This window comes from Gastrolobium bilobum, unplaced genomic scaffold, assembly GCF_033153095.1.
Source record: "Gastrolobium bilobum isolate Gb01-03AN ecotype WA unplaced genomic scaffold, APGP_CSIRO_Gbil_v1 utg2530, whole genome shotgun sequence".
NCBI classification, from domain to species: Eukaryota; Viridiplantae; Streptophyta; class Magnoliopsida; order Fabales; family Fabaceae; genus Gastrolobium; species Gastrolobium bilobum.
The window spans coordinates 516,480-588,568 of NW_026899712.1; the positions used below are offsets into that span (position 1 = coordinate 516,480).

Here is a 72,089-nt window from a genome sequence, read left to right on the forward strand (position 1 = left end):
ATTTTACCATTGTGTATTTTTAGACTTAAATCATATTTTATACTTTTTACCTACCATCATTCTGTGCGAAGGCACGGGTCATATACTAGTTATACACAAAGGAAAAAATACTCATTTGGTAAGAGTCCACCCATTTCCCAAACACAAAGAGCATTAAAAACCAAAGGGAAAAATATAGAGAAGAAGGAGAAATAAAAGATTACAAAATCTAGAGTTGTCAGAAAACCGAATCTCTAATTTTCTTCCCAAAAACATATAAGGCAAAGTCATAAATTTTATATTTCTCATTATAAAACCGAATCTCATACCGTAATATGATTTTCTTCCCAAAAACATATAAGGCAAAGTCATAAATTTTATAATTCTCATTTAAATATATTAAATCCAGTGCCCCTAAACATTTTGTTCGAGGAAATGTGTTTCTCATGTTGTAGGAATTTCTGCAATCATTTTTTAACTATGTACTCTCGGAAGTATATAGTTATAATATTAAAGTTATTTTAACTATGTACTCCCAGGAATACATAGTTAAAAAATAGTTGGTTTTCTTTTAATTATGTACTTTCGAGAGTACATAGTTAAAAAACGGTTGCAGTAATTATTGTAACATGAGAAAAAAGGGACCAAAAATTAATTGTTTTCTTTTCTACATTTTGCTTCACTATAAATGCAAAACTCTCGCTGAGATAATTTTCATATTTTCATTGCCAATTCAATGGCAACACCCACACGGTCTCATCATCCCAAGAGAGTAGACAAACAAAAGTGTTTCAACCCACAAAATCATCCGATTAATCTTCCGGACGATATTCAGGAAAATGTCATCGATTTTTTTCCCATCAAAAGATTCAAAGGAGATTGATATTGTGTCAACAAGTTTCAAAAAATTCTAGTTTCTCAATTGCAAATTCTTATTCAAAAGAGATTTGGTTTGAGCTTTGCGACTTTCGTGTTGGTTTTGAACAGGTTCACATCACTTTACTATGCGATTCTACTGAAAGGACCTCACTGAATGACCGGCTCTTTGATTCTCACATTGATCCTTAGATCCAATCTTTCACTTGCGTATAGATCTCGTTGGTGGAGAAAAACGTTGATTCAAAATGGCTTTTGATTTTGCTTTGGAAAAAGAATCGATGAACTTGAATTGAAAAAAAATAAAACTCAAGATCTTCCTTTTTTCAAAGCAAATTAGATGCCATTTTTAAATCAACATTTGTATACTAGCAAGATCTATATGTAAGTGAAAAGATTGGATTCAAGTATCTTATGAGAATCAAAAAGACGACCAATCAATTCAATAAGGTTCTCTCGATTGAACCGCATAGCAGGATGATGTGATCCTTCGTGCAAAACCTGCAAGAAGCTCGTATGAATATAAGTTACCAAGTCAGATTCAGGATCGATAAATTGCAAAATCCCTCACATCCGACCTTCAATGAGGAAAAATCCTAAAATTGTTACAATGATCCTAATGACAGAAGGAAGGAGCACCTTTTTCAAAAAAATAAGAAGAAGGAAAGAGCAATAATTTTCTTGGTAGCCTCAAACATTGATAACTTTAAGCTCATCCACTGAAATCCAGTTGCCGTAAGGTTTGCACTCCTGACTCTTGGTAGTTTGTGAAATCACTTTGATATTCTATTGTAAAATGTTTGAAATTCACTGCTACTATATGCGTTGTTGTCTTGCTTGCATTTTTGGTCATTCAATGTCTTGGATCCCATGTAATTAGTTGTTTGTTCTATGGGGTTTTGATCCGTCCCGTGGCATAAAAAATATTAGTCCCAGGAGAAATGTATTACCGGTAGTATTTAGTTATAACTTATAATATTAAAAATTGTTTTTTTTTTCTCTCTCTCTCCATAAGGCTATAGGCTCCTCAGCTACATACATCACTGTACTTCCACTTGACACCTATCGTTAATGAGAAATGGCTCGTGGCAAAAAGAGAAAAAACAATTTTAATATTATAATTATATATTACTCGTAGTACATAGTTATAATCTATAATATGACCATATTTTCCTTCTTATAACATAATTCTTATATTTTCCTTGTTCTATTTGGGTTTAAAGTTGTTCTACATAATATATCTAACTTGGGCCATTAAGCCTAAGACCCAATAACTAAGAGGAAAACCCTAAACCTCTTTGAGAATGATCTGCAAGCTAACATATATAACGATTCTCATTCAAGAACAACACATAATTAGATAAATATTCTATCTTGCACATAATAACTATGACTGATGTTGACTTAATCATCGGAGTGCCTCGCAGGTGTACAACTCCTCTTTTCCCACCAAAGCACATGGAGAAGCACACCGCTGCCACCACAGAGATAACTCTAAGGATGCTCAAGTACAACATCATACTATTAGGGGTGAAAGTAGGCTGGGTTGGGCCGAGCTTTGCCCCGAAAAGTCCAAGCCTATGCCAAAAAATTTCAATTTGGCCTAGCTCGAGTCTAACTGTTAGCGAGACTTGACCCATTTATAAAAAAACAAATGGCCTGACTAAGCCCGTTAGCCTGTTAATTTTTAACTTCCAAGCAGAACCATGAATCAACTTCACAAAATACTCCAATTCTGTTGCTAAAACAAAAATCACAATTTCAACGTCCAAACAGAACCATGAATCACAACAAAACTCATCACAATATGCATTTAAGTCACTTTCAAAAGTAAAATGCTCAAACTAAATAACATATATTTCATCAGATCCAATAAATAAATCTATACTATATAAATTAAAAATAACTATATAAATCCAACAAACACATCATGATGCTTGTAGTAGCCAAAAACTTGTCTTCATCTTCTCTCCCTTACAAATATAATTCTAAGATTACATAAGTTGGTAAACAATTTGTAAATGTAGAAAACAAAAAACAAGAATAAAGAATAGAGACAAAAAAATAAGATTAAGAAACAAAAAATCTTTTAATAGATTCATATAGGCAATCTCACATACTGAGATGTTAGTTCCTCCTATATAAAAAATAAAGTCAAATTTCTATTAAAATTAATCGAATATAATTAAATTATAAAATAATTTCAATTGATTAAATTTATACCTTTTGTTTTTTCTTCAAGTCATACCTATTACATAGCCAATCTCTGTCGTATATTAACGCTTGGATGGTATCTTCAGCCAAGCTAGAACTATAGGCATCAATAATGTTGATTTTTATGGTACTGTAGAGATTGATACAAATCTTATGCAACTTCAAAGATAGTATTGGTGAGGGGACGAACCTAGGTCCTTCCACTATCTACTTAGCTCACATGCAGCAACTAAACTATCACCATTTGGTACTACTATGAATAATATTATTTTATTTAAAATAAATAATATGATATAGGCCGGCCTGTAGGCTTATAGGCCCGACATGTAAAAAAAAGTCTATCACCTACTTTCTAAATAGGCTTCTTTAAAAACTCGAGCCTGTTCTATTTGACTATATGTAATAGGCCTAGCCCGGCCCGATATAGGTTAGGTCGTAGGCCTTTGTAGGCCGACTCGGCCCACTTTCACCCCTACATACTATTATCATGTACACAAATCTGTTCAAAAACTTTAGTATAATATGAAAAAAACGAAGGAAAAAATGTGTATCATTTTAAAATATGTAAAGTTATGTCATTTTAAGTGAGAGAAAGAGATAGATAAAGGAGGAGAGAGAGTGGACAAAAAAATATAAAGGTGTGAGTCTCACCTCTTTATGAGAGTGAAATGATATAAGTTGTGTCATTTGAAAGAACAAACACTTTTTAAAAAAAATAAATAGAGAGAGGTGGAAATTTTGTACTTTTGTCATCCTGCCTCTTAAGTCTTTCCAGAGGAGCAAAGTCTTTCCAGAGGAGCAAAAGTACTGTCAATTTCGTTATTATAACTGTTTTAGTCATTCTTTGCAGGGAGCTAATCTTGTAACAACAATAAAATTTCCCTTTTGTAAATAGAAGATGATGGATTCGAATTTGTAAAACAATTTATTCACAAATATGCAAGAATATTATATTGCATTATCTACATAAATTTCAATATCAAATTCAATATCTTGCAAAAGTAAGAGTTCTGCGACATAGGCAAAAACTGAGAGTGAGCTATACCGTATCTAAATCAACAACAGAAGCAAAGAACATAAAGTAAAAGGTATACAAGTGGCATTGTTTGCTTCCTTTAGCATTTCCAAGAAGAATGTAATATTTATTGAGAATAAAATAATGATACTCAATGGGCATTGTGAAGGCTCTCCAAGGCTTTTCCTTTCTATTCTATCTCGTGACACATAAATTATGCTTAATATCCGAGCAATTTTCTATCATACAAACTTCTTTTAACTGAAATATCCATACAAGTTTGACACAAAATTGTTTAAAAGGGAAAAATAAATATTATGTTGTAGGAAAATTCTTAGGTCATGTCATAGAGATAATTAATTGTGGAGTCCATTATTTTTAAAATAAAATAAAAAGTAAAAGAATTGATGGGCCCACTTTTATCTTTGTGTAGGAAAATTGTTTGTCTCATGTAAAAGGAGGAAAACATTATCCTTGTTTAAAATGATTGGAAGTGATTTTTAAAATCATTGGGCTTTTCAGCTTCTTGGTTCCACTTTTGTTTTAGACTGCCTTCTACGTGCGGGCCTGGCAATTTTCTAGGCTAGTTTCTATGAAGCACCAACACTTCAAAAATATCGACGTGTCGTGTCTGACACTTCCCGACACTTCAACGCGCGTTGTAGAAACTCAAAAAAAGATTCAAAGGTTGCATTGGATTGCGTTTTTAGTTCTAACTATTAAATTCGTTGGATTACTATTACCATTTTATTGAATTTAATATAAATATTTGTGATATCTTATGTTTCTTTACAAAATTAATAGGTATTATAAATTTAGCTTTTTTTGGGTTAAATTATTAAATATTAAATATAATATACGCAATATAAATTAAAAATATTATTCAATATCAAAACGTGTCCTAACGTGTCAAAATTTAATATTTTTTAAAAATAACGTATCGAAATGTCGTGTCGTGTGGTGTCCCGTGTCGATATCGGTACTACATAGGCTAGCTTGGCTGGTGAGAAGGATCTACTATACATCGAAGGCTTTGCATTTCTCCTTTAATAGGAGAAGAATTTTTTTTCTGCAGCCACATATTTGTGGTGGGCTTCACTATAAAAAAAAAAAAAAAAAACTTAACACGTAAGTGAATGTATGGTAGTAGAAGACACTTCTCCAATAGAAGAAGTGTTTTTTCCATAGAAAAATCAATAGAAGTTATATAACCTTTTTTTTCGGTAAACAAAGTTATATATAGATATTTTAGCCTAACTTCTACTCATGAAAAGATAAAAATTGAATATGATTTTAGGGCAATTCGTTACTAATTCTTGGGGACGTTAATAACTTTTTTTCGTCTTATATGAAGGCGAGATTTATTTCTAATCTTAACAACAAAATTACTTTGATAGTTGGAAATGACAAGTTTGCTTCTTCTTTTTTTCGTTCAATCTAGTTTGCAAATTAAAATCTGAAAAGTGACCATGTTGCACATAGCGGATAAAGATGCATTTAAATTGTGGATGTAGAGCAATAAACCAATTAGAAGACAATTCAAACTTGTGCCCTCCACAAGTGCATGTCTTCCGTTCCATTTTTCTATCTATCTTTAGATTCAGAAACTAATTTCTTGCCTTGCTAAGGGCACCCAAATGTCTGACCTAACATTTCCGAAAATATCCCATAACTGGAGAAGATAGATTGGATTAATTAATGGATAAAGTATGTGTCATTTTAAAGGATGTAAAGTTATGTCATTTTAAGAGAGAGAAAGAGATAGATAAAAAAGGAGAGAGAGTTGACAAAAAAATAAAGGTGTGGGTTCTACCTCTTTGTGAGAGTGAAATGATATAAGTTATGTCATTTAAAAAGATAAACATTTTTCTCTTAATTAATAGCATGAAAAACCAAAAAAGAAAAAGGTCAGAATGGCTCATTGGGGGACCATGGAGCCAAATATTTGTGGCCCTTGTCATTCTCCAAAGGATAATTGGTTTATTGGAATAACATAGGCGCAAATGAAGGCGCGCCCTGATTCTTATGACATGTTATTTAATATCTTGCGTATTTGTCATTGTAAATTACGCTAACAAATATATATTGAACGCGTATTTTCAAATATAAGAAATATTAACTTAATTAGTAAAAAAAAATGGGCAATTTATGAATGTTTTTCGTGCATAAAATTTATTCAAAATTTTAAATATTAATTAAAATTTAAAAATACATTTCTTATAATAAATAACTAATTAGAAATAAAAAGTATTAATTTAATTTGATATATAAGTTCAAAAAATATGTGCTATAAATTTAAAAATGTAATTGCGGGAAATAATTTAAAATTTTAATTTGATATATAAATTCAAAAAATACTTCTGACTATTACTCCACTATTGAAATAAAGATTCAAATTTATTATATCACGGTAGATGTATTTTGAGTTGAAGAACATAGGAAAAAAAAAAAACAACAATCACGTCAAAATGATAAAAGTTATTCGGTTATTTATAATTAATAATAAATCTATATTTTGCACAATTTTAGATGCATTAATGACCACAAAACACCATATGGAACTCATTGCATTGAAAAAAACGACAAAATAGATTTTACGAAGCATTATCAATATCTTCTCAATGTATTAGTTGTTAACGTCAGAGAAAAATAACCAGATTTATTATATTTATTTTACTCATTTTTTATAGTTAATGTTACCAAATCTAACTATTAAAAAAATGTTAATTAACTGAGTATCACTTTTTCTACTTTCAATAAAAATACCTACCCTTAATTAAAGATATGCTCGATCTCGGCTACATTTAACATGACGCTTTTTAAAATAACGTTGTTGAATTGTAATACGTATTATGTATTGTTTGGTTATTTTTTTATTGTGAATGGTGAATCATATTAAATTATAAGATATAGAAATATAATAAAAAATAATTTAAAAATATATATTAAAATATATATTAAAATATATATTTAATTATTTTCTTTATTAATATAGATTTTTTAAATTAATTTTTGAATTTAAATCACAAATCAAATCTTTATTTTCTTTTTTTAGTAATAATATTTTTTTATATAAATCATAAATCAAATTTTTATTTCTTTTTTATATTAAAAATTAAAAAAATTGATTTAATTTTCTTATAGTATGATACACGATAAGTATTGTATATCATATGATACAGTATCGTATTGTATGATATAGTATCACATCGTTAGATACAAATTCCTTTCTGATGCACTCTATGATATGTATATCTGTGGTTGTGAATTATATGGTGTATCATATGATACACCATAGTTATATGATATTTTAGTAATATAAATAACTAAAAAAATTACTAATAACACCATCTAAAATAGCTTAAAAAATAGCATAGTGTTTCTTGCGTAATGATTCATGATAATTTAGTAATATAATTTTTTTTTTTTGAAATATTAATTTCAAAAGGGTAGAAATTGCATATATAGTATCATGTGTTGCGTATATCAAACATTAATATCTTGAGTACGTTAATTGAGTTGTATAATTCTTCATATTCACTCTATATTAATTAAGTTCGAGAGTGCTTATTTGAGGACAAAAAAAAATCAAATTTTTGGTGTATTTTTCTTTTAAAAATGACAAACACCATTTGAAATTATTTTTAATTTTGCATTTAAATTCTTTTAACTTAATTATTTTTATAATTTAATTTTTTCCCTTTTAAATTAATTTTTCAGATTTTATCTAAATTAGATTTACATATATCTTTTATATTTTAGATATTTTATTTAATATTTTTCGTGTAATTTTATTTTTGAAATTTTACATTATAGTTTGATAAAAAAAAAAAACACTATCATTTAAGATTTCAATAATTTCCTATCCATCTTTATAAATATTTTATGGGAAATAGAAGATAATGTTAATAAGAAAGTGTTTAGGTTATGTTATAGAGATAGAGATTGAGGGACCCACACTTTTTTTTTTTTTTTGAAAACAAGTGTGGGTCCCACAATTTATATCTCTATAACATAACCTAAACACTTTCCTATAACATTATATTTATTTTTCCCATATTTTTTATAACTCTTTCATTAAAAAAAAACTTCCTTTTATTTTTCCTCTCCAAACATTCTCTAGATGCGATAATATACCTATCTTTGTTAATTAAAGGTATTTATTATTTTTATTTTTGATAAATTTGTTAAAGGTATTTTAGTGTATGTACTACTATTTATCCTCGTGAATTATGACTGATTAGAAATTTTTTAGTACTAAAGTACAAGCACAAAAGATATCAAACCACGAGAAAAACTTCAATGGTGTTGCTCCCTTTTACTTAAAAAGAACTTTTTTTTCTTTTTTTACTTATACATTTTTTATATATTTTTCTTTAAGTTTTAAACAAATTTTTTTTATTGTAAATTTGGTGCTCCCCATGAATTAAAATTTTTATCTTGAAATCACATATTTAGGGCCGACAAAACGTGCTAGGCCCAACGAGCCGACCTGACCGACTCGCCAATCAAGAAGGGACGAGTTGACTCATTTTTTTACCGAGATTTCAATCAGCCACCATGCATCACCGGCAATCAGCTATGTATCAGTTAACCATAGGAATTATTTTCTGCTAATTATATGCTTTAAACAATGTGGAAGATTAACGGGTTTGCCTTTTGGCAATTTAATGGTCTGATTACTTCTAATCACAATACATATTCCATGAAGTGTAGTAACATGTTTCGGCAGCATATACCTCAATTTTTTATGAGACCAACTTGGTCCACTAGATAACAGTATAATAGATAAAGAAGCATGTACCTCTAACCAGAGATACGAAGAGAGGCACGCACCTCCATTTTGAGTGGACTGACCTGTAGAAGGCATAAACTTTCGTCTTGTAGTTTAGAATGACTCCATGGTTACTTTGTAGATTGAAATGGGGCTGGTACCACATCTTCATTAGCTTCCCATTTAGACCAAGATGACCAGAAGTCAACTGCCATCATTCTTGGCTTGAGTCACGACCAAACACTTGAATAGTTTTCTACTGCATCCCATTCCCATATCTCTCAACCAACTTATCATTGGCTTCAATTCTTCGGTGGAAGACTCCGCCACGTCGCTTTGTTATCTTCACATATCACTTCGTAACTGGGATCGACACAGATCTCCCACGAATGTGAATGTGATGCAGATTTGTTAAATACGATTCCGCAAGATTCCCACAGAGCTGAGTGGACCAATTGGTTCGAGGATAAATTACGAAGATAGTGTGGATGTAATTGTACGTCAGTCCTGTCTTCTTCAGGGGTAGCCATCTTGTCTTGATATATATCTTCCAGCTAGGGCGGTGTAAAAGCCATTTTCTGCTTGTATTGTCAACAATGGTCATATCAAACCGACCGATATTGAGAATGCTTCTATAAGCCAAGGTTGACAAGACTGGTTGGTTCATGATTATGCTCAAGAAAAAATAGCAGCGTTCTTAAACTCTGTGGAACTTGGTCTAGAAGCCCAGCGAGCGAGTCGGGTTCAGTAGTGTCACAACTTAAAATCCATAACTTGATTTGTATGGCCCACAAGTATATGAAAGTTGAATAAAGTACGTCCATCCTTTTAAGTATGCTGCTCCGTAGAATAATCTCTCCATTCCAAGTGTGAGGCTAATTGTTCGGCAAAAAATCCGTACTAACGTTAATTTTGAAATGTATCTCCATCGTAAAACACTTTTCAAAAGAATGACCAATGTAGAGCAGTCAAACACGTAGGTTTGACTGACGAGATAAGTCCCGCCAGTGTGAAAGACGAGATCAGAAGCCACGTAGGAAGCCCAACCAATCGCGTCAGTCCATGTCACGTGTTTTCCACATATCCCGCCACCTGCTGTGACATGTACCAGTCCCGCCATGTCAGTTGGCGAGACTAAGCCACGTGGCCATGCCCATGCAGATGCCCATGCAGATGACCGCGCCCATGCCCATGCAGATGCCCATGCAGATGCCTACAAATATGTCATTTGGTTTAGATCCTCACTTGCCGCCACACTCTCAAACACAGTTTCCTGCCTCATATCAGTGGATGAGTACCCAGTTTGATCAGAGTGCGCGAACTCCACCATTGGCAGGGTTCAGTTCCTATCATCCGGTACACGGAGTGTCAGCATTCGGTGCATATCACGGGACCCAGTCTAGTAGTGTCACTGCAGGAAGGTACGGCCATAGGGAAACATCACATACGTCTCGCAGTGGGCATCAGTCAGGAGAGGACACAGGGGACGACTTTCTCCAAGCAGCAGCAGAGGATTTCGATATTAGGCATGATCCTGATACAGAGAGAGTGGGTGGTGTCATTCGCAGGAACCCTGAACGTGATGCGCGTAACAGACCATGGCCTACTTATACTCCATCATCATAGTTTCCCTATCTATGCATTTTAGATGTGTTTGTGGATGACTGTACTTATGGATTATTGTAATTTACTGTTTTTGTTATGTCATGTATGGTTTCATGTGTAGTACTGCAGAATGATTTGTATCTGGGAACTCGGAATTCCCAACTATGGATATGGTTGATATGTATTTGGACTGTTATTTTCTGCATTTCAGGTTTAAGGGGATTGTCCAGTTTTCTGCTGTTATGCTGTCCGATTTTTATTTCACTTCTTGCATGTCACCTGTTTATTATTTCACTTCTTGCAATTTCAGTAGCTTGTGTACTGAACTAGATTTGCGATTACTGAAAGATAGATATTATATTACAATTTTGGCATCATTCCAACACATTAATTTGATATGCGTCTTGTAGGACATGCACGCCTATTATGTCTCGACATCTTTCTGTGCTTTACACCCTCTTTTAAAAAAGTAACGAGCAAGTCGACTATATGTGCATTTTACCAAAGAAGTTATTGGCATGTTCCTCGCTCCCTTGAAAACCCTATTGACTGATTCAGACAAGTTAGTTGTCATGTGACCATATCTTCGTCCACCCTCGTCGTAACTCCGAGTCCACTTCTCTTTTGGAACAGCCTCAATCCACGCAGCGACTTCTGGACTAATGCTGCAGAACTCGGCATACGCGGCATCAAAGTAGTCTTTATTTGCAACATATCCTACGAAAAAAAACACATATTTATATAATAAAGGACCCAATCGACAAAGGATTTACACAGTTTCATGTAACTAGTTTGCATATATAACCTAGCTTCTTTAGAAAACCCTTCATGTATTGATCCTTGAATCGTGTATTAAAATTGCTCCCCACATGACGAAGGCAAAACACATGGTATGCATTAGGAGGTTGCCATCCAATGTCTGGATTGGCCACTGCTGATAAAATGCTTTTGTGTCGATCAGAAATAAGGCTTATTCCAGTCTTACTGGTTACATGCATTCGGATGGATGCCAAAAAATATTCCCATGCATCTTTAGTTTCACTTTCAACGACCGCAAATGCGATTGGCAATACCTCATTGTTGCCATCTTGCGCTGTGGCGATCAATAATGTCCCTTTGTATTTACCGTACAGATGCGTACCATCGACCTGTATGACTGGTTTACACCATTTAAACGCCTCCCGACATTGACCGAAAGTCCAGAAAACACGTTGAAAAACCCTAGACCCAGTAATAACTTGTCCATTCATGACACACGATCCATGTTGAATATGGTAAACAGACCCCGGAGAAAAATTCAACATGTGCGCGAACCATCTTGGCAAGAACGCGTATGACTCGTCCCAATCACCGTAAATCTTAGCAATTGCTTTCTGCTTTCCCTTCCACGCCTTCCTATAAGAAACATTATATCCAAAAAGGGCAGTAACTCGTTCTTGTATCAAGATAACGGCCACCGACGGCGAAGCCTTCACCATGTCTGCATACAGATATAGAGCATATTTGTAATTAGTAATAATATCCACCTTCACATGATAAACACATAAATTGTCGCAGTACGAAAACTTCAACAATGTATATAGTACCTAGAATGGCCTCAGATATAAATTGTGAATCAAGTTGTTTGTTATCTTGCGAAAGGGTTGTGCTGACACAAGAATGTTTTCCACCCCATTTAGTGACTACCCAGCTGTTGCTATTCTTCGGTTTAATTGCCCTTACTCGCCAATTGCAGCCTTCTTCATGCTTACGACATTTCATAGACAACTTCGTGGTAGTACTCTCAACCACTACAGCTTCTTGATGCTCATTCATGCAGTAATGTTTTATAGCGGCTTGCACATCGCTCTTCAACCGGAACTCTTGTTTCACATACATTTCGTCTCCTCTTGTCCACTGACCACGACCTAAGCCTTCAACATCCAGTATGTCTTCGTTCGGATAATCCAAATTAACAGCCTCATAGTGTGGGATGTCATCCCAAAATGGTGTCACATCTACAAAAAAAATAAAAAAATACGATATGGCAAATATTAAAGCGATTAAAAAAAAATTAATCATTCAACACGTTCAATGGCTAACCTGATGTTGGTGGAATAACCGCATTATTGGACGCAGGGATAACTGTCTCCTGTGTTATGGGATTATCATGATGTTCATCATCTCCTCCATCACTATCATTCTGATCATGGTCATTTGCCAATAGAGTGTCTTCATCTTCCTCCTCATCTTCATTGTCAGGTTCAACATCTACCATATAGTCGCTTTCATCTCCATGCGCAATAGTTGATTGTGTGGGTTGGGGTACCGATGATGACGGCATTTGTGTCTGACTGTTAAGGTCTAACCCACGTGTCGGTGTTGACATTTCGTCTGATGTCTCAATATCCACGTATAACTCAACAAATTGAGAAGTAGTAGAGTTTTGGACAAATGTTCCAAGAAAAATATCAATGTCCTCATCATCAGTTAGATTAAAACCTGCATATTTGCGATTTCCACTTGGGACTCTACCCGTTATTGAAGAAATTACCTGATTTTGTTGCAACTTCAACTTCTGACGAATCTTCTGAAGTAGATCTTCAATGGACAAGCCTCGCACAATATACATTGCTCTTTTTTCCCCTTCGAATCTCAACCCGCCTACACCGTTAATTTTAGAACCATTATAATATACAAAAGACCGATATTGTTCCATTGTAATAATACAGGGGTGTATGCAAATAACACAAAAAGATCAGATGCAAGTGGAGATTAAAAAAAGTAAATAAACAACATTTGAATCCGCATTACAGCAAGTGACACAAAACCTTTTGGAAATTACACACACAGCAAGTGACACAAAACCTTTTCGAAATTAATTACACACAGCAAGTGATACAAACAAATTACTACAAGTAAAGAAACCGTCCGTCAAAATCATATACAAAAATAGAAAACATAAACCAAATTCCAAAGTTTCAATACTAGCAAACACCGGAAGACCTATATATAACCAGACAGGTATCAACCGTAAGTGTCAGTGGCGAGATTGACAAGCGGACGCTACCCCACGAGTGAGGCGAGGGGAGGCTGGAACGCGTCACAAGAACTGCGGATGTGTCGCACACGTGGCTTAGTCTCGCCAACTGACATGGCGGGACTGGTACATGTCACAGCAGGTGGCGGGATACGTGGAAAACACGTGACATGGACTGACGCGATTGGTTGGGCTTCCTACGTGGCTTCTGATCTCGTATTTCTCACTGGCGGGACTTATCTCGTCAGTCAAACCTACGTGTTTGACTGCTCTACTATAGTCATTCTTTTGAAAAGTGTTTTACGATGGAGATACATTTCAAAATTAACGTTAGTACGGATTTTTTGCCCTAATTGTTCAACTGCCATTGTCGATCGGAAGGAAAGAGAGCAAGATAGACTCTATCAGCCACATTCTTGCAAAATGTAATTTGATTATTTCACTCATAAGTCCAAGCTCTTCTACGTTGTAGTTTTATACAAGTGCCAAGAGTATAAGATAAGCCTTCCTGCTTGGTCACCTTTATGGATATCTGAAAATACAACTAGAACAAAGCCAACAAGCCAGCATACCAACAACTATGCCATATGCGGTAAAAGAAAATTATCTTTTTGAATCTATATTTTGTCTTCAAGATGACATACACAAGAAGCATGACAAATGAAAAGGACTAGCAGCAGCATCACGTTAGTTAGTGACGTATACTGATATGCCTAATTCACAACTGTTCGTTAGACGAGAAGTAGCTTGCAGATCATCAAAAGTAAAATCTCCTAACTCGTGACTGTTAAGAATAGAATTTGAATTTTAAACTTAGTTTGTAAAGTTGTTTTTTACTGTTAAGAAAATTAGGGAGTTTGTTCTTTGTTTAGTTGTTTTGTATAGGATATTGATCTGATCCTGTTTCTGTTATTGGTGTATTTAAACACCTTCTTTACCTTGTAAAATGATGAATGAAATACAAAGTTAATTTGACATGGTATCAAGAGCTAAGTTCTGATCCTTGATTTTTTTTTCCCTTGCAATACCTTTTCCGTTTTTTTGTTTACGAAACCCCACCTTATTTTTTTTTCCTTTCTTGAATTATTTTTCTGAAACCCACCTCCCTCCCTTTAACCTCTTTTTCACCCAACACACCCGAACCGTACGCACCAGACCAGGTTCACTTCTTTTTCCCAATTCCCACTTTCGTCTTCTCCTTCAAACCCTAGATGGAAACCATCAACACCACTGGCAATAATATGCCCTCCGACGAACAAAACCCATTGTCCTCTACCATCCCAATGCCTCCACCAAACATCATTATCAACCAAGATCACTCCTCTCTTCCCATCACCGTTGTTCTTGACGAAACCAATTATCCCCTATGGTCCCAACTCATGGACATGCGAATTGGGGCCCGCAATAAATCCGGCTTTCTCACCGGTGCTAAACCCAAACCAAATGCTGCTGATCCTTCCTATGAATCTTGGATCACCGACAACAAACGCGTGAAAAGCTGGTTGATTGAGTCCATGTCCCCTAGCCTCATGCAGAGGTTTATCCGTCTGGAGACAGCGTGCGAGATATGGGATGCTGCTTCTAAGACCTTTTATGATGGCTCTGACGAATCCTGCTTGTTCGATATCAACCAACGATCGTTCAACACAAAGCAAAATGATCGTCCTCTTGCCGTATACTACAACGAACTGTTGGCTATCTTCCAGGAAATTGACCACCGCACCCCCTCTTCCGCATCAGTTGCTGATCTTCTTCACCAGCATTCTGCCCTCTCTCGATTACGGGTACATATTTTTTTGGCTGGTCTTGATTCTGTTTTTGACCAAATCAGAGGGGATATTCTTCGTAAAGACCCTAAACCGGACCTTGAAACTGCCTATGCCTATGTCCGCCGTGACCATCAGCAACGTCACACGATGGACAACCCGAAACCCTCTAATGAACCCTCTGCATATATCAGTCATTCCCCACGCACAGGATTCCCTCCACACCAGAAATCTCGCCGTGATACTGCTCCATCCCACAAAGCCTCTTTTCTGTGCTCTCATTGTGGGGAATCCGGCCATTCCAAACAGAGGTGTTATGAATTGATTGGATACCCAGACTGGTGGGATTTCACGAAACGCCCACGCAAAAAGCTTCTCAGCAAGGCCCTCACCACTCACGCTGATACTGAGGAAAAGGCACCTCAAGCACACATTGTTCAAGCTAGCATCCTAGGTAAGTCTTATGTTTTTTCTGCTCATTGTTGGAAATCTTCATGGATAATTGATACTGGGGCTTCCAATCATATGGTTTGGGACTCCTCTCTGTTGAATAAAATTGAATCATGTCCTAAGACATATATTTCCACTGCAAATGGAGGTTGTGCTCCTATCACAGGCCAAGGTTGTATCCAATTAACTCCTACTCTGCGCCTTACTTCTGTTCTGCTTGTACCCTCCTTAACTTGTAATATGTTATCTGTAAATCAACTCACATCTGATTTAAATTGCCAAGTTACCTTTGGACCTACTTCTTGTACGTTTCAGGACATTCACCAAAACAGGACGATTGGTTATGGTGTTAAAAATGGAGCTCTTTACTTCCTGGACTGCACACCTGCATTCACTTCAACATCTTCTCATCTCCACAGCTCCTTCTCAGTCTCTGAAGCATCTACGAGTATCTGGCTGTGGCACCGTAGATTAGGACATTTATCATTTGCGTATTTGAAAAAGTTGTTTCCTCATTTATTTAAGTCAGTGTCTCTTTCCAGTCTTCAATGTTCTGTTTGCAAATTGGCTAAAAGCCATTGTGTTCCTTATCTTCCAAGTATTAATAAAAGTGTCATTCCTTTTCAAGTAGTTCACTCGGATGTTTGGGGGCCTGCCAAGGTTCCCTCTATCTCCAAAGCATTTTACTATGTAACCTTTATTGATGAATGTACACGAATGATCTGGATTTCTCTTTTGAAACATAAAAGTGATGTATTTTCTGCATTCAAAATTTTTCAAATTATGGTTCAAACTCAGTTTCACTCTTCTGTTCAAATTCTTCAATCAGACAATGGTACGGAATATCTAAACTCAAATTTTTCCAACCTTCTTACCTCCCATGGCATTAAACACCAAACGTCATGTACATATACCCCTCAGCAAAATGGACTTGCTGAGCGAAAAAATAGACAAATTTTAGAGGTTGTACGAGCCTCACTCTTTGACATGCATGTTCCCACACACTTTTGGGGAGAGGCAGTCATATCTGCCGCGTACTTAATCAATCGAACCCCATCAAGCACACTTAATTTCCAAACCCCTCTGCAAAAACTTGAATCTTACTTCTCTATACCTCACTCTTCAAATCTTGAACCACGAACATTTGGTTGTACCGTATATGTACATGTTCCTAAACCCCTTCCGGAATAAACTTGATCCCTGTGCCTCTAAATGTATTTTTGTTGGATATTCTGATGTGCAAAAAGGATACAGGTGTTATGATCCTACTACCCGCAAATTGCATGTATCTCTCAATGTTTCCTTTCATGAAGGAGAACCATTTTACTCAGGGGGAGATTCCCAGCCTTCTTCTCAGGGGGAGTTCCACCATAAATTAGGAGAAGAAGTGTGGACAACACATTCACAAGAAGCTACAAATACTGGGCCTGAGGAGCATATATCTACAGCTGCTCTGAATGAACCTGAATCTGCAGAGAACTTGAATCTGAATGCAGCTGAATCTGTAGCAAACCCGAATAGTATAGCTGTTGCAGTGGACAGAGAAGCTACCAATAGTATAGCTGACACACAAGATTTAACACCTACACCAAGTCCTGCTGAGGTGGCTGTTCCTGACTCTACTTCACTGATTCATAATGAGGTAATCTCTAATCCCCTCTCTTCATCTGTTAACAATATCTCACCCACAAATGAACCACAAATTCGAAAATCACAGAGAACAACCAAAGGTATTCCTCCTAAAGTTTATGAACCTGACCTCTCTGCCAAAATTAAATATCCTATTGGAAATTATGTCTCAACAGAAAAACTCTCAAAATCATATGCTTTTGCCACTAATCAGTTGTCTAGTGTAGCTATTCCAACAAATGTTCAGGAAGCACTTGAAAACCCAAGATGGAAGGAAGCTATGAATGTAGAAATGGAGGCTCTTCAAAGAATTCAACCTGGGAATTGGTTCCACTACCACAAGGAAAACAAACAATCGGGTGCAAATGGATATTTACATTAAAATTGAAGGCTGATGGAAGCTTAGATAGATACAAGGCCAGACTTGTAGCCAAAGGATATACCCAACGATTTGGCATTGATTATCAAGAGACTTTCGCACCAGTTGCAAAACTAAATACAGTCAGAGTCATAATCTCCATTGCAGCCAATAGAAACTGTAGTATAAAACAATATGATGTGAAGAATGCCTTCCTCAACGGTAACCTAGAGGAAGAAGTTTATATGGAGATACCACCAGGAGTTGAACAAAGACAAGGAAACCAAGTGTGCAAATTGAGAAAGGCTCTATATGGATTGAAACAATCCCCTAGAGCATGGTTTGGTAGATTCTCCTCGGCTATGAAAAGGTTCAATTATAAACAAAGTAATTCAGACCATACTTTGTTTATAAAGCATAAGGGAGGAAAGGTAACCATTTTAATGGTCTATGTAGATGATATGGTTGTTACAGGTGATGATGAATGTGAAATGAAAGCCTTAGAGCAATATCTAGCCACTGAATTCGACATGAAGAACCTAGGAGAATTAAAATATTTCCTAGGTATTGAAGTTGCCAGATCTGACCAAGGAATTGTATTGTCACAAAGAAAATATGTCCTAGACTTGCTTGCTGAAACTGGGATGTTGGCCTGCAAACCTGTGGAAACTCCAATTGAGATGAACCATACCTTAGGAATTTATCAGGATCAGATTCCAACCGAGACTGATAAATACCAAAGGTTAGTTGGAAAATTAATCTATTTGGCTCATACTAGGCCTGATATCTCATATGCAGTGAGTGTGGTTAGTAGATTTATGCATTCTCCAAGTAAGGATCACATGGATGCAGTACAAAGAATTCTTAGATACTTAAAAGGGACACCTGGAAAGGGGTTGCTGTTCTCAAAAAATGGAGAATCATCAATTGAAGGATATACTGATTCAGATTGGGCTGGAGATAAGACTACACGACAGTCAACATCAGGCTATTTCACAATTGTTGAAGGAAATCTAGTGACTTGGAAAAGCAAGAAACAAAAGGTAGTAGCCCGTTCAAGTGCAGAAGCAGAATTCAGAGGTATGGCTCAGGGTATCTGTGAATTACTTTGGATTAAAAATATCTTGAAAGATATTGGAATTGAATACAGTGAACCCATGAAGTTATATTGTGACAATAAGGCTGCAATAGAAATAGCTCATAATCCGGTTCAGCATGACAGGACAAAACATGTGGAAGTTGATAGACATTTTATTAAGGAGAAACTTGATCATATGATTATTCAGTTACCTTTCATACGGTCAGAAAATCAAGTTGCTGACATTCTAACAAAAGCTGTCTCAGGGAAGGCGTTTGATAAAGCAATTAACAAGTTGAGCATGATAAATATACATGCACCAACTTGAGGGGGAGTGTTAAGAATAGAATTTGAATTTTAAACTTAGTTTGTAAAGTTGTTTTTTACTGTTGAGAAAATTAGGGAGTTTGTTCTTTGTTTAGTTGTTTTGTATAGGATATTGATATGATCCTGTTTCTGTTATTGGTGTATTTAAACACCTTCTTTACCTTGTAAAATGATGAATGAAATACACAGTTAATTTGACAGTGACTTGCAAGAAAATTTGTTTTGACATTAACAAATCTGAGAAGTATTCTTACAAAATATCCACACAAAAAAATATTTTTCACATTTCACAATGACCTGCATACTATATGTTTCAAGTCATGTAATAGCCCCTTATATGTTCTACAAGAGTGTTCGCGGTCCGGATTGGATCGATTTTGGAAGCAAAAATCATCTGATTCAATACCTTCGATTTGATCATTTAATCATCCATTCGGTTTTTTTTTTCAAATCAGATCTGATCCGATCCAATATTTTTCGGTTTGGATTGGATCGGTTTTCAGTTTTTTGAAAATCTTAAAATTTGTTTCATGATTATTGTGCAAATAACATCATTTGTATATATTGACTTTGTAAATTTTTATTTTTTTTTTAAATACAAAAGCATCAGTAAATGATAATATGGTTTTTTTTAGCAATAAGATATGAAGTTCTACACAGATGAAATTTTGTTGATGAGATGTGATTACATTTTTTCTTGGGTGTAGTTGATGGGTTAACAGGTCTTGGGTTTAGAAATTTTTAGGCTATGATTGGAGAAAAGTCCAAGTAGGTAGAGGAAAATTAATATATTGGATCGATTTTCATCAACCCATCCGAAAACCGATCCAATCCAATTAAAATTTGTGGTTTTTTTTTTTAGTTTTCGATTTATTCGGTTATCGGTTTTTCGGTTTGGTCACCGCGGTTTGAATCGGTTTGGATCGGATGATGAACACCCCTAATGTTCTATGCAATAAATTGGAGGTAGCTAGGGTGCTTGACAAGTATATACTGTTAAGTGATTCGTGCATCTATGAGATGACAATTGAAAATAAAATAGCATTAAAACAATAAAACTTATCTCCTTATCTCAGTTTTTCGGTTCGGTCACCGCGGTTTGAATCGGTTTCGATCAGTTGATAAACACCACTAATGTTCTATGCAATAAATTGGAGGTAGCTAGGGTGCTTGACAAGTATATACTGTTAAGTGATTCGTGCAGCTATGAGATGACAATTGAAAATAAAATAGCATTAAAACAATAAAACTTATCTCCTTATCTCAGTTTTTCGGTTCGGTCACCGCGGTTTGAATCGGTTTAGATCGGTTGATGAAAATCCTTAATGTTCTATGCAATAAATTGGAGGTAGCTAGGGTGCTTGACAAGTATATACTGTTAAGTGATTCGTGCAGCTATGAGATGACAATTGAAAATAAAATAGCATTAAAACAATAAAACTTATCCTTATCTCAGTTTTGCCGCATTCTTCTGATGTAGCATTTGTTGCACCATCTCTGACTTGCAATCTTCTGATGCAAATTTTGTTACAAAATATTTTCTAGGAGAACCAGCTAAAATTGTTACAATTCGTGCATTTCTGTACAGATGATGATGCACATTCAAAAGCTTCTTTCATGGAATTAATCATGTCATCCTGATTCTGAAGATCTTTGATCCGAGAAGCATTCAGCTGCATTGAGGATTCAATCTCCTCCGGAATTCCAACTTAGCTGATCTTCTTCTTTTCGGTGAATGGTTTGTGAACATGTGAACGAGCCAACATGTTGCCAATATAATATTAAAACTTGTTGACATGCCAACAGTTAGGTAGTCAACAAAATAATATAAAATTCAAACATGCCAACGATTAAGTAGGCAATAATATAAAATTCAAACATGTAGCTACCTGAATGTGACTTTGTTTGCTTTTTAAAAATAAAATAAAAATAGAAGTATAATAACGTGAATGATAATGTTACATTATTAATTATTTATTCACAACATATTTGCCCTGCACTTTTGAATGATAATATTGCAGTATATATGTAAATTCATAATACTTCGTAGGGGAATATTTGCAAATTGTGCAAACTGGAGAGAATAATAAACATTATTTACTTCAAATTTTTTGAAATCTATAAATAAGTAAGGAAGGAAGGCTTAGCTTATGCTTTTTAGCTTGCCTTGCTCTTTTTTGTCGTGCAGAAGATGCCAAGTGGAAGGTTTTTTATATTTGAACACCAACTCGGCCGTTGAATATTGATTTAATATTGATTTTGGCTTTGAACACGAACTCGGCTATTGAATATTGATTCTGGTTTCTGCTCGTAATGATATTGATGAAGTTGCCTTCCCATCGTAATAGGATTTGATTGTAGCCGTTGGTGTGCATTCACCATGATTGGATGGGAATTGAAGTTTATCGATCTCCATAGACAACGTCAATGTTATGATCTGATAGATATGTTCAATCAGAGATTAATATGTTAATATAGGATCTGTCAATAATAAAAGCGACATAGTCAAAGCGTGGAGGTGTGTACACAGTGACAAGCTACGAGAGAGGATTTATTATGTGTGTACCATATGGCTTAACCCCTTATTCATAGATGAGGTACCTAACACGAGTGGACCTCATAAGAGTATTGGGGGTCCAATTGTTGACTGTCGTAGTAGGATTAGTATAATTAAGGAATATTTTCTTAATTTCCTCTTAACAGTTAGTCCTATTTGGGCCTTCTAGATTGTGGGCCTTGTCAGGTCCATAACAGGGTGTGTATTCGATTTATTCATGTACCCCTTCGTTGGAATCTTGCCAGGAGTCGCTCCTTGTCCGTGCCTCTTTGCTCCGGCGATTACTGCATGCCCTCATCAGCCACCGAGATGTTACAAGAAACATTAAACCCTAATTTAATATTTTACATTATTTCCTTAACTACCAATATATGTATGAGTTTAATATCTGTCATGTTGTGGAAGATAAAATTATCTCCTATATATACATAAAATTGTTAAGGACTTTTTTTTTTTTTCTTTTTACATGGGCCCCACATATTTTTATGTATAATAAGAAATAATTTCATCTTATACAACATGAGAAACATCAAACCTTATATATAAGGTTTGTAAATAGTTAAATTTAAAATTATTAATTTAATCGGATAAGATTTATAAACAAAACAAAACGTTCTGGAGATAATGTACGGCTAAATATATTGATTTCATTTGCGGAGTACAAAATCTCAGATATTTATCTCTTTTCTTAAGTTGTTTGCATTTAAAAAAATTTCAAACAACTATTAAAGCTTAAATGATTTTAACATTGTTTATTAACCATAGCCCTTTTTTTTTCTATCATACTTTTTTAAGGTTCAATTATCATTATTTTGCGTCATAATTATGTGCGTGACCTGTAAAGAAAAAAATATATAAAGACATTCGTTAAACTATACTTCAAATTATAACAATCGCCGATGATGCACCGACACCTCAAAAATTCTGACGTGTCATGTCCGACACTCACCGATACTCTGACACTTCCTGACACTCTAATACGTGTTGCAAGGACTCAAAATAGGATTCAAAATTTGTGTTGCGTTGCATTTTTAGTTCCAACAATTAGATTCGTTGGATTACAATTATCATTTTATTGAGTTTAATATAAATATTTGAGATATCTTATGTTTCTTTGTAAAATTGATGAATATTATAAGTTTAGCTCTATTTTTTGTTAAATTATTGAATATTAAATATAATATATACTATATAAATTAAAAATATTATTTAATATCAAAATGTGTCCTAGCAAATCAAAATCTAACACTTTTTAGAATTAACGTGTCAGAATATCATGTCTCGTGTTCCATATCAATGTCAATGGAATATAGATAATTTGCAATCGTAAAATAGAAGTATTAAAAAAAAAGTTGTTCAAAGAGAATGAAAAAGATGGAAGCTTACGTGAGGAAAACAACTAATGACACAGAGAATCACATAACTGAAACGGTAAAACTATAATCTAAACTGACATATGTTAGGAATATCCGAATATCAACACATAAGGAATGTGATCGTTAAAGAAAGAAAATAATTGGCAGGACAAAATTTGTTGATTATGAGCAATTAATACTTATGTTGTTCTTCAATTTTAAGATTCAAGGAAGTTTTCCACACATCTACAATAAAGATCAATCTTAAGAAAATTTCTTAGTAGTATTAAGGCTACTATATCCCTAGTATTACTGCCTTAAAGCTATCAAATAATATTTTTGCTGGCGATAAAGAATACAATCAGTCATACTTTTAGAATCTAAAGGTGCGGCGGTTGGAAACTTTTGCCCCAAATAAGAACAAGGGGAAGGATATTGTGACAACCAAGTTGTGTTACTACCAAGTGACTATCCATCAATCTCACCGTTAGATCAATTATGTTGATCCAACGGTTATATTTATTTCCATCTTTGTATGGTCATGATTCCCCATATTTAAAGTGAAAGCATTAAATATGGAAAATCATAACCATACAAAAGTGAAAATAAATATAAAGTATTAAATTTGGAGAATCATGACCATACAAAGATGGAAATAAATATAACCGTTGGATTAATATAATCGATCTAACGGTGAGATTGATTGGTAGTCACTTGGTAGTAACACAACTTGGTTGTCACAATATCCTTCCCCTAAGAACAATAACAAATATAAAATAGCAACAGACATGAGGATCAAAATCATTATGTTCTTTATTCATCATTTTAATAATATACAAACTTCCATACTTCATCCTAGTGGCGCGCGGAGCCGGGGAAAAGATCAAATTAGTGTCAAAAGATCCCATTAGTAAAATTCAACTAGTGTCAATGTTGTATCACTTTTAAAAACCTAACCAATACCAAGGCTATATCATAATTTTTAAAAAGAATATATAATATTTTTGAAAATTAAGAGGTGCCAAGACACCAGCTAGCGACCAAGTGACTATGGGCTTCTTCCGCCTAACATGCCCTGCTTACTAGTTAATTATAACTATGAATTTCATGTACTAGATAAACCTTTACAAAGAACTAGATTTACATATAAGAGTGGATAACTGACTAGGATAAACCTACTCGAAAACATTTGACAGATAAAGGAAATTGCTCTGTTGAATAACAAAAAGATAACGTTAAAAAAGAAAAGAAAAGAGAAATACAACATTTAAAATTTAAATATATAAAATAAGAAAAACCCCTTTCTTGCTGCATCTTCCCTTGTTAAAATGTCCAGTTCTCTGTTTTAGTAACAAAGGGAGCCTTACATTTGAAGCATTTGTATTTGCCTCCATGGATTCCATATGATTTTCTAAACTTCTTTTGTCTCTAAATTTTTTATCTCACTCAAGGGAACATGTGATCCATATCTCGTCTATCACTATCACTGCTACCTGAAGCCATGCATGCAAAAAAGTTTCCCATGGGAAAACTAGTATAAGATAGATATTTACTTGTTTAATCTTAGCACCGGTGTTTAAAAACTCGGCCCGGCCATTGACTCGGCCGAGGTCAGGGGTCATGGGGTCACGGGTTCAACCGGGGGGTCACGGGGTCACTACGCTGACCCAGTTTTATATATTAAAAAAATATAAATATATATATCCTACATGAAAATATTAAAAAACAAATCACCAATCATCAAAGATTCAAAATATACTTAACATAATTCACCAATTACAATCACAAATCAATATTACACAACCTAATTAAAGTATCAAAATAACAAAGTACAAAACTCATATTCTGATGACACCAAAGTATCAAGATACCACAAGTCTAGGTCGCTGGGAGAGAAGCGAACGATTAAATTTAGGTTTGCAAATATTTTTATTTTATTTAAAACGACATTGTTTCATTGAATTTTCTTTAAAAAAAAAAACATGCAGTGACCTCCTTTGACCCCTCTGACCCGGGAATCACTTAAACCCGACCGGGTTTTGGGGGTCGGAGGGGTCGATGTGCATATAGAGTCTAACTGGTGACCCCAACCCTTAGAGGGAAAGGGTTAGGGTTGACCCGGGTCAACCCGGGGGGCAGGATGGGATTTTAAAACACTACTTAACACTAATTTTAGAACTAACTTTTATAGAGCAGAATGGGCAAATAATCATGAATTGGAAGATATGAAAATAATAAAATAAAATAAATATAAAACAAATAAAGTTATAGTTTGTACATGCATGCAGATCGGATGGGAACAATACATTGTACTAGAAGAAATGGTATAAATAACTCAAAAACATGCAATTTTAGTGGTCAATACATTGTACAATAGTCAATAGGTACAATTCAACCAAATATATATGCGTTCTCCCCCTTGCAATGAGACTTGCATGAACATGATCAACTTATTATTATTATTATTATATTTAAAATAATTTAAATTTTTTCGTAACAAACGATTATTGATAACATCTCATAATTTTATTTTATTGCAGTTTTATTTTCATCTAATCATTCGCATTTGCAAATAAAAGGAAATATAGTACAACAAAAATATTGTCATGTATATGTTTTATATTGAATATAACAAATAATTACAGTTCTACTATTAATTAGTAAATTTCTCATGAGAAATTTTAATTTTCAACATATTATGTCTATTTTTTTTATTTACAAATAAGGTATGTATTAACAAGTATGGATGTGGGAGTGGTAACATTAATTTCTTTTTAAATAAATTAGTGAGATAAACTTTATATATTTCTTAAAAATTTTATTTTTTAATTAAAAACATGAAAAACAAAATTTATCAACCTCCACTAACATTACTCTTGGGCAAGTGGTTTCTTACACATGACGCTTACAGAATACCTAGAGGGGGGGAATAGGTGTTCTAAACTTTTTTAAAAAACTTTTTGAATTCAGTAAACAATTACACAATTTTTCTTCAGTCCCTATATGCCCAAAATAATTTTTCACAATGCTAAGAACAATTTAGTAACAGAATGCGTACCTTAGCAATTTATAGAGTATAAATGCAGCAATGTAATTTTCTTAAACAAAACAGAAAAATATTAATTTCCAAATACAAAAAACAGTTTAAGTGCTACAGCAATTATATCAGAACCTATAAGGTGCTACAGCACTTTCAAACCAGAATCAGTGTAATTGTCAGTCTCTAAACAAAATATTCAAAAATTAAATAAGAGAGACAAGAGACACGATATATCCCGGTTCACACCCACTAAGCCTAAGTAGGGTGCTACGTCCAGACTGAAGTCGCTGCAGATATTTTATTTATCACAGGTGTACCTGTTTTACAAACACGCGTAACACAAGCAATCAAACAAAATATCAAAAACCTTCCTAGTGCCTACACTGCTCCAAGCTCTGAGAATACTCTCAAGCCGAATCTACGGAGTTCACCAACTTCTCTCACACAAGACCTCCACTCTCCCTAGTGGATTCTTGGGGCTCCAGGCCTTGAGACACACTCTTAAGCCAAGCACAAGATTGCCAACCCACACGGTTGCTCCCACACACCTAGGACAGATTTACAGCACGCAACTACTCCACTTTAACAACAATACAGAATTTTTCAGAACTGTAACAAGTGAAATAACCCAAAAATACAGTGCCCTATCACACCAAATATATCACAAGTGAAATAACCCAACCAATACAGTGTCCTAACAAGTGAAATAATCATGAACTTTTCAAAAAATGAGTTATTCTTCACAGTTAAATAGTAAGAAGAATTTGTTCCCAGGTAAGTGAAGGTTGCTGATCTTCTGTCTCACTATCACTCAGGGTTTGGTGTTTGCTCTGTCCATTCCTAGATGCTATTCTTCAGAACTTGCCTTTCTGCTGCTTTCCTATGAAGTTCAGCTGTCTTCCCTTCCAAGGATCTTTTGATGGATGAGTGTATGGAAGTGTGGAAGAATGACAGTCTTAATTGTAGGGTCAAGGAACGTTTACTTTTGTGCCTTTGAACTTGGACTTTTTCTGTTTGAGGGAACACCTTTTCTTATACCTTTTTCCCCCTTTTGAAGGAAGGTTTGCTGGTAATGTCTGAATTCTTTTGAATGGTTGTTCCCTTTTTATTTTTCTTTTCTTTCTTTTGTCCTTTTTGTTCATTGTTGGATCTGTTCCTTGCCCTTTTTGGTTGACCAGGTGGTGTATTATGGAGTGGAGGTGAGTGTGTGGTTCTGTTTGATCCTTGGCAGTGGAGTCCATCTGTTCATCAAGCATCAAGGCAAATTGAGAAGTTTCATTGTGGTTACACCTCAGGAACTCTCTCATAAGTGAATGTTTGGCCCTTTTTTTCGTTCCTTACTAGCTTGAGTTCACACAGATCAGCTTCCTTCAAAAATCTGAGGATTAAATTCCCTGCATTTTTTCTAATTCAAGTACTCAGAGAAAGAATAAGCATGATTAGTAAGTGACTTTGTGTTTCATGTATGTTGGTTAGTCAAAAATAATTGGGCAGTCTTAATACTATAACTGAAATGTATGTACCATGCAGTTCGATCAAAAAGTCTTTTTCATTGCAAAAAGGAGTATTTACAAGGGAACAGAAAAGAAAAACAGAATTAACATAAATAATACTGAAAGTAAACTAGACTACAATAACTAGGAGGGTTTTCTCCTTTTCCCTCTTTTTTTTTATTTGGGATTGTGTGGTCAGGGACCACCCTAAAACTACGTTTCTGGAACGGGATGTACCTTATTTGGACTTTTGGAGTGGAACATCAGGCGTTCCCTCCTTTTTGGGAGCTATGTGGTTAAGAGTAACCACCCCAAAACTTTGCTCTTTGTCAGAGAGCAAATGTATCCACTGGGTTGCCTCCCAGTCAGCGCTTAGTTTAATGTCTTTAGCTAGACATGGTACTTACCTCTTAAGTGGTCTCAGAAAGAGGGATACTTTCCTCTTTTCATAGAAGGTTTCATCATTGTATAGTTTCAACCTGTGCCCATTTACTTTGAAGGAACGGTCATGTTCTGAGCCTTGGATCTCAAATGCTCTATTTCCTACATCATTTATAATTTGATATGGCCCAGTCCACCTTGATTTGAGTTTTCCTGGGAACAGTTTGAGTCGGGAATTGAAAAGTAGCACTTCCTGGCCAATTTTGAGATCTCTGTTTCTGATCCTTTTATCATGCCACTTCTTCATCTTCTCTTTGTACAATTTATAATTTTCATACGTGTTCCCTCTGAATTCTTCTAACTCCTCAAGTTGTAGCAGTCTTTTTTCTCCTGCTGCCTTGTCATCCATATTGAGGGCATGGACTGCCCAATAAGCCTTGTGTTCCAGTTCGAGGGGAAGGTGGCACGCTTTGCCGAATATCAATCTATATGGAGAACATCCTAGGGGTGTTCTATATGCGGTTCTGTAAGTCCATAATGCTTCCTCTAACTTGAGAGACCAGTCTTTTCGAGAAGGATTGACTACCTTCTCTAAAATCCTATTTACCTCTCGGTTAGAGACTTCAATGAGTCCACTGGTCTGTGGATGATATGGAGTTGCAACTTTGTGTCTGACTCTATATTTCTCCAACAACCTCTCAAGTTGGCAGTTAATGAAATGTTTCCCACCATCACTGATGAGACAGCGTGGGGTCCCATATCTGGTCAAAATATTCTTCTTTAGAAACTTTATAACCACCTTAGCATCATTAGTGGGTAAAGCAACTGCTTCTACCCACTTACTTACATAATCCACAGCCATTAATATGAACCTATTCCCACAAGAAGGAGGGAAAGGCCCCATGAAATCAATGCTCCACACATCAAAAAATTCAACTTTTAAAATTAGATTGAGGGGCATTTCATTTTGTCTAGTTAAGTTACCTTCCCTTTGACATTTATCACATTGTTTAGCATATTGAAGTGCATCTTTCTTTTCTTTTTTTTGATAACATTGAAGTGCATCTTTAAAAAGAGAGGGCCAGAAAAAAACTTGATTGGAGAACCTTGGAGGCAGTCCTGACTCCACCTAGATGGCCTCCATATGGGGACGAATGGCAGTGTAGAAGGATATGAGGTTGTTCTTCTTCTGGGACACACCTCCTTATCATTTGATCTGCGCATATTTTAAACAGAAGTGGTTCATCATAGAGATAGTTCCTGCAATCATGAAAGAATTTTTTGTCTGCATTCTATTTGCCTCGTAAGGTTCTAGTCCTGTTGCAAGGAAGTTGGCTATATCCGCAAACCAAGGAACATCTGTTTCCAAGTGATTGATGACAAACAATTGTTCGTCATGGAACGTTTCCTTGATTGGTAGTCCCACTTTAATGTGTTCTAATCTGGACAGGTGATCTGCACTATAATTTTCACATTCTTTCCTTTTTTTGATCTCCAGATTGAATTCTTGCAGCAGTAGGATCCACCTTATCAATCTTGGTTTTGCTTCTTTTTTTGAGAAAAGATACTTGAAAGCTGCATGGTCAGTATGGATAGTAATTTTTGATCCTAAAATGTAAGGCCTGAATTTTTCGCAGGCATATACTACAGCCAACAGCTCTTTTTTAGTGACTGTGTAGTTCACCTGAGCTTCATTCAAAGTTTTACTGGCGTAGTATATGCTACGAAAGAGTTTATCCTTCCTCTGACCCAGAACTACCCCAATAGCCTGATCACTTGCATCACACATTAATTCAAAGGGCAAGTTCCAGTCTGGAGGTTGGATGAGGCGTGGTATTGAGCTTATTTTTCAAGGATTCAAAAGCTTTCAAGCAATCAGAGTCAAACTCAAATTTTTTTATCTTTTTCTAATAAATGGCATAAAGGTCTAGCTATTTTGGAAAAATCTTTAATAAACCTTCTGTAGAAGCCTGCATGTCCAAGAAAAGATCTCAGAGTTTTCACATTCACTGGTGGTGGCATTTTTGCTATGGCTTCCACTTTGGCTTGATCTACTTCTAGTCCTTTTCTGAAAATCTTATGTCCCAGGACTATTCCTTCCTTCACCATGAAGTGGCATTTTTCCCAATTAAGCACTAAATTAGAGGACAATCATCTTTGGAGGTTTTCTTCTAAGTTGTCCAAGCAGTGGTCATATGACGTTCCCAGCACTGAGAAGTCATCCATAAAAACTTCTACTCCTTCACCTATTAGATCTCAAAAAATAAAGAACATACACCTTTGGAACGTTGCTGGTTCATTACATAACCCGAAGGGCATCCTTCTGAAAGCGAACGTTCTGTATGGGCAAGTGAATGTGGTTTTATGATGATCTTCTGGTGCTAGAGCAATTTGATTATATCTCGAATATCCATCAAGGAAGCAGAAGTATTCCTTTCCTGCTAGATGATCCAACATTTGATCTGTGAAAGGGAGTGGAAAGTTGTCCTTCCTGGTGGCATTATTGAGCTTCTTGCAATCTTAGCAAATTCTCCATCCTATAACTTTTCTTACAGGTATTAGCTCATTTTTCTCATTTACTTCCACTGTTATGCCTCCCTTTTTGGGGACGCATTGGACAACACTTACCCAACTGCTGTCAGATATTGGATATATAATTCCTGCATCTAGCCATTTGATGAGTTCCTTTCTTACCACTTCCTTCATTATAAGGTTCAATCTCCTTTGGTGTTCCACTGAAAAACTGTTAGGGTCAGTCAATAATATTTTATGCATACAAAACGAAGGACTGATACCTTTGAGATCTGCTATGGTCCAGCCGATAGCTCCTTGGTACTTCTTGAGTTTGTTAAGCAGCACTTCTTCTTGTTCCTTGGTGAGAAATGAAGAAATGATCACATGAAGGGTGTCATCGTTTCCCATATATGCATACTTCAAGTGTTGGGGAAGAGGCTTCAGCTCTAGGTCAGGAGGTTTTTCTGAGGAAGGTCTTTTGAGTTGTTTTTCCTTTTCAGTTCTTATCAAAGGTTCAAGTCTTCTTTCTTGCAGATAGCAACTCTGCTCCTCCTGTTGTGGACTTTCTTCTTCTCTCTCATATTCTTCCCCTTCTGTTTTTCTGCTGAACTGGTTGTCTAATAAAGTGAGGGCAAAACACTCTTCCAAATCTTCATCTTCATCCTGGAACTTCATTTCTTTAACGATATTGAATTTTATTTCATCATTATGAACTCTCATGGTTAGTTCCCTTTTTTGTACATTGATAACTGCTCCTCCAGTTGCTAGGAATGGTCTACCCAGAATGATGAGAACGTCAATATTAGCTTCATAATCCAAGATGATGAAATCAGCGGGCAAGATAAACTTGTCTACTTTGACTAACAGATCTTCAATTTTTCCTTCTGGCTTGACAATGGACTTGTCTGCCATTTGTAAAGTTACTGTGGTTGGTTCAGCTGGTCCAGTGGATAATTGTTTGAAGACAGACAAAGGCATGAGATTGATGCTGGCCCCTAAATCACACAAGGTTTTCCCTTTATACGTGTTTCCTATAATGCAAGGAATGGTGAAGCTTCCTGGATCTTGAAGCTTAGGTGGAAGTTTGCCCAGATACTGGCAACTCTCTTGTGTCATTTTTATAGTCTCATATTCCATTATTCCTCTTTTTTTTTGAGAGAACATCTTTCATGAATTTTACGTACCTGGGCATTTTCTCTAGTGCGTCCACCAGAGGGATGTTATTGTAGAGTTGTTTTAAAATGTCCAGGAACTTTCCAAACTGCTTATCCTCCTGTTGCTTCTTTGTTCTCTGAGGGAACAGAATTTTTGCTGGTATTTGCCTGCTTTGAGTTGGGCTGATTGGTTGACTTTTGTCCACCTGGTCTTCATTGGTTTCAGCTTTTTTTTCAGGCTCTGGTTTCTGCTCATCTGTGGCTGGTTGCTGTTGTTGTGCTTTTGGGGCTGCTTCAGATGCTTTAGTTTGTTCCTTTTTCTTCGGCAGAGTTGTGGGTTGTGTAGTGGATTTTCCTCTTCTTAAGGTGACAGCCTTGATTTGCTCTGAAGGGGAAGTAAGCACTTCCTTTGGAGAGGTTGTTGAGGAGATGTTAGTATCCCTTGACAGTGGTCCTGGTGTTCTTGTTTGAAGATTGGTAGCAATATGTCCCAGATGGGACTCGATGTTCCTGACCACTGCATCATTTCTGGTGACATATTCCTTGACATAATTTTCCAGGATGTTGATGCGTTGGTCATCTCTGTGGAACGGAACATAATTGTTTCTTCTTGGTTCAAACGTTCCACTGCTGCTGCCTTGCTGATGTTACTGCTGTTGAGTGTTGAATGGTCTTTGGTTCATGGGTGGCCTCCATTGGGGGTTATGGTTCTGATCTTTGGTGATAGTTCCTCCAGGATTTGAATTGGTACTGTGTCCTGCTTGTTGATTGTCTCTGGTGAAGTTCTTGTTGCGAAATTTTTTTGCATAACACACCAATGCAGTGGATGGGCAATCTGTTGAGTCATGAAGGTCACCACAAGCTGAACACGGTTCAGTTTCAGCTGTTGTGAGTGGCAAGACTTCCATCCTTGGTGCTTCTTGGTCAACTTACAGATTCTTCACTTCATTTATGAGTGATGCCAGCTGGGCTTCCATGGCAGTTTGTTTATCCAATTCTAGCATGCCTGGCTTCCTTACTGGGTTCACTCTGTCTATTGGCCATTGGAGACATCTTTCAGCAGTTCCTTCAATGATTTCATACCTTGATTCACGCGTTCCTGTAAAAAATATCCTCCTGCAGCAAAATCTAAATGAGATTGAGAAGTATGGTCAAGTCCCTTATAGAAAGATTGTAGCACTCCCCAACTCTCCACCCCATGGTTTGGACATTTTCTGATGTTGTCCTTGTATCTCTCCCATGCTTTATAGAGATTTTCTCCATAAAACATCCTGAAGTTAGAGATTTCTACTCTTACATCAGCTTGTCTTAGACATAGGGAGAAACTTCTCTATCAACTTGTTAGAGAGTTCCTCCCATGAGTGTATTGAACCAGGGGTGAGAGTTTTCATCCATGTTTTTGCTTTTAATCCCAAGGAGTGAGGGAACAACCTCATTCTTATACTCTCCTCTGTCACACCCTCAACTTTGAAATTATCACAGATATCTTGAAATGTTGTGAGGTGTGTGTAAGGATCTTCTGCAGGGAGTCCGTTGAAGACCCCTGCTTCCCTAATCATGTGAAACATGATAGGTTTCAGTTCAAAATTGGGTGCTACAGGAGGGAGGATTACTCCCCTATCTGGTCTGTTCCTGAAAGGAGCAGCCAAAGTTCTGAAATTTTGTTCAAGAGGAATATCTTCATTATTGTTATGATCAGCCATGTTTTCAAGAAATTTTTCCCTGAGATTTCTTCTTCTTCTATGAAGTGTACGTTCTGGTTCGAGGTCAAAGAGAAACTCAGGTACTTCAATGGAGTGGTCAGAGTTTGTTTCAAACTCTTCACTCATAAACCATAAACACAAGTTATTTAATCAGCAGGTTTAGTGACAATAAAATAAAAGTAAAGTTAAATATACAGTGTATGTACTAAAAACAGTAAATAAGAACAGAATTTAGTGTTGCTATCCCCGGCAACGGCGCCAAAAACCTGTTGGGTGGTTTGCTAATGGTGGAAAAATATAAGTTCTGATAGGGGACGTTCCTCTGTTCTTATAGAACACAGATTCGTTCCCTCACTTCCAACCCAAGTGCGCAAGTGCATGCATCAAGTAATATTGGGTGTATTAATGCCCAGATTATCGTTCCCACGAGGATGGAACTTTGAATATTGTCTTACACTGTTTTGTAAAGAATGAAAATGAGTAGAAAAGTTAGTAAATGAACTGTCTGGTCAAACGTTCCCTACTGTCTTGACAACGTTCCTCAAGAACAATAGGTTCAATCTGATGGCAAACAATTACTCGCTGCATTATGTATGTGGTCCTTCCTGTTTAGAAGAAGGTGAGATAATAAGCATTGAAGTTTGATAGAAACAAGATTAAATAAAGTAAAACTACTAAACATAAATAACTATAATCAAGAGACAACAGGGTGATGGTTTTAAAACAGTTTAACAGAATGAACGGTTTCACTACTCCACTCTTAAATAGTTATTTTCTCTGCTCAAGACCTAACACTTTTTGGCTTTGTCCCAGTTTCTTATCTGCCAACTCTGATTCCTCAGCTCATGGACTAGATGGCTCACAAGTTTCCATATTCCTACGGCTCCCTTGACTCCAATAGGTACTAGTACAGAACCTTAAAGTGGATGAAGCGGCCCCTTATTCCTAAGGAGACTAGTAGTGTTTTTGCCATGACACTACCTGCCCTCAATGGCTAAGCTGTCTGAAATCCCTTCCTTATGGAAGTTCCTTTCTCAGTATGTGTTCAATTTCCATTGATACACAATGAATATAGCTTACTTAGCCAAAGAAATACAAAAAGCTTCAGTCAAGAGTTTTGAAAATAATTCTTTAAGAATGTTGCAGTTTTTGCCATGACACTACCTGCCCCCAATGGCTAAGCTGTCTGAAATCCCTTCCTTATGGAAGTTCCTTTCTCAGTATGTGTTTAATTTCCATTGATACACAATGAATATAGCTTACTTAGCCAAAGAAATACAAAAAGCTTCAGTCAAGAGTTTTGAAAATAATTCTTTAAGAATGTTGCAGTTTTATCCGTCCCACAGATAGTTCAGGTCATGGCCAATATTTTAAACATAATTATTCTAAACTGAAATCCCATAAACCCGAGATTCAGTTTAAAGATAACGAATGGAATGAAGAGAAAAAAACTTATATTAAATTTAAAGACAGTTTACACAGAAACAGAAAATGGAGAAGGATGGTTTGATGCTCGTGAGGAGTCTTAGGGGTTGATACAGAAAAGAGAAAGGGGTTGTCACTTAATTACAGTTACAACTTAAATAAAATAAAACTAAGCTACTAATACTACTAGGTGATCTCTTCCCTTAGGACTTCAATTCCTCCAGGATTCAATGATGTTTTTGTGTGTGGGACGTCCTTTTTATAGGTAGAAGAATAGTGGCAGTCTTGTAAATCCTTTGGAGCTTGGTTCCTGCGTGAAGGGACGGGGCGGTGACAATAGAGTGTAGAAGCTGTGCAAATTGCTGGATGGGACAAGATTTGTTGATGATTAGATGTTTTCTGCAGTCCCCCCATGCCTTGCTTTCTTCTTTGGCCAATGAGAACTCTTGATTCTCTGCTCTTCACGTTTCCTGTTGCTTGAGTGGTGCACCGCCTCTGCTTTTAGAAGACTTTATATCCACGTTTCATGCAAAGTGTATAGAGGCATTAAATGAGTGGAGCAAGTGCATTAAATGCGTCTCAGTCCGTTCCCTTTTTAATGTATTTTAAAGGAATACGTTACTGTAACACCCCGTATATTTTCGGTATGGTATCATATCATCGTATTAAGTGGTGCTTAATTAAAATTGCGGAATATCTTTTTCTTTTCAATTATGATGTCATTAATCATTACCAACTTGCTTATTAATCAATTAATAAAGCATTGCCTATATGCAATTGCAGTAAAACAGTTAACTGAAATACGTCATTAATAAAAATAACATAATGTATGGCTCTAGTCACGGAACTACAACACGTAGACCGGACCAACAAACAATTCATACAACTCAACTCAAAAGTACTAACAGCATAGTGGCATGGACAACTCCCATGCTCACCCAAATAAGGCAACAAAGCCCAACATAAGTCTCAACTCAAAACATAAAGGGCGGAAAACATAAACAACATCTAGATCCAGTCATGTAAGCAATACAAGATGAATATCATAATCAGCTAAGCTATGGCCTCCTGCCGCCAGAGGCATCAGTCAACATACTACCTGAACCTGAAATAAGCATTCCCCAAACGTGGGGTGAGATCTCTAAACAAGAAATCTCAGTAAGACAAGGGGTCCTCAAGGATCTTCCACCCCAAGCTCACTAACATGTGCAATATAAGTTTAAAAGCAGTTCATCAATATTATTTCTAAAACAGTGCAATGCAGCAGATAATCATGTCATGTGTGTCAATTCTATTCTACTGGCCAGAAAAATGCAGGAATAAGTATACATATATTACCCACAATTAGTGCAAGATACTACTTGCATCCACCCCGGATCAGCGTCTCGTATGATGCTACATACTCAGGCTTACCATCAAGATGGAACAACACATGCATATTAAAAGCCATTAACACATAAAGCTCAACAACATTTCATATATCAAAAGCATGTAACACAACATGCATATAACCATACCCCCATGGGTCATGGTGGAACCACAACATGGCTAATTCGAGGACACGAAAGCTTACCTCGCAAGCTATCAATCCAAGCCAAGAGTCCATAAGCTCAAGGTCCAAACACAGCAGAGTCACAATCTGATATGGACCAATAATACATCAACAATCATACTCTACAAGTAAACAACATAAAGACAACGCCTTTTCATTACGTTTTACGTCTTAAGACTTCTCACTAAGCCATCAGCCCTCTATCACATGATTCTAACTTACATTAATTAATTACAGAAGTTCAACTTCCTCAAACTAGGGTCCACAACCCATAGATCAGTTCTGGAAGAACAGTACGCTACTGTTCCTCGCAAACCCATAATATCCGGTGATGAACCCTTAGTTCATCAGGTTTTTGAGCATGAATTAGTATAAATTTGTGTGATTAAATGGATGAAAAAGAGGTCAATGTCTTATAAATTCCTAAATACAAGTTCTGGAAGTTGTATTGAAAATTTACATTGTTCTTGTAGGGAATTGAAGCTCAAAGAAGCAAAAGAGAGAAGGAAGAAGATTCTGAAAATTGGAAAATTTTAAGTGTTGGGCGCTAAAACGCCCAAAACTGAGCGTTTTAGCGCCCTGCTGCACAAAAGATGCTGGTGCTGAACATTAAAACGGCCAAAACTGGGCGTTTTAGCGCCCAAGACAGTTAAAAGCAGTTGGGCATCCGTCAAGGTTGAGTGCTAAAACGTCCAGAAATGAGAGTTTTAGCACCCATGTCAGTTTTCAGTTGTAATTTGTAAATTATAAAAGGACAAGGGGCCTTCACATTCTGACATATTCCAGATATCAGATGCAACTCTCTCATATCCATTCTCTGATATTCTGACTTTCCCCATCACACTAGGAGAAGGGAGATCAGGTCAGATATTTCATAGATATGATCTGACTCCTCATTTTCTCTGACTTTCCAAATTCTTAGGACTTAGTATTGTAATAGTTAGTATACTTTCATGTAATTGTACTTGAAGATTGAAGACTCAACTATCATGACAATGGAGTTTGATATTTCTTCTTTTTCTCTTGTTATTATTTGTATTATATCTGAGTAGAGTCCTTTGTAGTCTGATTCAATGGAACTCAAGTTTGAATTTATGAATGGTTAATTAGATGTTTTGTTTATCTATTATATGATTGTATGAAGTTGTCTTGATTAATTTTTCATGTTGAGGAAATGTGTAGAACAGACATGTTTACATTGTTTCTCTATTTTTGACAACTTCATCATCAGTGTTCTAGTAGTCAAGGGATTGATGCTAGGATTCTGATGTGATCTTAAGACCTTAGTAATTAATGCATGTATTAAGAAAGGAATCACCAAGGGATTGAGGTTTCTGATTAATGTGTCTATCAGGGTAGTAAGGGATTACATCTTGAGATGATAAGAAAAAGGTTGATCAACATCACATAGTAGATAATTCATAATGGAAATTGGTTCATCTATAAATTCATGTTTGAGGGAAAATGACATCTGACTACTTGTTTACATTATAATTTACATTTTATTTATTTTTCAAGTTTTAATTCAATTCAGTGTAGTTTCTGGTGACAAGAAATTTATGCAATCTATGAACTTTTGTTTGATTCAACTCAAGTACATATGGTTAGTCAGTGCTTGACACAAATCCTCGTGGGAACGATCTTTACTCATCATTTTATTACTTGTACGACTAGTACACTTGCTAGATCCGCAACAAGTTTTTGGCGCCGTTGCCGGGGATTTGTTCTTCAACATTGACAGACACCATTAATATTTGAGATTGAATCTTTTACTTTTCAGCAATTTAAATTTATGTGTGAATTTTTGTTCTTTCTGGTCCAGAGCGCTAAAACGTTCAGACGTGACCGTTTTAGCGCGATGCGACGCACATCAATGTGCACATGTCTCTGGAGACCAGCGCTAAAACGCTTGATTTCAACGTTTTAGCGCTGGTCCACTTATATGATTTACATGTTTCTGGGTAGTTTTATTTTGCTGTTAGTTTAGTTTTGTAATTCAGTTTAGTACATTGAGATAATTACTGTTTTGACTGATTCACATTGCGATAGTACTGATGCTATTGGGTTATGTATAATGTGTTTCAGTGATCAATTGCTGTTTTAGATTTCAGTTAATTGCTGGGGACAGCAACATTTAAATCTGGGAATTGGGTGTGATTGAATGGCTTGCAAATTTCATGGAGATGTCACACAAATTGATGAGCCAAAACAGGGAAACATCTCAATCTCTTTTCTTTTCTAAGTTTTCTGTGTGATTTAGATTTTAGCTGAAATATTGAATTTGGATTTCAGTTGTGATACGGAATTCCATGAGGATTTGACTGATCAAAGTTTTATATGATTGATCAAATTAAGGATACAATCTTATACCTTGCATGCTGAGCTTAAATGAAATGATTGCATGACTCATTCAATGTGTAAGAGTAGAAAGATTAGTTTTGATGCATATAGAGAAAGTCAAGCATGCACTCTGAACTGTGAGGAAATTGAGCCTATACAGAAAATTTTGTTCAGAGAGCACTTCACTGCATGAATAACTCTAGAACTTGCCTTGTTTCTTGCTTGAAATGGTTGATGATGTGTAGGGTAGAGGAATTTTCGTAGTCAAATGGTCAACCTTTAAGTTCCCATTGCATGAAACACTTGAGCCTAGCCTGTTGTCTATCAAGCCAAGAACCACATTTATTCCAATCCTTCAGATTAAAAGTTTCAGATAAGTGATAAGGGATGGAGTGTTATGTGGGGAGAAAAGTGTTTTTGCAATAAGTGAATGCAAGGTGTTGGAAACATAAGAAAGAAAGAAGGAAAAGAAAGAAAAGGTTGTGAAACACAAAGTGTTTGGAAGAGACAGAGGGAAGTATTAAAGACACAAAGTGTCTGAAAGAAAAAGAAATTTTTTTTGTTAAAGACACAAAGTGTCAGGAAGAAAATGAGGAAGAAAGGTTCAAAGAAAAGAACAAGGAATGAAAAGGAAGAAAGTTGAGGGAATTAGGAAGAAATTGATTAATTACTGTGAATCCCCTCTTATCTGAATCTGATTCATTTGATCTGAACTTCCCCTTTCACAGAAATCCTTATCTCTAGACAAGCCACACACCAAGCCTAATTGCTAATCATACCAAAACCTTTTTGATCTACCTTATAGATCATTGTTACTATGAATAGTGAGAAGATGGGCAAGCCTATGGTAGTTTGAGTGCAGTGAAGAGTGAGTGATAAGTACATCCTTAAACACTAGTGTGCAAGAGTGTTAAAATTCTCATAATTTTTGAGAAGTTCCTAGTGAGGGGGTGTTGTTGTTTGGAAGTCTATGTATATCATCTTTACTGATCTGTTGAAAAGTCACAAATGATGTTGGGCAAATTAGAGGAAATAAGAGATTGCATGGTTATAATTTTGTATCATGAAATGTTGATCTTTTGTTAATTGAAGTCCATCCTCATGAATTTCATCTGTAAAGAATCTCAAGTCCTTCTCTGTTTTAATTCATTGCTGAGGACAACAATGTTCAAATCTGGGAATTGTGATGAACCCTTAGTTCATCAGGTTTTTGAGCATGAATTAGTATAAATTTGTGTGATTAAATGGATGAAAAAGAGGTCAATGTCTTATAAATTCCTGAATACAAGTTCTGGAAGTTGTATTGAAAATTTACATTGTTCTTGTAAGGAATTGAAGCTCAAAGAAGCAAAAGAGAGAAGGAAGAAGATTCTGAAAATTGGAAAATTCTAAGTGTTGGGCGCTAAAACGCCCAAAACTGAGCGTTTTAGCGCCCTGCTGCACAAAAGATGCTGGTGCTGAACATTAAAACGGCCAAAATTGGGCATTTTAGCGCCCAAGACAGTTAAAAACAGTTGGGCATCCGTCAAGGTTGAGCGCTAAAACGTCCAGAAATGAGAGTTTCAGTGCCCATGTCAGTTTTCAGTTGTAATTTGTAAATTATAAAAGGACAAGGGGCCTTCACATTCTGACATATTCCAGATATCAGATGCAACTCTCTCATATCCATTCTCTGATATTCTAACTTTCCCCATCACACTAGGAGAAGGGAGATCAGGTCAGATATTTCATAGATCTGATCTGACTCCTCATTTTCTCTGACTTTCCAAATTCTTAGGACTTAGTATTGTAATAGTTAGTATACTTTCATGTAATTGTACTTGAAAATTGAAGACTCAACTATCATGACAATGGAGTTTGATCTTTCTTCTTCTTCTCTTGTTATTATTTGTATTATGTCTGAGTAGAGTCCTTTGTAGTCTGATTCAATGGAACTCAAGTTTGAATTTATGAATGGTTAATTAGATGTTTTGTTTATCTATTATATGATTGTATGAAGTTGTCTTGATTAATTCTTCATGTTGAGGAATAGTGTAGAACAGACATGTTTACATTGTTTCTCTATTTTTGACAACTTCATCATCAGTGTTCTAGTAGTCAAGGGATTGATGCTAGGATTCTAATGTGATCTTAAGACCTTAGTAATTAATGCATGTATTAAGAAAGGAATCACCAAGGGATTGGGGTTTCTGATTAATGTGTCTATCAGGGTAGTAAGGGATTACATCTTGAGATGATAAGAAAAAGGTTGATCAACATCACATAGTAGATAATTCATAATGGAAATTGGTTCATCTATAAATTCATGTTTGAGGGAAAATGACATCTGACTACTTGTTTACATTATAATTTACATTTTATTTATTTATCAATTTTTAATTCAATTCAGTGTAGTTTCTGGTGACAATAAATCTATGCAATCTATGAACTTTTGTTTGATTCAACTCAAGTACATATGGTTAGTCAGTGCTTGACACAAATCCTCGTGGGAACGATCTTTACTCATCATTTTATTACTTGTACGACTAGTACACTTGCTAGATCCGCAACATCCGGATATCTCATAGGCAATATCCGGATATCTCACTGGCAATATCCGGATATCTATATCTGGATATCCAGATTCCCATATCCGGATATCAATATCCCGATACCCATATCCGGATATCAATATCCGAATATTCCACAGGTAAATATCCGGATATTTCACGACAGAATGCAGTTTCTGCATTTCGCGAAGGGGGTTCCATTTTTACCGATTACAGAAGCCTAAACATGCATTTCTAGGTGTGTTTGACATTACCCACCCTTAAGTTTGCAACTTAACTCATTACATGCATCAAGGTTCCATTTTTAAGCGTTAAACTCATGATCAAAGGTTGGTACAACATACCAAGGCTTAAAACAGAGCAACAATGGCTCTTGGAGCTCACCACACTGCCTCTACAAGTCTGACCTTCAAGGCACACGAAAATGGTGCTCAAGACTTGGTTTTTCTTCACAAAGGTGGGCACTTGGAGCTTCAACCACCAAGACCAAGGCTCCAACACTACAACCCACCAACTCAGCCCTTTTACAAGCACAACACAGCCACCAATACTCAGAAACAAAGCCTCACACCCACTCCCAATCACACACCCAAGTGTTTACTCCACAAAAGAGAAGAAGAAATGGAAGAAAAGGTCACAAACCCTCACAAAGATGAAGAGACCATGAAGCAAAGCTCAAGGCTGGTCAGCCACTCTCAATACTCACGTAGGAAGGATAGTTATCTAGGGTTTTGTGCCTAAAAGCCATATATATAGTCACTTAACCAATTAACACACAATATTAACTTTAATTGCTACGCTTAGCATTTTAATCCCAAACTTTGGATTCTTAACCTACTCAATTTTACAAGAATTATCATATTTTTCTTATAATTTTCGGAACACCTTTCCAGTACGCGCTTTTCATAGCCAGTACCAGTTTCTGGCACCAGTTCTCGTTATTTTGACTTGAAACTCGTTTTACAAGTCCTACATATTATTCTAGTAATTATCATGCACTTATTATAATTTTCCGGGATACTTTTTTGGTACGCATTTATACTGACTAGCAGAACCGGTATCTGCACTTTTCTTCTGAAAAATGACTTTCAACATTCTTAATTACTTACTATAATTATTAGAGCCTCATAATAATTATTAGGGTCAATTATGGAATTATTTCCTAATTTCACATAATTAACTGATTAATTCCTTAATTAACAGTGCAGATTCTTACAGTTACCATACGTTCCCCCACTGTATTTTTATCACAAATGTGTAAAACAAGTGATTTTCATGCTGAAGTTGCTCATCAGATAGGGGAACGTGTGGTATTTTGTCATCAAAATGGGCCTAGATGGGAACGAATTTACGTCCCATCATTTATCTCATAAATACTGATAATCAAATAATCTCACTCCCAAAATACTGAGTTATTGGCCGTCAATAGATCGAACCTCATCCGTTGGTAAATCAAAGAATGAAAACTATTTGATTACCTATTTATAATAAACTCAGGATTAAGAGCAATTACATAACTATAGTTAAATGGAGATTTGATACCTTATGACAGAAAAACAACCTTAATCAAATCTCTCCTTGATCCTTTCAATGTGAATGTTAATTCTCACCAATATTTTACAATGATTCGGACAAAACCATTTCATGGAATATTGCAGCTTAAATAAAGTGCCCAACTTTATTTAACAGCTGTGAATCTATTCATCAATTGTGAGAACCTATAATCATGTCCTCCATGAACGTATCCATATGATCATATACTCCACAATTGATCCGGACTTTGATGTTTGTAAATAGTGCGCAAAATTAATAAATAAAACCTTATTTATGAAATTCAGAAAGTAATTTCATTGTTTCATTGTCTTACTCCAAGAGCACAATGAAACCAATAACTCCCACTCGCTTAATGCAAGTCTAGGATCATCCTAAGTCCCAAAGAAGTAACATGCCTCTTGAATACAAGTTCATGCAAACTCTTAGTAACTGGGTCTGCAAGATCCACCTCTAATGCTATATGATTTTAGTGAAAAACTCATAGCTCGAGGTTGATTTCTTGAGTCAATATCCACTTGAAATAACTGAATTTTTAAAAACTCAGCTTTTCAAGACTCCTATTAGAATATACCAGCATATAATTTCTCGTTCTCCAAAGATACTTGAGTACATGCTTAATAATAATCTAGTGTTCCTCTAGGTCCAGAATAGTACCGTCTCACTACTCCCACTGCATGGCAGATGTCTGGTTTAAGGCCCAACATGGTATGCATGAGACTACCTTTTGTCAAAGCATAAGGTATCCAACTCATGCATTCTTCCTTCTCAGGAGTCTTTGGTTACTCTTTAGGAAGATGAATTCCATATCTGAGAGTTATAAATCTTCTCTTAGAATTCTCATGTTCAATTTTGGCAAGAGTTTTGTCAATGTAAGTAGCCTAAGGTAATGCCAACAACTTATTCTTCCGGTCTCATAAGAGTTTTCTACCAAGAATATAATTGGCTTCCCTAGTACTTCCATACCAAAACACTAACTTAGCCAACTCTTTATGCTTGATATTACCTCCACATTATTTCTAATAAGGAGCATATCATCTACATAAAGTACCAGAAAAGCTATTGTTTTCCGTTGGATCCTTTACATACAAATACAGATCATTAATCAAGGTTTTCTCAAAATCAAAATTTTGATAACCTGATCAAAACTGATGTTTTAAGACCTGGATGCTTTCTTAACTCCATGAAATAGACTTTCACAACTTGCATACCGTGTGTTCCTACCCATTTGCTATAAACCCTTTTGGTTGTTGTATGCAGATATCCTGACATCCAACTCCCAAAATGAAATCTCATAATTGAGACTTATAGCAACTGAGAGAATCTGGATAGACTCAAGCATGGCGTCTGGCAAAAATTGCCTCCAAGCTAGCTTTGAAGGTTTTCACCTTCCTGTCCATCCTCTCTTTACCTTTTTTGTCCACATGCACCTTGTGGGTTTTACCCCTCTTAGTGTCTTTACTAGGACCGAACAGATTTGAAATACAAGTATTCCATCTCATTGTTCATAGCTTGAGCAACACTTGATCAACAATATCTTCTAGTGCATTATCGTAACTAGTAGGATCAATGTCACTCAACAAGAGACAACTTGAGAGTTAACAAGGTTCTCTCCCACTAAGAATGTACCGCACTAGACCTTGTGTATTTACAAGTAGATCCAAGATTGGGTCAAATGGTGGATCTTCAATTTCTTAAGGATCCATTTATTCTTGATATTGTTGTTCCGCCCCGTGTATACTCAGGCTTACCGTCTAGGTGGAACAACAGATACATATCATAAGGCATTTGCACTTAACAGCTCAAAAGCATTTCAAATATCAATACATGAAAACACATCATGCATATAAACCATCCCTCCATGAGGTATGGTTGAACCAACAATGGCAAAACCGAGGACACGAAAGCTTACCTCTTAAGCAATCAATCCAAGCCAAAGTCCATACTAGCTCAAGGTCCACAAACAGCACAATCACAATCTATTTAGACCAGCAACCATATCAATATTTATAATCTAAGAGTTCATGACATAATGACAACGTTCTCTTTATCGTTTCATGCCATTAGGCTTCTCCCAAAGCCTTAAGCCCTTAATCTAAGTGATTCTGACTTAGTTCAATTATTACAAATGTTCAACTCACCAATCTAGGATCCGTAAACCCATAGTACTATTCTGTCAGAACAGAACAGTGTTTGTCTCGAAATTTTCAGAATATCCGGATATTTTTCGGGGGCATATCCGGATATCAATATCAAGATATCATATCCGAATATTTCGCGACAGAATGCAGTTTCTGCATTTCGCGAGATATCACTCCCAATGTTCCTCTTTTAACACTTATACACGTTAAAGCATGCATTTTTACACTCCTTTAGGTTAGTGTTTATGTTGGTTACCTATTTGACTCATTTTACATACCAAGACTCCTCTTTTAACAAGGATAATTATGATCAAAGGTGATGATGTTTATCCAAAGGCTTCAAAACAGAACCACAAGTGCTCTTGGATCTATCAAGTCAGCTCCTAAGGTCTGCCACTTTGTAAGCACGAAAATGACAACAAGATGGGTCCTTTCTTCACCAAGTTCACTTCCTGGAGCATCAACAACTCATGAAATGGTTCCTACACCGCCCCACACTCAGAGGAAGTCTCAATCCCCCAAGTCAGCAGCTACCACACTCCCAAGAAGGTGCCTTTCTCCCTCCCAATGCACACTCTCAAGTGCTCACAAAATTTAGGAAGAAAAATCAAAGAGAAAGGTGGATTTTTGGTTGAGTTTCAAGAAGGGAAGAGGGTGGCAACATGGAGAGCTCAAATATAAAAAATAGAGGCACTTAGAGTTGTGATTTCTGACCTAGAGACTTGTGCCACCACTATTTATACTCGCATTAAGTTTAATCACTCTGCATTAGCACTAATAGCTACGCTTATCATTTTAATCCCAAACTTTGGAATCTGATCCTAGCAATTTTTCTAGAATTTATCATATTTTTATTTTATTTTTTCCAGCATTTTGCCGGTACGCGCTTTTACGTAGCCGGTATTAGTCCTGACGCCAGTTCTCATTATTTTGACTTGAAACTTGTTATACTAGTCCTAGATATTATTCTAGTGATATATACATACTTTTCATAATTTTTCGGGATAATTCATCGGTATGCATTTATACCGTGAGACAGAATCGGTATCTGCACTTTTCGTTAGAAAAGTAACTTTCAACATTATTAATAACTTACTATAATTATTTAAGCCTTCTCATAATTATTAGGGTTAATTATGGAATTATTTCCTAATTTTACATTTAATTAATTAAATTTCTAATTGAACGGTACGGGTTCTTACATTCACCCTACCTTTTAAGAATTTTGCTTGCAAAATTAGAATCATACTTGTCCCGAAACTCAGGGTATTGCCGAAGAAGCTCGTACTCTCGCTCCCAAGTACACTCCTCAGGAGTCCTTCCTGTCCATTGCACTTTGACCATAGGAATGATCTTTCTCCTCAGCTTCTTCTCGCCACGATCGAGAATCTTGAGTGGTATGACGGGAGTCTTTAGGTTCTCCCAAACCTCCACATCACCAGGCTGCACCACGTGCGATGGGTCCGCAATGTACTTCCGAAGTTGAGACACGTGAAACACGTCGTGGATGTTGGTCAAGTTCGGAGGCAAGGTAAGCCGGTAGGCAACAGGCCCTACCCTACCAAGAATCTGGTATGGCCCTATAAATCTCGGGCTAAGCTTCCTTACTCTGAGTTCCCGACCAACACCGGTGACAGTTGATAGTCTCACAAACACGTGTTCACCCTCACTGAATTCCAGTGGACGATGCATGACATCGTAGTAACTCTTCTGGCGATTTTGTGCCTGCTTCAGCTTCTCTCTGATCATCTGGATCTACTGGGTGATATCTTGGACAAAGTTCAAACCAAATAACTCGCGATCTCAAACCTCAGACCAATAGGTAAGAGTTCGACACCTCCTACAATACAACGCCTCATAGGGTGCCATGCCCAGGCTAGCATGAAAATTGTTGTTGTAAGAAAATTCAACCAATGGCAGGTACCTATGCCATGTTGAACCCTGCTCTAAAGTGCAAGCCCTCAACATGTCCTCCAATGTCTGGATGGTCCGCTCAGTATGTCCATCAGTTTGAGGGTGATAGGTTGTACTCAATCTCAACTGAGTACTAAAAGCTCCTTGCAGCGCCTCCTAGAACCGAGATGTGAACTTCGGATCCCTATCACTAATGATACTCTCGGGCACCCCATGAAGCCTCACGATCTCGCGAACATATACTCTGGTCAACTGCTCAGTAGTGAAGCTCACCTTCATCGGAAGAAAATAGGCAGACTTAGTCAATATGTCCACAATGACCCAGATAGAGTCACAACCAGCCCGAGTCTTAGGCAACTCCACCACGAAGTCCATGGAAATGCTCTCCCACTTCCACTACGGTATCTCAAGAGGTTGAAGCTTACGAGACGACTTCTGGTGTTCTATCTTCACTGTCTGGCATATCAAACACTTGGACACATAAACAACTATATCCTTCTTCATGCCCGACCTCCACAAATTTCTCTATAAATCCTGATACATCTTTGTAGCACCAATGTGGACAGTGAATTGGCCCTTATGAGCCTCTGCCATCACCTCCTCAGTCAAAAGACCTCGAGGAATCACAATCTTCTTCTGGAATGTCAACAAACCATAATCGTTCCAAGACACACCATCTTGGTTCTTAACATAATCGAGGCACTCTCTCTGTACTTGTGCCTCTTTGATCTTCTCCATTAGCTCATTCTCTACCCTTACTGTCTCCATCTCGAGAAGTTCACCCCCAAATAAAGAGGTCATTGACAAATCCCAAAACTTCTCAATGACATCAAAATCACCCAACATCAAACTGGATAGGCTCACGGAATCTGACGCAAAGCATCAGCTACCACATTGGCCTTGCTAGGATGGTACTTCAAATCAAAGTCGTAGTCCTTCAGAAACTCCACCCATCTCCTATGTCTCATGTTCAGCTCCTTCTGGTCAAACAGATACTTCAAACTCTTGTGGTCACTGAACACAGCAAACTTCATGCCATAAAGATAATGCCTCCAAATCTTGAAAGCAAAAATAATCGCAGCCAGATCCAAATCATGAGTCAGGTAGTTCTCCTCATGAGGCTTCAACTGCCAAACCATGGTAAACCAAGGGTTTATCAACCATTCCCAGATTTGAATATTGTTGTCCTCAGCAATTAACTAGAATAAACTTACTGGAAAATTAATCAAGACCTTCAATTGCATGGAGTTCATAGGCAGGATTTAATCAGAGACATGATCACAGAGCATTCAGACTTTGAAAGGATAAGACATCAAAGCAGCAAGATTCATAATTCATCAATTAAAAATTTCAATGAAATTCCTTAAGATCAAGAACAAGGAAAAATTCCTGATACACTCCCTCACTAGGATTTCAATTCACTCACACTCAACTGTCTAGAGGGTTGGTGTTTCACTCTTGTTCCACTGTATCAACACTACCATAGGCTTGCTTATATTCTCGTTCTCCATAGTTCTTATGATAAATTAAGCAGATCAAGAGGTCTTCAATAGAGTTATAATGTGGCCTGGTTAAGGGAAAGGAAAGATTGTTGGAACTAAGTGTTAGTATTTGGGTGTCCTAGAGACAATCTTATGATTAAATAAGGACATAGATGTAGACCTTTTTAATATTGTCGAAAATAAATAAAAGCACTCTTTATCTTGTTTCATAATTCTGTCTCGATATTAATGTTAATATATTATGAATAACTTGATAAACCCCGTGGAATAAAATAGGTATCTCTTGAATATCTGTGATGAGATCACGATCATGAGGATTCAAGAATACCGGATGCTTATTCCTAATATTATGTTCCTAGTCTAGAGATACTGAGAATGGGGTCAGTAATCTCGGGTAAGACTAGCATGACTTATCTACTTGTATATGGATACAAGGTATAGACCTCATGTGCTACAGATATGGAGATGTCTTAGCTAAAGTCGTGGGTGGACCTATAAGAGTATAGCTCGCACTGAACGGACCCACAAAGAGATTCTATGAGGAAATCTCACAGATAGTATCATTAGAGTAGTCTCTTTATATTTGGGTATGTCTTTCCTTAGACCAGAAGTTATCACTTAGACTGTGTTCTAGAAGGCATGTTTTGACTGTCTGCCTGAAACATGGAGATTCATAGGTATGTTCTTGGGCTTGTCCTGATAGGGCACAGGGCTAGGGTGATAAGTTGAAGGAATTCGTCAAATCTCTGTGAGAGATTAGGTTATCCTTAAACCGGAGAAATCGGGATGACATTTACAGTGACTCTGAAATCTATGCATAGTAAAAGAGATCATAAGATGATCTGCCTTTAGAGTCAGTAATTTGAAGACTCCCTATTTCATAAAAAGCTAACCCTAAACCGCAAGGGATGATACGTTTCTTTACCCTAGGTTTTATGGGAAGGTAACCGAGACGAAGGGACAAACATACAGCAACCAAATATGTTTAATAGGATGATCAAATCATTAATCTAACTAGTTCTGGGGCAACAAAGCATTGCTAGTGCTCTGTGTTGTCATTAGATGGGTTGTGGGCTTATTGGGCCCAAGCCCATTTATGTCAGTGGCTATGTTGGACCTAATGGGTCACACACAAATACCTAATTGTCTAGATGCTCTAGCATTAAAAGTATTGGGCCTTAAAATAGTTATTAGCCCAAGAAGTAGTTTGGAACTCCACCTAAAGGGGTGGAGGGCGCATGGTTAATGTAATGAGCTTGGATAGTCCAAGTCATTACTAATTAATTTAATTAGTTAAATTAATTAATTATGAAACATTTAAATTTTGAATTTTGGAATTTAAAATTTGAATTTGAATTTTGAAATTCGATTTTGAATTTGAAATTTGAAATTTGAAATTTGAATTTTGAATTTTGAATTCGAAATTTTGAATTTTGAATTTTGAATTTTGAAATTTAAATTTTGAATTTGAATGTTTGAAAGTTTAAATTTGAATATTTTAATATTTGAATTTAATAATTAAATTAGAATTAGCTATGAAAATTGTTTCATTACGAAAAAGGATAAGATAAAATCTTGTTTGAAAAAGACAAGATAAGATCTTGTTGGAACATAACAAGATTAGATCTTTTTGGAACATATCAAGAGAAAATCTCTTGGACATAATCCAAGGAGATATGGGGCGCTAATATGGCTGATGATTAGTCACCAGTATCAGCTCCAGAAGATACAATCTGTTGAGAGAATATTTGAGTGATTTGATTACTCAAATGTATCTGGTCATTATTTAGGCTATATGGGGCGCACCATATAACTGATTATATGATGATTTATGATTAGATATTTGATTAGGTTTTGAACCTAATATATCATAAAGATATGATAGGATGTTGTTGGCAAGATTTGATGAGATTTGATTTGCAACAAATCCTATTCTCTCTCTCTCTCTTTGATGGAGCGCCCTTTTGGAAGGGATTTTTATTGATTAAAAATCTGATTTGTTTTTAACAAATAGGCTCCTTTTGTGCGCCTCTTTATATATGTTCCTTCTAGGGTTTTTAGAAAACCAACCAAGCCATTCTCTCCTAATTTCCTGCACCACTTTTGTGAGGTTTTCTCTCAGAAAACTTCACTCTTGCAAACACTTTTACATAGCCTCCTCTCATCACACATTGAGCGAATAGCAAGCCTCTTTGTGGTGATCAATTGGTGGCTTTACTGGAAGGAGTTCCTGTATCCAGACGCAGGTGGTGTGGATCAACGTTAGAGGGTCTGAACCCTTCAGACCTACCTTTGATCGTCTTGAGTTTTTCACGAACAAGGTATGACATACGTCTTAAAGTATGTATCTTGATATGCATGTGTATTCCGCTTGCGAAAAAAATTTGTTTTTCCCCTCTCACATGCTACGGCCTTCAAGGCCCTCCTTTTACTTTCAAGTGGTATCAGAGCCCGGTTACTTTACCATAGACGGGTGATGGTACCTTGTTTGTGATCATATTTTTCAAGGCCCTCTCATATATTTTTTTTCCTCTCACATGCTACGGCCTTCAAGGCCATTTTACTTTCAAGCCAACCAATCAGTCCAACTCAAAGCAGGCAAATATCAACAAAAATTCTGTTCCCTCAAAGAACAAAAAAGCAACAGGAGGATAAGCACTTTGGAAAGTTCCTGGACATTTTAAAACAACTTCACATCAACATTCCTCTGGTAGACGCACTACAACAGATGCCCAGGTACATAAAATTCATGAAAGATGTCCTCTAAAAAAAAGAGGAATAACGGAATATGAGACTATAAAAATGACACAAGAGAGTTGCCAATACTTAGGCAGACTCCCACCTAAGCTTCAAGACCCAGGAAGCTTCACCATTCCTTGCATTTAGGAAACACGTACCAAGGGAAAGCCTTGTGTGATTTAGGGGCCAGCATCAATCTCATGCCCCTATCTGTCTTCAAACAATTATCCACTAGACCAGCTAAACCCACCACGGTGACCTTGCAAATGGCAGATAGATCCATCGTCAAGCCAGAAGGGAAGATTGAAGATTTGCTAGTCAAAGTAGATAAATTTATCTTACCTGTTGACTTCATCATTCTGGATTATGAAGCTGATGTTGACGTTCCCATCATTCTGGGTAGACCGTTCCTAGCAACTGGAGGAGAAGTTATCAATGTACAAAAGGGGGAACTAACCGTGAGAGTTCATGACGATGAGATCAAGTTCAATATTGTCAAAGCAATAAAGTTCCAGGATGAAGGAGAAGACTTGGAAGAATGTTCTGCTCTCACTTTGTTAGACGATCAGCATAGCAGAAAAACAGGAAGAAGAATACGAGGAAGAAGAAGAAGACCCACAACAGGAAGAGCAGAGTTGCTATTTGCAAGAAAGAAGGCCTGAACCTTTGATAAGAACTGAAAAGGAGAAGCAGCTCAAAAGACCTTCTTCAGAAAAACCTCCTGATTTAGAACTAAAACCCCTTCCCCAACATTTGAAGTATGCATATCTGGGGAACAACAACACCCTTCTTGTGATCATTTCTTCATTTCTTACCAAGGAACAAGAAGGACTGTTGCTTGACAAGCTAAAAAAATACCAAGGAGCCATCGGTTGGACCATAGATGATCTCAAAGGTATCAGTCCCTCATTTGTATGCATAAAATATTATTGACTGATCCTAACAGTTTTTCAGTGGAACACCAAAGAAGATTGAACCCTATAATGAAAGAAGTGGTGAGAAAGGAAGTCATCAAATGGCTGGATGCAGGGATCATATACCTAATATCTGACAGCAGTTGGGTAAGTCCTGTCCAATGCGTCCCCAAAAAGGGAGGCATCACAGTGGAAAAGAATGAAAGAATAAGCTGATACCCGTGAGAAAGGTTACAGGATGGAGAATCTACCAAGATTACAGGAAGCTCAACAATGCCACCAGGAAGGACCATTTCCCACTCCCTTTTACAGATCAGATGCTAGACCACCTAGCAGGAAAAGAATACTTTTGCTTCCTTGATGGATATTTAGGGTATAATCAAATTGCTTTGGCACCAGAAGATCAACATAAAACAACCTTCACCTGCCCATATGGAACGTTCGCTTTCAGAAGGATGCCTTTCGGGTTATGTAATGCACCAGCAACGTTCCAGAGGTGTATATTATCAATCTTTTCCGATCTAATAGGTGAAGGAGTAGAAGTCTTTATGGATGATTTTTCAGTACTAGGGACGTCATATGATCACTGCTTGGACAATTTAGAAGAAGTCCTTCAAAGGTGTCTGTCCTCTAATCTAGTGCTTAATTGGGAAAAATGCCACTTCATGGTGAAAGAAGGAATAGTCCTGGGACACAAAATTTCCAGAGAAGGACTGGAAGTGGATCAAGCCAAAGTAGAAGCTATAGCAAAAATGTCGCCACCAGTAAGTGTAAAAACCTTGAGATCTTTTTTAGGGCATGCAGGCTTTTATAGAAGGTTTGTTAAAGATTTTTCCAAAATAGCTAGACCTTTGTGCCACTTATTAAAAAAAGATGTAAAATTTGAGTTTAACTCTCACTGTGTGAAAGCTTTTGAATCTTTGAAAAATAAGCTCATTACCACGCCTGTCATCCAACCTCCAGACTGGAACTTACCCTTTGAACTAATGTGCGATGCAGGTGATCATGCTATTAGGGTAGTTCTGGGCCAGAGGAAGGACAAACTTTTTCGTAGCATATATTACGCCAGTAAAACTCTAAATGAAGCTCAGGTGAACTACACAGTCACTGAAAAGGAGCTATTGGCTGTAGTATATGCTTGTGAAAAATTCAGGCCTTACATTTTAGGATCAAAAGTTACTGTCCATACTGACCATGCAGCTCTCAAGTACCTCTTCTCAAAAAAGGAAGCAAAACCAAGATTCATAAGATGGGTCCTACTGCTACAAGAGTTCAATCTGGAGACCAAAGAAAGAAAAGGATGTAAAAATCAAATTGCAGATCATCTGTCCAGATTGGAACACATTAAAGTGGGGCTACCAATCAAGGAAACGTTCCCTGACGAACAATTGTTTGTCATTAATCACATAGAGACAAATGCTCCTTGGTTTGCTGATATAGCCAACTTCCTTGCAGCAGGGCTAGAACCTTATGGGGCGAATAAAATGCAGAAGAAGAAATTTTTTCACGATTGCAGGAACTACATCTGGGACGAACCACTACTGTTCAAAAGATGCGCAGACCAAATGATAAGAAGGTGCGTCCCAGAAGAAGAACAACCTCAAATCCTTCAACACTGCCATTCGTCCCCATATGGAGGACATCTAGGTGGAATTAGGACTGCCTCCAAGGTTCTTCAGTCAGGTTTTTTCTGGCCTTCCCTTTTTAATGATGCACTTCAATATGCAAAAAATTGTGATAAATGTCAAAGAGAAGGTAACTTGACTAAACAAAATGAAATGCCCCTCAATCCGATCCTAGAAGTTGAATTATTTGATGTTTGGGGCATTGACTTCATGGGACCTTTTCCTCCTTCGTGTGGGAACAAATTCATATTAATGGCTGTGGATTATGTAAGCAAGTGGGTAGAAGCAGTTGCTTTACCCACTAATGATGCTAAGGTGGTTATAAAATTTTTAAAGAGGAACATATTAACCAGATATGGAACCCCACGTTGTCTCATCAGCGACAGAGGGAAACATTTCATCAACCGCCAACTTGAGAGGTTGTTGGAGAAATATGGAGTCAAACACAAAGTTGCAACCCCATATCATTCACAAACCAGTGGTCTCATTGAAGTCTCTAACCGAGAGGTTAAGAGAATTTTAGAGAAGGTAGTTAATCCTTCTCGAAAAGACTGGTCTCTCAAGTTAGACGAGGCATTATGGGCTTATACAACAGCATATAGAACACCCTTAGGGTGTTCCCCATACAGATTGATATTTGGCAAAGCTTGCCACCTCCACCTCGAACTGGAGCACAAGGCTTACTGGGCAGTCCAAACCCTCAACATGGATGAAAAAATAGTTGGAGAGAAGAGATTGCTGCAACTCGAAGAATTAGAGGAGTTCAGAGGGAACACATACGAAAATCATAGATTGTACAAGGAGAAGATTAAGAAGTGGCACGGTAAAAGGATCAGGAACAGAGATCTAAAAATCGGTCAGAAGGTGCTACTCTTCAACTCCAGATTCAGACTGTTCCCAGGTAAACTCAAATCAAGATGAACCGGGCCATATCAAATTATTAACGATGCAGGAAACTGAACTTTCGAAATCCAAGGTTCAGAACATGGTCGTTCCTTCAAGGTAAATGGGCACAGGTTAAAGCTATACAATGATGAAACCTTTGATGAAAAAGAGGAAAGTATCCCTCTTTCTGAAATCCCTTGAGAGGTAAGTACCATGTCTAGCTAAAGACATTAAACTAAGCGCTGACTGGGAGGAAACCCAGTAGATACATTTGCTCTCTGACAAAGAGCAAAGTTTTGGGGTGGTTATCCATAACCACATAGCTCTCGAAAAGGAGGGAACGTCTGATGTTCCTCTCCAAAAAGTCCAAATAAAGTACGTTCTAGGAACGTAGTTTTGGGGTGGTCCCTAACCACAGACCTCCACAATGAAAAGGAGAAACCCTTCTATTTATCTTAGCTTAGTTTGTTTTCAATCCTGTTTTTAATTTAGTTTCTTTTCGTTCCCTTGTAATTAATCTTTTTGCAATGAAAAACACCTTTTTTATCAAACTGTTTGGTATATGCATGCATTTCAGTTATAGTATTAAGACTGCCCAAATTCTTTTAGATTAACTAACATACATGAAACACAAAGTCACTGACTGATCATGCTTGTTCTCTCTCTGAGTACTTGAAAATAGAAACAGTGCAGGGAATTTAATCCTCAGATTTTTGAAAAAGCTGATCTGTGTGAACTCAAACTGGTAAGGAACGAAAAAATGCCAAACGCCTACTTCTGAGAGCATTCCTGAGGTGTAACCACAATGAAACTTCTCAGCTTGCCTTAATGTTGTAAGTACTGCTGAAGACAGATAAATTCTGCTGTCAAGGATCAAAACAGAATCACACACTCACCTCACCCCATCATACACCATCTGGTCAATCAAAAAGAACAAGGAGCGTACTCAACAATGAACAAAAAAGAACAGAAGAAAAACAAAGAAAAAGGGGAACAACCATTCAAAAGAATTCAAGAAAAACTAGAAAACCTTCCTCCAAAGGGGGAAAAAGGTTCAAGAAAAGGTGTTCCCTCAAAAACAGAAAAAGTCCAGACACAAAAGCTAAACGTTCCTTGATCCCACAAATTAGACCACCACTTCTTCCACATTTCCATACACTTACCCATCAAAGAATCCTTGGAACGGAAGACAACTGTACTTCATAGGAACACAGTAGAAAGGAAAGTTCTGAAGAATCACATCTAGGAATGGACAGAGAAAACACCAACCCATGAGTGACAATGAGACAAAAGATCAACAACCTTCTCTTATCTGGGGACAAAATCCTCTTACTGTTTACTATGAAGAGTAGTTCATTTTCTGAAAAGTTCATGGTTGCTCGCTGGCTCAAGTTCCTTTCTGTTATGCTATTCTTTTAAATTGGGCAGACTAATACAATATTTCTGAGTTGTTTGAGGACAACCAACAGTTTAGTTTTGGGGTGTTTGATGGGACGTAAATTTGTTCCCATCTAAGCCCATTTTGATGGCAAAATACCATACGTTCCCTCATCTGATGAGCAACTTCAGCATGAAAATCACTTGTTTTACACATTTGTGACAAAAACACAGTGAGGGAACGGATGTTAACATATTCCTTTAAAATATATTAAAAGGGGAACGGACTGAGACGTATTTAATGCACCTGCTCCATTCATTTAATGCTTTTGTACACTTTGCAGGTAACATAGAGTTAAAGACTTCTAAAAAGCAAGGTGGCGCACCAACTGAGCAGTTGGAAACGTGAAGGGCAGAGAATCAAGAGTTCTCATTGGCTGGAAACAGAAGTAAAACATGGGAAGGCATTCAAACAACGGCTAATCATCACCAAATCCTGTTCCATTCAGCAAATCACGCAAGAGTCACACTCTGCTGCCACAGTCCCGTCCCCTCATTCAAGCAACTAGCTCCAAGGGAATTACAGTCTTGTTATTCTTCTTCAAGCTATAAATAGGACCTCCATCAGACAAAAACATCATCGAATCCTGGAGGGTTTGCAGTCCGAAAGGAAGAGATCACTTAGTAGTAGTTAGTAACTTAGTTTAATTTTCGGTTGTAACTATAGTTAAGCGACAACCCCTCTTCCCTTCTCTGTAAACAACCATCAAGACTCCTCACAAGCAAATACCCATCTTTCTCCATTTTCTGAGGAATCAGAGTTGGCAGGCAAAGAAACTGGGACAAAGCCAAAAGGTGCTAAGTCTTGAGCAGAGAACACAGCTCCTTTAAAAGTGAAGCAGTGAATCCGTTCCTTCTGTTAAACTGTTTTAACCACCACACTGTTGTCTCTTGATTATAGTTATTTCTGTTTTAGTAATTTTATTTTATTTTATTTAGTACTTATAAAAACACCAATGATTGTTATCTCACCTTCTTCTAAACAGGAAGGATCACATACATAACGCAGCGAGCAACTGTTTGCCATCAGGTTGAACCTACTGTTCCTAAGGAACGTTGTCAAGACAGTAGGGAACGTTTGACCAGACAGTTCATTTACTAACTTTTCTTCTCATTTTCACTCTTTATAAACAGTGATAAAACAATAATTAGCACTCTATCCTCGTGGGAACGATAATTTGAGTATTAATACTCCCTTTATTACTTGATGCGTGCACTTGCGCACTTGGGTTGGAACCGAGGGACGAATCTGTGTTCTGCAAGAACAGAAGAACGTCCCCTATCAGAAGTTATATTTTTCCACCACCAGCAAACCACCCAACAGACCACTTCACAACTTAACACATTCATTATGTCATTAACCATTCCATCAACTATAAACCTACATAAAGTATTCTTTACAACAACTAAACTTTAAGCATAATTCAAGTGGCAATTACCATGATTCTCAATATCGTAGTCATTTTACTCATCAATTGGTCTATTTACAACATAAGACTCCAAATGCCTCAAAACACACATATGTGGCCATGGACAAGTCCCATGCTCACCAATATCCAAAATGTAATAACATGAGACATATACGATTTCATATATACAAAATACAACACCATGATCAAATGACTTAGAATTACGTATGAACGCCAAAGCATGGCAACTATAATCTCATATAATCCAATTTTCATACTCTAAGTCCAAGATACAAAATCAATGCTAGTATGTGCATCCTATGTGATCCTCCAAAATTCTATGCTCTCTATATGCTCATCATGATCCAACTCATCCATGCTCGCTATAGCCTGAAATGATGTCCCCAAACACGGGGTGAGATATACAAATATATCTCAATAAACCAAGGGTACTAGAGGATCACTCCACCCCATGGCTCACTCAAAATGCAACAATTAACATCATGTAAAAATGCATAACATACAAAATCACAAACAACTGGGGACAAATCCAAGAACATCCACATCAAGATTTCGTTCAAGGACCCCATCGTATAACTCCCGGAATCTTCCTGGTTCCTCTCCCATGGACGAGACGACCCCATGGCAAAACCCAACTGGAACTCCTCATGAGCCCTATCCAGCGGAAGTCCCACGTTTGGATCATCCTGGTACTGCTCCCAGAGTCGGCCCCACGACAAAACCTGACCAGAATCCCCAAAGGATATCTCCAGCGGAAGTCCAAACCAACACACATCTACTGGCCAGAGATCAAATAATTCACACACAACATGCTCCAAGCATGTCACATAATCAAGCAATAATGCATGAACATACATATTCACACAATGTCCAAACGCACAAAATCCAACCACAACCTTCCACTAGGTGTGGTGGAGCACACAACGGATTGAAACCCAAGTTCTAAAGGTTTACCTCAACTCCGAAGCCAATGCTCCACAACGTAAGCTCCAAGCTTAATCCGCTTCTATAGCGTCCATGCGAGTAACTCAATAGGTCGGTCTAAGGCTCCTCCATATCATACTAAACCATTGGATCATCCAACAACTCCATGAACACAAATCTACACAAAAGGGGCGCGGATTTTAGGGGAGTTTTTCTCAAAATATATGGAGATTCATGGCTTAAGACTACTACCAATGTGTTTGGATGGTGATTTACAACAAGTTTGATGACAAACTTTACTTGATTCGGTGAGATATTGATGGAGTTACAAAATATGAGAAATTTCAAGGTCCATGGCTATGGAGGAAGAGGCATCCGCGGGAGAGAAGAAGAGGAGAGAGAGAGTCATGTAATTGTGACTTTTAAGTCACTTAAACCATAGGTGGGTCCCACATGCGATTTAACTTTAATCAGTCATCTAATTTAAACCACAAATTCATAACCTACGTATTTTTCTCGTCCATGTCATACTTTTGTTTCCTAAAAATACTGATAATATTTTTGCGCTTATCGGTACAATTTACCGCAGTATTTTTACACTGGTAAAATCACTATTCATCAAATTTTCTGAAACTTGCCTATCCACTCGATTTTTTGTCATGAATCCATTTCTGACATTATTTTTATCATTTGAGATTTTCTACTCAATTTTCCATGCCTCGGGTTACATATTTGGTAAATTACCATTTTGCCCTTTTCACATATTTTGACCCTAATTTCAGGATTTTCACTGATCCTACCCCTTTAATCAACATTATCACATATAAACACATATTTAAGATACGAGGTGTTATAGAACCTACTCCTTGCACGATTCCATTCTCTGTTATTGTTCCAGCTCTCCTGTACAATCCCTCCAAAATCCTCCCTAGTTAACCAGGATGCAAGAAAACGGAAGGGTTTCCTTCCCTCGCTCTCCTTATCCAACGTTCCCTCTCTAACCAAAATGGGCCTATGATCAGAGTTGAAGAAAGGGAGGTGGAACACATTTCGTTCAAGAAACAGTAGAAGACCCTCAGTATTAGTGACAGCCCTATCCAATCTTTCCATGAGACTCCCTCTCTTCCACGTAAAAGGAGGCCCCAGATGGCCCAGGTCTTCCAAGTTGCATAAACTCATGCAATCCTTAAATTCACGAATGCTTCCTTGGCAAGTAGGAGGCCCACCTTTTTTTTCCTCGTTAAGAAACACAGCATTGAAGTCTCCTAATAGAAGCCAAGGTTTAATACCTCCTTGACTTAATCGCTGGATATCATTCCAGAGAGTCCTTCGTTCTACTCTTCTCGGGCTGGCGTAGACAAAGGTAACGATCTCTTCCTTTCCATATGCTTTCCACCTAGGTGCAGCATGTGTCAAAAGGTGCTTCGTTTCTAGAACCTCCACATCAACTTCTGCTCTATTCCAAAGAACCCAAAACCTTCCAGAAAAGCCTATGGGGTCTTGTATGTGATAACTGTCAAAACCAAAAAGTTTTATTCTCCTGGTAGCTTTGAAACTGTTGGCTATTGCATTGGGTTGTTCTGATGCTAACAAACAATTGAAACCATAATGATTAATGTTTGCTATTTTTACGTGTGCAGCAGCAACGATTGGGAAGGACCAAGTCAAACACTTGAAGGTTGAAAGAATGAGGATAAAGAATCAAGACAGTTGAAAGATAACAATCTATTGTTGAGATGAAAGGATTGGATTTTGAATTCTAAAAGATAATATTTGAAGAAAGGGAATATTAAGATAAGGTTGCAGCTTTGACAACAAGATTTTAAATATCAAGATATGCTCCCAGATTTTATGGCTGATGATATGAAGAGAGAGAAAAAAATAGGCAACTAAAAGTGGGATATTTCAAATTGATGGAAGAAGATAAGAATGGGTCAAACAAAAGTTATCTATATATACAAGACCTCTGCTGATCAAAAGAGACACTTCTCTCGGGGGCTTTTATAGAGGATTGCACTTAGTTTAAAAAATTTTTTAAAGTGTCATCTTTTATTCTTTTGAGAAGTATTAGTAAAGTTTTTTTGTGTGTGTTATTCTAGCTATTGTTAGAGTTAACAATAGGGGAGCAATTGTCTTGGCACAATTGGGGAACTTAGACCTAAGGGGTTAGGTTGAAATAGCAATCTCTATTGTGATATTGGGGTTTAGATATCAAGAGTAAATTGGGGTTAATTTGTACTTGAAATTATTGAGATCGTGGTTGTTTTACTCCTGTGAGTTCAGGAGGTTTTTCACGTTAATTTTCTGTGCCTTTTATTTTTAAATTTAATTTTGGTAAAGAAAATTAAAAATATATTTTCACGTAATTGTTAAAATCTTCTATCACTCAATTCAACCCCCCTTCTTGAGTGTCACAGGGACTAACAATTGGTATCTAGAGCGTGGTTCTCTTTTTTAACAGGTAATTCCTGAAGAGTTGATCCACAAGATGAATGAAGTAGAAAGAATTCAAGAAGGATATTCTACGCAAAGGCCTCCGCTCTTCAATGGTAAATTCTACAGTTATTGGAAAAACCGAATGGAGATATTTATCAAAGCAGAAAATTATCAGATTTGGAATGTAGTGAGTAAAGGAGATTATTCAATTACCACTCGTAATGAGAAAGGTGAAGTCATTGCAAAATCTGAGGAATACTACACTGATGGTGATTGGAAAAAGTTAGAATTTAATGCTCAGGCTATCAGATTGCTCCATTGCGGACTTGGACCACACGAACACAATCGAATCATGGGTTGCAAGACTGCTAAACAAATGTGGGATCTTCTTGAGGTAACTCACGAAGGAACTAACGAGGTAAAACAATCAAAAATTGATCTATTGATGCATCAGTATGAATTGTTTACAATGAAGCCCAAAGAAAATATCCGTGATATGATTACACGGTTTACTAACATTGTTAATGAGCTTGCAGCCCTTGGCAGAGAAATTCAGGTTGAAGAACAAGTGAGAAAAATTTTGAGAAGTCTACCTCAAGAGGACTGGATGCCGAAAGTTACCGCTTTACAAGAAACAAAAAATTTTAAAATATTTAATTTAGAAGAGTTGACTGGTTCACTTATGACATATGAAATGCAACTTCTCTCCCACAAACATGAAGCCTCCAACAAAGAAAAAGGCATTGCTCTAAAGGCCCAAAATAAAGAAGATGACAGCGACACTGGAGACGAAGATGACTTGGCAATGTTTGCTCGTAAGTTCAAGAGATTTTACAAGCTCTCAAAAAATGCAGAAAAGAAAGGGAAATTTGTGAAAAACAAACCCAATCCTCTCAAATCTGAAGACAAGTGTTTCAAGTGTGGTAAACCAGACCATAGAATCAAGGAGTGCCCTAATTGGGAAATAGAGCAGAAAAAAGAACAAAAATCAGAGCGCACTAAAGATCATCAAAGATCCTTTAAAAGGGATTTCAAGAAAGCCATGGTCGCTGCTTGGAGCGAATCTGACACTAACGAAGAAGGGTCTGATCAAGAAGAAACTCAGGCAAATCTATGTCTAATGGCTCATAGTGATTCAAATGAAGGAAGACCAAACCATGGTAAAGACAAGGCGAAGTTTTGTTTTAAGGGAAATAGCTACTCTGATGAAGAAGAAATCGAACAAAAAAAATTTAAATTGAATCCATGCCTAATGGGAAGGAGCGACTCAGATTTGGATGAAGATTCAGAAGAGGTAAATTTTCTAGACCTAAAGTCTTCCTTGCTTAATCTAAATAAAAAGCAATTGATTAAGCAAACTGAAATGTTAATTGATAAGTGTTTGGCTGAGTACTCTGAAAAAGTTGGTCTCTTGGATGAATTTGGGGTTTTAACAAAAGAACTCAAGTCTGTCACAAAGATTAATAAAGAACTAGTTCTAGAAAATAGTAACCTCAAAGAGAAAACCCACATGTTCAAGGTTTTAGTTCAAGAGCTTGAAAACAGTAATGCCTCATTAATATTGAAATTAAAAGAAGTTGAAATACAAAAAAAAAATTATGCTGACAAGTCCATAAATGATGAAATAGTAAAATCGAAATGTGCTGTAGAAGTATTAAATAAAGAAAAATTGGAGCTATTGGAAAAATTGGAAATTGCCTTAAATGCTTCTTTGAACCGTGATGAGAACAGTAGGAATAAGGAAAGTGCAGTAAGTTGGCTAACTAAGAACAAAAATAGAGCAAGACATGGTTTGGGTTATGATAAATCAAGCAATAACAAAACCAAACATGTCAACCTGCTAGAAAACAAGTTATGCATGCATTGTGGAAGAACTGGACATGTTATAACTGAATGTATATTGAGATCAAAAGCCTACAAGAAAAATTGCATGCATATTCTTAGAAAAGGTGAGAAGGGCAGCAATAGATGCAAACAGATATGGGTAAAGAAAGTGCATGATACTAAATCCATCATTGAGAAAAAGGGATCCAAACAAGTTTGGATTCCTAAAATTAACCATTAATTTTCTTTTGCAGGCTAGAGTGAGGGGGAATAACTGGTGGTTCCTAGACAGTGGGTGCTCCAAGCATATGACTGGCGATAAGTCAAAATTTCTCTCACTCAAGGCCTTCCAAGGGGGAAATGTGACATTTGGAGATAACAACAAAGGTGAGATCATTGGTGTTGGAAAAATTGGTCAGTATCTCTCTCATTCTATAGAAAATGTGTTCTTAGTAAAAGGACTAAAACACAATCTCCTTAGCATTTCCCAAATCTGTGACAAAGGAAACAAGGTAGAATTCACTTCTGATAATTGCTTAATAAGAAAGTTAGACACCAATGAAATAATCTTAGAAGGTAGAAGAAACAAGAATACTTACCAAGTGAATCTTAACTCTATTGGTAATACTTCTCTAACTTGTCTAAGCGTTCTTGAGAATGACCCACTCTTATGGCATAAGAGATTAGGGCATGCAAGTTTTTCTTTGTTAAAAAAACTAAGATTGCAAGGGCTGGTTAAAGGGTTACCATCAGTCAAGCTTGAAGACAACAAGTTTTGTGATGCGGGCGCAAGAGGTAACACTACAAAAAATGAGGTGATTTGTGGAGGTCATATTTTCATATTGTGGAGGTCTTTGACCCCCACAAAAGACATTTGTGGCATTCACTCAGACCCCCAGTTCTGCCTTCGCCACAATATAGTTTGTGGGGGTTTTTTGTGCAGTGCCACAATTTGTTGAAGTATTTTCTGAGGTTCAAGACCCCCACAAATATTGCACTTTCTGGAAGTTTAAGACCCCCACAAATGTTGTATTATTTATTGGGATTTAGTAACCTCCACAATATCCCCACAAAATTCATCATTTTCTAGAGGGCATAAACTGCTACAATTTATTTATTATTTTGGCATATTTAAACCTCCACTAAATACTAATTATCCAAATTTGAAAAGTGTGTATATCATAATTTTGTAATTGGTCCTCATCACTTGACTTGTTAGCCAATTCATTATTTATGCTTGCACTTGGTTAATACTTTTTTAAATAAATAAAAGCATAAATATACTCTAACACCCATATACTATAATATGAAGTTGAATTAATGTCTAGCAAAACAAAAACTTACATAATGTTCTCTTATCTAATGAAGGGCATAACAACAATCATAGTAGAATATGTCTCACTATACTTGTACACATTCATAAAAGATGTAAAGTTGATTCAATGTTGTGTCAATGAGAAAGAGTAGCAAATTTACAATTATCCACAACAAAAAACACATAAAATAAATCCATTTTAAAACTCTAAAATTCATATGAATCTCTAATGATGCACTTATCACTTTACAGGACCCAAAACATAGCAAAAATATTGAATTCATATAACCCAATTCAAGGGTGATTACTATCTAATGAAGACCTTCCGCGTGTTGGGATAGCTTCTTCACTCCCTTCATCCTGTAAAAAACCAATTTATTGTACCTTTTTAGCATGCTTAAAAGAATGAGGCACTTAAACTAATAATATAAAGTTTAACATTAATAATAAAAATTATGAAATCATTACCATTGGAGTAGAAGTGGTACCAAACAAAGCATCCAATTCTGGAGGAATCTGTCCTTCCTTCATTCGTATATATGCAAGCATTACAGTCTGTAATGTCTTAAGGCTCTCCTCAGATGCTGCTAACTTAGTTTTCAATGAAATAACCTCTTCTTTTAATTGAGAACTTTCAGCTGAATTCGCACTTGAGAAAGTAGAGCCTATAGGATTGAATCGTCCACTTGTGGGTCCAAATGCAATGCTAGGAAGACCACCTAGGCCTAAACCACGTACACGACCAGAGTGCTCTGGGCCAAAAACTTTTGCAACGGCATCATTTGTTGAAATTTCAGTAGAATTAGTGCTTTGGTTTAATTCTTCATATATCTGATCCTGTACATAAACAGTATTATCATTTTCCATAAGTTCATGCATGTGTCAGTCTTTATTCTAATTTCTAAGGAGATATACTACAATAAAAGCTTAATCTGTAGGAAAAAATAGTCTCTGAAACTGTGAAAAACACTTCAACAAAGTACTGGAAAAAAATTCTAAAGAACAAAAAAAAAAAAACTAACTTTTGAGCAATTATCACATACGATATAATACTGAGAAATATAATATGCATTGAAGGCCAATATAGTTAAACCAACATTACAATATAGTAACAAGGAAACTTCTTTACCATAAAGCAAGTGTTGCAATAGATACACTAATATATAGTCCCACGACAGTCATGCATTCTCTACCCTATAATATTCTCTGTAATTTATTGTAATTATTGTAAAATATTTTATTACCATAGATTAGTTATTATTTTAGGCAATTAGTTATTTTAGATAGGTCTATATATTAGAATGAAGCCATATATAATAAAATTAATTCAGAATACTATTAGAATGATTCTCTCTCTAAATGTCTTGTTTTTTTTTTTGCTTCAGTCACACCCTAAAATGCTTATTTTTTTAACAAGCATAATGCTTTGTACTTCTCACATTTGATTAACGGAGTATAATTACTTTAGCATCCATAAATAACAAGCATAATAGACACACAAGAAAAAATCCCTACATAAGCACCGTTGGTAACTCGTTGAGATTTCCCAAGAAAATAAACATTCGCCAACTTTGTTTGTTTTTGTTAAACATCTTTTCTAATGAGTATATATTGCAAGTAAATTTCTAAACTTACCACTAAAGTTTTTGCCTCATCATTCGCATACGACCCATCTTTTTTCTTATGAGTTGCAATGTATAGCTCGCCTCGACTCACAGTGTGTCCGGTCTCTTCCTCCTATAACATATAGAAATCATATAAGCACAAATGTCAAATATATTAGATATAGATATAGAGAACACAAGTAATTTACCATCTCATGCCGTCTTCGGGACAAAAGTTTGGAACCCCCCGTGTGTGGAATAGTTTGTTTTTTTCTAATCTCAGCATTCTTCTCACATAATTCCTATGATATCAACAATTTATTAACAAAAAATGCAACTTTAAAAAATAATAACAAGCAACCACTATTTAATAGAATTACCTTATAACTTGGTTTCAAATGATAGTCTACAAATGATGACCATTGATCTTTAGGAACACCAGCAGGGACTTTTGCAATTAGTTGATCTCTAGGAAGGTTTAATTTCTCAACTGATTTCCATAATTTTGCCTTGCCGTTCCTAAACCTTCTTCCCAAGGTAAGTAGACAATAACGCTTAGCAATTGTTTCTGGAGCCTGAAAATGAAATAAATTCTTTACAAAAAGTATTAATGTTAGTACAATAATGATGGAAGTGAATAACTAAAATAAATAGAGCTATTAGTAAAAATAAAATGAAATAGAGCTATTTACCAAAAATATAAATAAATAAATATAGCTATTTCTGAAAAGTTGGTACAAGGATTTATTAACACTGCTCAAGTTCAAGGCAGGAAAAAAATGTCAATGCTTTATCAAACTTTGAGTGTTGTTTTAAAGTAAAGTATCAATCAATATTATCGAAACCAAACTATGAAAACTTTATATCAAATTGAAAACAGAATGAAGAAAAATATTATTTAAAAAATATAGATTTGAAGGCACAAAAACACTTATACTTGTTAAATTGGCTAGCACAAACTGTAAGTAAATAATTATTGTCTTCTTAAAGTGCACATTCCCTTAGTGTCCTACGTTTTGCTAAGAGAAACATAAATATTAGTTTTGAGGTTTAAAGTGTCAATAAAGCAAGCAAGTGTCAAAGAAGAGAAGAAAAAAATGAAAATTTCAACAACTTGAACAAACAAAAGTAGGGAAGAAAATGATTGAATATTCTTTGCATGTAAATCTTTAAATTGGATTGTTCTTCACCAGGTACTGCAATATATGAAGGATATTATGAAATATAAATGAAGGATCATAATCTTTTAATTAATTTGTACAATACAGAAAAAGGTGTATGCATATACCTTCAAACTTTTAAAGCATTATGTCTTGTATGAATCAAGTACTTTATCCCATCCTTCATAGTTAATGGGAACATTGTTGCAATCAGTGGCAATACGTCCACATACTTTTGACAAGAGTGTTGCAACTTCCCCATATGGTTGCATTTGCGTATCAAATGGCACTATTATGCGTTGACCATTCATCTCAAACATACCCGATGTGGTCAATTGAATTTTCTTTTCATTTCCTTCTTCATCTATTTAAACATATCCAAGTTAGCTTAAATGATAATATAATAATCACAACTAACCAAAAATTATTACCTATAGCTTGTAAAGTCCATTTCTTCTTAGACTCACGTCCTACATGAGATGGACGAACTGGGGGATGTGGTAGTTCGGTAGGAATTGATGAAGAAACAATGGTTTGTGGTGGCTCTATAGGCATGCTGGAACTTGATGATGCAACATCATTCCTTGAACGTTTTCCTTTTGGAGGCATGTCTAAATTGCTTTATGTATATAAGACAACCAATACACAAGAAAACTATTATCAATCCAATATTGTACAAAAATAACAACATAGTAAATAAATAAGGTTACGACCAACAAATACCAAAAAGGAAAAAGAGAGGAAGCAAATTGTAAGTTAGTTGAGTGGTTACTCACTCCAATTACTAACTTAGTATAACAGTAGAAGGAAATTTAAATACAAACTATAATATTAGATGCAAAAAAATTTCTCTTAGTGTATTGAATCTCAATTGTGTAATTTCTCATTTTGCACATACAAAGTTTGGTTTCAGATAATCCTTCTTAAACCACAAAGAAAGAACAAAGTTGCCAAATTGTAAATACAACAAAAAGTTGCCAAACTGTAAACTAAATCTCCTTGTAATTGATACCCTCCTTAACCATTTCTTGATTTCACTCGGACATATTTTCATCTTCAGGAAGTTGATTTTCAACATGGCTTATATTTATGAATTCATTATCAACGTCCTCCCTAGCCAATGTTATTGTGTCAGCTTCATTTGAGAATAAATTTCTCAGGTCTTGCTCTTGGTATGGCTCAGTTTCACAAATAACATCTTCCCCCATATCATACAAATCCCTTGGCATCATGTGAACAACAACACTCCAACCTTCATTTATCTCGTCATCCACATAATACACCAATTGTGCTTGTGAAGCTTCAATATATGGGTCATGCTCTTCACGTTCACCAGTGTGAATACATTTAGAGAAGTTCACTGAAGTAAATTGCCATGCATCTTTTCTGATTCCTCTATCACGTGTGGTATCTGCCATCGAAGATTGCTTCCAGAGGTTACATTGATACCATCCAGTTGCTTTAGAATTTCTAACCCGGATAATAACATAGGTGGATCTCTTTCTTCAACTGTGCCATCGAAGTGCTTCTTCATCAATCTAAATTTATGACCCCTCTCCAAAAATCGTCTATGACCCATAAAACACCATTTTTTGCTGTATTTTAATCGACAAGAGCATGTATCAAAATTACAAGTTGGGCAAGCATTGCCAGTATAAGTGTTCCACCCGGATAAGGTACCAAGCCCAGGGAAGTCACTAATTGTCCACATAAGAGCTGCTCTCATTCTAAATACTTCATTCATTGAAGAATCATAAGTTTCCACACCATCACTCCATAGCTCATTCAACTCCTGGATTAAAGGTTGTAGATACACATCTATATTATTCCCTGGCATTCGTTTTCCAGGAATGATCATGGAAAGAATCATGGAAGTTTGTTTCATGCACTCCCAAGGAGGACGATTATATGGAATTAAAATGACCGGCCATATGCTATAGTTATTACTCGTGGTTCCATAAGGATTGAAACCATCAGTAGCTAGGCCAAGGCGAACATTTCGAGATTCTGAAGCAAATTGAGGGTGAAATTGGTCAAAACTCTTCCATGCTTCAGCATCTCTTGGATGCCTCAATAATCCATCTGGATTGTTTGCCAAAGCATGCCATCTCATTGATTTTGCTGTTTTAGAACACACAAATAATCTTTGCAACCTTGGTTTCAACGGGAAGTAACGCAAAACCTTTGCCGGTAGCTTTTTTCTACTAACAATATGGCCATCTCCTTTTCCCTTACCCATTGGCTTCCATCTGGAAGTTTTACAATGTTCGCATATTTCCAAACTTTCATCTTCTTTCCAATACAACATGCAATTTTTCGGACAAGCATCTATCTTGGTATAATTAAGACCAAGTTTATAGATGATCTTCTTTGCCTCATAGAATGAATCTGGAATTTTCGCATATTCGAATGCATCTTTTATCAATTCCAATATCAATGTCATTGCCTTGTCAGTCACACCACACAAGCACTTTATGTGATACAATCTTAACAAAAAAGACAACTTTGAATACTTTTGACACCCTTCATATAATTCTTGGTTACCATCTCTAATCAAATCATCAATATTTCTCTGTTCTTCATGAGGCATAGGATGTTCGGACACCAATGATTCAAATGAAGTGGTGGATTCTGATGCATGCTGTTTGTTGACCCCAAATGCATCATTTATCATGTCTAATATAGGGTTTTCAGTGGCCAACGACTCTTGCATTACTTGAGAATCTCTTGCTGTCACTGTTTCATACGTTTCACCATGCCAAATCCAAACTTTGTAATTTTTTGGAAATGGCTTGCAAATCAAGTGGTCAAGCACTATATCTCTAGTTTCCCATTTATTGAAGCGACATTTGGCACATGGACACTTTATTGCACCATTCACAGACCGCTTCTCAAATGCAAAATCTAAGAACTCATTTAACCCATGCAGATATTCAACAGAATTTCGTGGCATATCAATCCATGATTTGTCCATTTTTGCCTTGGTGTCAGATAAACCCACGTGAGCCTCTCTGCCACCCCATGTCAAAAGACAAAAACAAAGCCTCAAATATTTTATATTAAGAAGTTGGAAAAAATTTACTTTTTGATATTGCTGCTAAATATTAAGAAAAATACCTAAAGTCAACAAATCATAATAGATTACGTTTACATAGGCATTTATTTTGAACTCAATGCAGTAAAAGATCAAATTCATACCTTACTAAAAAAAATAATTCCCGCAACAATAATAGATAGTTATAAAGATAGATGCATGAAATTGGAGCATATCAAGCAACTATAGTCAATAAAACCAAAGCAAAGGCAATAAAAATCTTATAGATGCAAGGAATATATACTTTACTTCCCTCAATGACATCAATAAGGTCATCCGCAGTGGCATCATACCTGAGAGTAATATCTGCGTTGTGATTCCACCCTTATCTTTTATCCTAAAAGTCAGATTTGGTGGTTCTTTGTTTAACCTAGAGTTAGAAAATAAATTTAATTGATAAAAGAAACAAATTGCCATGAAGAAAAGAAAATAAAAGCCAAAGACAATAAAGCCCATAACATATATAAGTAATGAACTTTTATCAATTGTGCTTGATAAACTCAGCACTACATTTTTTTGTGTAAAACTAATTTAAGAGCAGAACCAATCTATAAAAGCCAAGATCAAAACAAAAAACTGTCAATTGACTTACAAAAATGCTTGAGCTTTTCACTTTTTTTCCAAAACAAGATAAACATACAAGCAACTCCAACAAATTCCCAGATGTAAAATAGCATCAAACCCATAATTAATCTATCACAACTCATCTTATAATTACAGTAGTGCAAAGACACGTATGATAAATATAAAAAATTAAACTCCTCAACTTTTGTCGAGGGTAATTCATTACATGCAATTTTAGCCTTGCAATTTTTTCAAAAGAAGCTATTTGCTAAACTCCAATATTTTAAACTTTTTTCAAAAGAAGCTATTTTCTAAACTCAAATATATTTAATTTATTTCAAAGAAACTGTTTACTAAACTAGTAGAACACCCTCATTAGTACTCAACGCTAGCCCTCAAATAGATAAATAAATCAATAAGAGAGAAAAAAAATCTTAAATAAGACAAAAATACTAATTATATTGAATGATGAATACCTCTGCTTGATTGTTATAGGCTTCAGCACAATCAATATGCCTGTAGCCAACCTGAACAACAGTAATTAGGTTACTTAGCTCTTCTACCTATGAAAAATCAAAACTAATAAATTGTTTACCCAAACAAAAAAAACTACATTCAAACCTTTGAACTTTACATATTAATAACCAAAAACAAAAACAACTAGAGAAATTCTCTTTGGTGGATTTTATTCCATTGAACAAATAATAATAATAATAATGTGAGTTATACCTGAATGGCAGTGGTGAGAGCTTTGGCTACGATCCCAGGTTCAGCCTGCCAAGTACCCAATCTAAGTGAAAGAATCTTGGCCCCTGTGTTCAACTGAAAGAATTTAATTATTTTGGACATTTTCTCTTAATAATAACATCTAGTTAGATAGTTATCAAGAACTTTAAAATTGGGATAGTTTATTTCAAGCACCATCACAGTATTAATTGATCCAAACTAATAATTCACACAACTCTACCTAGCTAGGTTATTCTATTTCATCTCATGGCAACATTTCCTGGACAATTTTTTCTTTTTGGGTACAACAGAAAAGAAATCAAGAGCAGAGGACTCAAACAAGCATGGTGAGTATTACTATACTTTTTTTTCTTCTTTTTTTTCTCCCTTTGCTAAGACTATCACTCCCCTAGCTACTACTATTCACAGCTTATTCTAGTTCCTTGGAGAAACATTTCTTTTACAATATTCAGAACTTCTATGGATCATATATGCTTCCTAGACCTGTAGTGGCAAGTTTATTGACGAGAGCTTATTGCACTTCTGACTTCTAAATTCCTGCTACTCAAAACAAAAAAATTAAAGCAAAAGGTTGAATTGCAAAATTGCTAGAGTAATTTTCATAACTTCAAATTATAATACAAGTGAACCTAAAACAATAGAGAACACTTCTAGATTGATCCAATATGGTCAAACCATAGTATCTCTGAAAAGATTGCACACAATTAGCTTATATAAAAAACAGTGTCTGATTTGAGAGTCTAAAGAAAAAAAGCTTATGTCAATAAGATGATAAGTAACTACTAGATGTGGCAGATTGCCAGGTAGAATTGCCATCATTATCATGAAAACTAAGATGGGCAGAGTTCACATTATATAAGAAATAAATAAAGAATACTAATAAGAAGCTTATATCAAAATATACATTTGAGAAAAGCCATCAGAAGAAACTCTAACCTGAGACACAGAGATTGGCCAGCCCTGTGTAAAGAAAGACACAAACGAAAGAAACGAATCAGTAAACAAGTAGTTAAGTACTGACATAAAAATGAATTCCAAACATACATGTATCAAAATTGACCTGTACCAAGACAAATAATGGCTACAGCGTAAAGTTTCATTCATCAATCTCTTTAGGCACAAATTTGCTA

At 36.2% G+C, this 72,089-nt stretch overlaps 2 protein-coding genes and 1 non-coding gene across 3 annotated transcripts; 1 reads left to right on the forward strand and 2 right to left on the reverse strand.

Moving 5' to 3' along the window:
- Positions 1 to 10,887: 10,887 nt before the first annotated feature.
- On the reverse strand, positions 10,888 to 13,074 carry LOC133292875 (uncharacterized). Its single transcript, XM_061491361.1, has 4 exons — positions 12,546 to 13,074; positions 12,050 to 12,460; positions 11,269 to 11,943; positions 10,888 to 11,180 (listed from the first exon to the last, which is right to left on the reverse strand). The coding sequence occupies exons 1-4, from the start codon at positions 13,072 to 13,074 to the stop codon at positions 10,888 to 10,890; spliced, it is 1,908 nt and encodes a 635-aa protein (XP_061347345.1).
- Positions 13,075 to 32,777: 19,703 nt separating this feature from the next.
- Positions 32,778 to 32,884, forward strand: LOC133292886 (small nucleolar RNA R71). The gene has a single exon (XR_009748984.1). It is a non-coding gene; the product is annotated as a small nucleolar RNA R71 (small nucleolar RNA).
- A 31,200-nt stretch (positions 32,885 to 64,084) lies between these two features.
- LOC133292877 (uncharacterized) lies at positions 64,085 to 67,163 on the reverse strand. The gene is made up of 7 exons (XM_061491362.1): positions 66,986 to 67,163; positions 66,725 to 66,918; positions 65,775 to 65,969; positions 65,604 to 65,696; positions 65,426 to 65,527; positions 64,259 to 64,627; positions 64,085 to 64,150 (listed from the first exon to the last, which is right to left on the reverse strand). Exons 1-7 carry the CDS (start codon positions 67,161 to 67,163, stop codon positions 64,085 to 64,087), a joined length of 1,197 nt encoding a protein of 398 aa, XP_061347346.1.
- Between the last annotated feature and the right edge of the window lie 4,926 nt (positions 67,164 to 72,089).

Coding starts and splice junctions, on each gene's coding strand:
- LOC133292875 (XM_061491361.1), bottom strand. CDS start 13,074: ATGTATATTGTGCGAGGCTTGTCCATTGAAGATCTACTTCAGAAGATT. Junction 12,461..12,545: donor GGTTATTCCACCAACATCAG/GTTAGCCATTGA, acceptor TTTTTTTTGTAG/ATGTGACACCATTTTGGGAT. Junction 11,181..11,268: donor GGGTTTTCTAAAGAAGCTAG/GTTATATATGCA, acceptor TTTTTTTCGTAG/GATATGTTGCAAATAAAGAC.
- LOC133292877 (XM_061491362.1), bottom strand. CDS start 67,163: ATGCCTCCAAAAGGAAAACGTTCAAGGAATGATGTTGCATCATCAAGT. Junction 65,970..66,724: donor ACTATGAAGGATGGGATAAA/GTACTTGATTCA, acceptor TTTCATTTTCAG/GCTCCAGAAACAATTGCTAA. Junction 65,697..65,774: donor ATTTGAAACCAAGTTATAAG/GTAATTCTATTA, acceptor TTGATATCATAG/GAATTATGTGAGAAGAATGC.